Raw genomic sequence first — 70,138 nt, 5'->3', positions numbered from 1 at the left:
GTTTCAGGCTACAGGTCCAGTTAAAAATCACAATTGACACATATGACGGATGCAAAACTTGTTGCCGTGAAAGAAATGCAGAAGACGTAAGACGCTGTTTATTACATATTAGACATGCGAAGGCATGACAAGCTGAAATGGTCCATGTACTGCATTAGAACAAGCACTAAGTCATTAAAAGATGCATGCATCACATGGATCTCAATTTGACAGCAAACATATGCTGACACTTACAAAACATGCAATGCCGTTACTCTTCATGTGATATACGCTGCAATATTTTCATGTTTTCTAAAGGCTACGCACAGTTCTGTACTGCTTAAAAAGTACGCATCTTATAATGCTCCTATAGTTACCCATATATAACATGACCTTAGTAACAATGTACAACATTTCTTCTTGTTAGCTTGAAATCCTGAGGCTGAATGTTCTGAAATCCGGTTGTATTAATTGCGACTTTATGATATGCTCCATCAACTTTATTTGAGGTTGAAGGCATTATGCTCCAAGTGCAAGATGGGGATTTGCTTTATTAAACTTAATCTAAAACAAGCCCTGATTAATGTGAAATGACTTACATAGTTTTATAATAATCATAGCCCAAATGAGAATAGGATATTCATTAGGCACCTAATTGTTTTTAACAACAGGGTAACCAAAACAGGAAGAGATCATCCTTTAATACTACAGCTTGTTTAGTTGTTTTTTTTTTCCCTAATCAACATATCACTCCCAGCATCACAATTCTGATCTAAAAAATTTGTAGAGTCGAATGACCTAGTACGTATCTCTATTCCCTTTGTCTTCAAAACTTTTTTTTTTGCCCCCTACAGTCATGGACTAGCTAGCTATTACAACTAGGATGTGCTTATAATAGCGCCGGCGCCGCGGTGTTGCCGGCCGGCATCATATGCATTCGCCGGCGCATTAGTTTTTTTGAGTGAGGAAATTAGGCCCTTTTTAGCCAATAAGAGCGGTCACCGAGCGCATTTCTGGTTAAAACAATTCATAATTAACTATTTCGCTTAGAAAAAGACCGAATTATATCGGGACGCGTGGCAACGGGACGGACGACCGTTGCCGACAGCCTGCGCGCCTGAAAGACGTCGCACCGAGAAAGCTATTTTGCAAGGAAACGTTTTGCAAATATATACGAAATGTGCAGAAGAGCGGAATCACCGCAAACATGGTGTGCAGTTGTCACTGGAAAATTCGCCCGGTCGGCCTACGAACAGGTCACACTGCGTTGGCGAACCTCGATTGTTTTTGTCGCCGAAAAGTCTCACACAGATCTAGATAAAGGAAAAGCAATTGAACTGTGATTTCCCCGGCAATTCGTGTGGTGTGACAAGCTGGTTCAGAAACCTCTTCGCAACTCGAAGCGTGCATATGTTATTTGACATCGCTGCCTTTTCCACGGTGTCCGCACTGCATGCAAGCTAGGCCTCGTGCCTCTCCGCCGGCGGCCATCGGCTGGGCAGCTGCCGTTTGCTTGCGGCGCGCCGCCAACACCGCCGGCCATGCCGCCGGGTCGCGCGGTCGCGCCCGGGCGCTCTGAAAAGCATAGAGAATCCAGGGACAGTCTAGGGAAAACACGTGCGCCCTACATCCGGACATGACATCATAAAATATCACGTGACCCATGACGTTTTTGTGACGTCATATATGACGTCGCATATTTTGGGCCAATCAGCGTTTCCAGCCGAGCTACCCCTAAACCACGGCCGCTCAATGGAGGCGCACTTGGTGCGGCCCGTCGCGTCGCGCCTCAATGGCTGGGGAAGCGCGTATTGGGAGAAGTTACAGTTTCCGCCGTCATTCTCCGCGGGGGCGCCACCACTCCGGGACAAGACGCCGCCGGCACGGACGAGCAGACGACGCGGAAGGAGCGCGCTGGCTGGGTTGGCGCGTGTTATCGTTTTGACTACTCCGCATAACAGAATCCTAAGCGTATGCAGCACCATGCCAGGCAACTGCTGTGTGCCGCTGTGCACCACGAAAGCAAGAAAAGATTGGTTACCATGAGTTCCCGTGCGATTCACAACGTCGAGCAGCATGGCTGAAAAACATATCTCGGGAGGGCTAGGATGGAAAAGGAAGCCGGTGGGAGCCGAGTGACAAGTCACTGGTATACTCACTACACTTCACAGATGACGATTACAGGAAGAACATAAAACTGAAGATCCTGCTTCCTTCAGCTGTCCCCTCCGTGTTCCCGAACTGCCCACATTACAAGTTAAGTTACTCACGCGGGCTCATGTTGAGCCAAACAACCTTGAAAAAATTAACGCGCGCAGGTCAATAGCTTTATTTTCCCCACTTGTTATAGCTACACTTTATTTCCTCCTGGACAACCCCCCGTGTCATCCTGAAGCATGTGTGTTTCAAGATAGCTGCGCCACGATCACTTTTATGACGATGATATCAAAATGGTATGCCTTGCCCAACATCGCATAAGTGAAGCCATGGAGACACCAAGAGGAGCCGCTCTATTTGTCAGATGACGAGTGACTATCTTGGTTAGAGTTGGACTTTGCCATATCGAAGACATTCAGGTCCAAGGAGGCATGTCAAAGCAAAGGCTAGCCAAACAAACGTACGAAGCAACAATCAAGACAATCAGATCCACAGTGGCGCAAATCACGTACCTTCTTGATCACATCAAGTATCTTACAACAATGTCTTCTGTGTGCCTTACTAGTGCATTGCATTTAACCGAATCTTATTTTCAGCTTCCGATACGCCCTAAAGCAGGCTCTGAAAGCGGGTCTATAGTATCGCTTTTTAGCAGCCTAAGGCAATTCAAAGGCGGGAACGACAAAGTTGACGCAAGGGCTGCAGTTTTCACCTCGGAGAAAATACTGAAGGTACCACTAGCAAAAAATATATATATATCGACTGATGTTATACACATTTTGCCATGCTTCGTGCAGGTTGGCATCTTGCAAGCATCGGTTTGCAAATGCACCTATCAACAATAGGCAGCTATAAAACTTGGAATTCGCGATTATGAAAGTCGTACCTTGCCAACTGCCATATCACGTCTGCTGCGAGAGAGTTTTCGAGTCAGCTTGGATTCATCCATGTGTGGTGTGAACCAGCAGCTGACATAGAGTTAGCACCGATTGCATTCTTGGCTGGTTACCTTGCACGTCCATTTGAAGAGAAAGTGTGAATAGTTTTACAGAATCTCATGAAACATTTTTATTTATTCTGTTTTCAGTGCCTGCCCGTGTTTTCATTATTTATATATTACCAAAGTTTAAATAACTTCTAGTGCTTACTTTAGAGTGTCAATAATTTTATTTTATTAGTCCCCATCCATTTATTAACTTTGTGCCTTGTGATTCCTGCAAAACCCTCGACTTATCAAAATTCTTGATGACGGACGCCTAAGGTATCTGAAAATCCCCATGCACCTTTGTTAGCAAGGTGATGAAGTGCCCGGAGGTCAGAAGAAGCAGCAAGCTATGCAACATGTTAGTTTCATCCCTTCTTCCCCATTTTGTGCAATTTCCGGAGTTGATTTGCGAGAGAGAAGACCGCAGTCACACTAAGGACCTAACCAAACTAATGCGACCACTGCTGACCAATTGGACAGGCAACATCAATCTGACAGTGGAAAAAATCACGCTTGCACATAAACCTTTTTTGAGGAAAAGTTCTTCGCTTGTAAAATAAGCTTGTGTGCCTTCTGTGCATCACGCGACTTCATAATCAAACGAAAAAAGAAATTGCCTGAGCCTGCGGGCGTGTCGATGAACTGGCTGTCTTGTGTTGTTTCTTTTGCAACAGTTTGTGTTAGCTAGTATGTTTAGGTGGTGGTACCCACTTGAATATTATTTCCAGTGAAAACGGAGGAACTGGTTGAACGATAATGTTGAACGCTACGTCCTCAATTGTAAGTTTCCAGAAAAGTGCGCGCTGAATAAATGGCCCCAAACCTTGTCCCGATTTCAAGATTGTAATATCTAATACGTTATTACAGTGGTTGAAACGCAACTAAATGGGTGCCCACTCAGCGAAGCACACGACTGCCTCGATTCTCGTTGTAAACGGAAGACCACGAATGACTTCGAAAAGCCCAATGATGATGACATGCCGCTATCACCTTATCAATAGCAAACTTGCACGTAGCATCACATAATGTGTGAAACGCCGCTCATAAATCCTAAATTGAGCAAGCGCCGACCACGCGGACGCCGAAACGAAAGCACAGCCACGGCCGCTGCGCGCAGCTCTCCGCCCGGACTCGTCCCGGAGCGGTGGCGCCGCAGCGGTGGCGATGAGAACTAGGCGCAATACGGCTCTTCTGGGCGACGCGACGGGCCGCACCCAAGTGCGCCTCCATTGAGCGGCCGTGCCTAAACGCTTGTGCAAAGAGATGTGTCGTTGTAGTAGTGTTCTGACAGAAGCGTTTAGGGGTAGCTCGGCTGGAAACGCTGATTGGTGGACACGCCGTGGCCTGGCGTGACGTTTTTTGCGTCAGGCTCGATGCTTAACCGGACGTGACGTAGTCAAAAATTGGGCTTGCTTGTTTTTTTTTTCGTCCCTAGGCGCTCTAGGGAATCGCTAGGTGCCCCCAGCTTGGCAACGCGCGCGATTCCGGCATTCGGTTCGTGGGTGTCGCTGCTGCATGGCTCCGGCGCGTTCGGTCACCGAGGTGCTCGACGATGGCGGGCCTGCGCGTTTACGTGAATGCGCTTTCAGCAGGCCGATCAGTGCTGTACGTTGGGCAGAATGACGTTGATAATGGCGGCGACCTGCGGGAGGTCGCAAGCACCGTCAAGGTGAGTATAAATTGCGCAAAATTGTCTCGCATTTTGCTTATTTATAAGTGCTGTGTCGCTTGTATCTCCCCACGTGCTTCCAGGACCTCGTGCAGCAGCAGCTCGTGGCATGGACGCTCCTCGTGTTCAAAAAAAAAAAAAAAAAAAAAGAAGCGGCCACGGCTATGGAGACCTCCACGAAAACAACCGCCGTCGGCAACTAACCGCTGCCTGACTGCTATGCTGAGGCGCACGTCTGCCGTGCGCATTCTCAACCCTGATTGAGGTACAGGAATGCAGATTTCTTTGTCGATGGTTTTGTAATATGTTGCGCTTTCATCAAATCGCTATGTTCATAATGCAAATTTTTTCTACTCTTTTACAGCACCGTTTCCTGTATGCTGCGAAGAGGCCGAGGATTTTCTTGGCACGCAGCAGCCCATATCAGGGATCGCGGCATCGATCAGCTCTCCAAGATCATCGCGGCAACCCTCGTAAATGTCTACAGTGGAAGCATCGCTACAGCATCCAGGGCAGCATATAACCAGGCACTGTGTACGACGTAGTGCACCGCTGTTGACGGTGCACGGCAAAGGGCCGCGGCCGAGTGCTGGGCGTTGTGTTCGCCACGCCGTCACGTCGCTGCGCATCCAAACGGCCCTTTCGCCCCAATGTTTCCTGGCAGACCGCAGACCTGCACATCCCGTACTCTTCTTCCGGCCCTCTCTACGTTGCACGTGGCTTCGTATCAATCGCCGCGGCCACCAAAATAACTTGCGCGCTAGTCCTCTTTACCAGGCTATACGTAAATACACGCATGCATAATCGTGTCAGATTTGATTTAATAAAGTGCTACCGTGCTTATTACCTGCTTCCCTCACGCATTCTTCTTAGTCTTCGTGCGGCAGCTGCAGAACACGTGGCAAGCGTCACTCTGCTGCCGCGACGAACGCTAAGCCCATACAACAGGGTTAACAGCTAGAGTATTCTCAGTGTGGTGCGGCTTTGTTCAGCGATGTTATTTGGAAGTATCGACATTTTATATAACAACTGCATAATCGTCTTGAATATTGCTTCATAAAGTACTGTACTGCTTAGTTCCCGCTTACCTCGTGCATTCCACAGCTGCTGCAGCTAGCACGTGGCCAGCGTCGTTCTCTCCAGTTGCCTAATTCTCACCTCATGCATTCCACAGCTGCTGCAGCTAGCACGTGGCCAGCGTCGTTCTCTCCAGTGCTGCAGTGACGACAAACTATAGGCCTCGCGATAGGCTACAATATACACCGTGGCTTTGTGCCGATGTGTATTTTTTTTTTTTTATAAATGCATCACATTTCGAAGGTTATAGTCGCCATCCAAGGATCACTTAACTCGAGAGCACGGGAAAAGGCAGAAGTGTACGCACCTGGATTCGATGCTTTTTTTTTTATTATTTTACGAAAGCATCCTACGCGCTAGGCGTCCTAGGCAAGGTTCAAGTGCAGTGTGCCTTTGTATAGTAACCATGTGTGGGGTGAGCGGTTGCCATGTTTTCAGTTCACTTTTGTTGGCTGTTTCTTAAATAAAAATTGTCATTGGTTTCTGTGTCTGTCACTGTGTCTAAAGAGCTGCTCTAGCCGAACCACGTACGTAGCGATGGATTGCACCGCGGCAGTATGGCTTTGTTCCAAGTTTTAACAAAACAGTTGAGGCCAAATCAAAATCGGAAATGACCATTTCCAACTTGGATATATTGGCCCCCAGTCAACAATTTGGAGTCCAATTCAATGGCAACAGTTCAGCTCTGTTCCAACATTTCGTACAATTAAGGGAGTAAAAATTATGAAAATGGCATGCATTTGTGAACATCAAACATGCTTCACATCCAATTAACATGTCATGCAATGCTAATATAAAAGCTCAATATTCTATCAGGGAACTCTATTAAATCTGCTAGAGTATGGAGCACACGTTCGTAGAGATATTTTTTTAATTACCAGCACTCACAAAAGTATTGGAAATAATTGAATCAAGTCCCATTTAAGGAATCAGATGAGTAACAAAAACGAATCATCCTTTATATATTTTGTTTAGTACCTCAATGAAGAGTTTAGGCACACTTTTGCTGAATTTGTACGTAAATGACATAATTCATATTGACAACAGTGTTCAGCTCATCATGTATGCTGATAACAGTGTGTTTATTACTGGCTTTGATCTCAATGAGACTGTTTTACGTTGAAATTATTTACTTGAAAAATTGTTTGCCTGGTCCAATTTCATGAAGAAATAAACACAGAAAAGTTATTTTGTTTTGAGTCTGAAATAAGAAAATGATGTAAGAGATGGCTACCGATCTATAATAAAAATATTGACCTTGAAGAAACTCGCATAAGTCTTAGTGTGAATTTTTTTCATTGAGATAGGAAATTCATATAACACTGCAAATAAAAAAAAAATTTCTTCAATGAGTGAGCTTTACCTTGATGTGGTACTGTCCTTGCCTTTAATTATGCAAGTCCCCACAGATAAGGTATTGCAGTTTTATGTGGGCAAGCACCACAAGAGCAAATATCAATAAAATGATCATTCTCAGTAAATTAAATGTGTGTTTCTTACATAACCGGTATTGACTGCCGGTTTATGACATGGCACCTCCGTGCAGAATACAGTATAATTATCTTTAACTATGAATGCCACTTGTTGCATGTTTCCTATTTTTCTTGGCAGGACAATCAAAGCTTTCTTTGCTCGATGGAACTGCTGCAATTTAGAGCCAGTCCGTTTTTAACTCAAAACTCCAACCTCTGGTTTCTCCCGCACTTTCACACTTGGTGCAACCTGCAATCAATAAAACACGATCTAATGGTCTCACTGAATGAACTTAAACAGGTATTCTTGAAATTGTAAAAACAGCTATGAATACACTTTTTAGGGTTGTAAAATCAGAAATGTTGCAAAGTTAAAGAGCACTGCAAAATCTGCATTGGAGCAATGCAAAAGAATGGATGCTGCTGCAACATTACATCACCCTCCATCGATTGACACCACTCATTAACCTCCACCATTCTCAATTACAACTGCTGCGGACATGATTTAGCAGACGTGGTCTGCAGACAGAAATCTGTGCGTTTGCCAGTGCTGTGTTAATGTATTTTATGTTATCACTCATACTACTTGAGAATTCATTTAGTGTTCTACCAGTGTGTTGTGTTACCTTGCTAACAAGTTTCCTTATATCTTCTTTGCATGTGTTGTTGTATGTAGTTGTATCCCCCCTACAATAATGCCTCATGGGCACTGTAGGTACTTACAGTAAATAAATAAATAAACATAGCGAAGTAATACTTTCGCATTAATAGATGTTCTAGACATAGGGTCTCTAATTCTTGCACTTTTTTTTTAATAATGTGTAAATTTTTTTATCCTACTCTGCAGCTAACGTCTGCTGCTCCTTTGTAAATGGGTCCAGGACCTAAGCGCATGAGTCGCTCTCTGAAACATTTAATTTAGCTCTCGAGACTATCTAATATGCTCGAATTGAAATCATTGACTCCAGATTGGACTTTGAAATTAGTTGCAAAATTTTTAACTGCAAAGCCTATTGAAATCTGATATGTTTGGGTGTATTTTTACTAGGGAGCGAAATGTAACAGCTTCCTTTAACATCTTAGCCAGCGCACACACAATGCATCATTGAAATGTAGTTTGAACTCCAGTTTCTCCATGCATAACAATTGTCCATTCAGTTTGGATGTTCATTAGGAGTATCAATTCTGATCCGTAAGATGACCATAACTTAGCAGCCCATAATAAAAATGAATTGCTTGTTTACAGAGAGTTCAACCTATGCAGTTGGGACTAAGTACTTATTCCAGCTGGGAGGTCATCTGGAAACTGGAAGACATTTGATTATGGAAATTCAATTAGGACAGAACATTCTAATTGGAAAGAATGAAAAGATGCCTAAATGGAATGAGGGCTTCTAGAGAAAGTGTAAATTCTGGAAACTCAATTGGATAATACAAGACTCTTTAGCAGGATCTAGAACACATCTTTTACAAATGAACACTTGAAACTTACAGCACTGGCTGATACTCACCGCCGCAGCTCTTAGAATAACTGACAGCATGGGCAAAGCTACAGGAGGTGTTAGTGCAGTATACACCAGTGTTGTCACTGCGAAGTGAAGAGCCACAAGGCAGAGGACTGCCATCCTTACTACTGTCAATATAAAAGTCCTTCTCAGAGCCACCCCATTGTTTCCTGGCAGATCATGGGCCTCCAGCTTCATCGTCATGTTTTCTCATTTTTAGTCTTTTGTAGGATGTATTGGGCCTTCGGTGGTCTGTCATGCAACACTGCATGACTAATCCACTGAGTGCAAAGCCGTTAACCAACAGAGATATCTTTTCACTTCATGTGCGGCACACAAACATCATGCATAAAAGAGGCCACATGTCACTATTCCATCTTTCTTTACACTTTCCAGTAATATGCGTTGTGGGACTAGTTGATTCATACTCAGATAGGTTTTATGCGCACAAAAAGATGACACAAAAGACAAGGGAGACAGGACCGTCCTGTCTCTCTTGTTTTTTGTGTCGTCTTTTTGTGCGCATAAAACCTATCTTTACACTTTCTTTAGCACACTCTAAAACCATTCCTGTAAAAAGCTAGAGCTTCTTTTAGGCAAAGTGACATGGAATTATTGTAGCTTGAAACATTTTCAAAAGGAAAAAATAAGTGCATGAGGCGGCTCACTACCATTGTTTTTTTGTAAAATTGTGTTGCTTCATAGGCAGTAACTTGAACGACATTTCTACATTACTTTGAAACAACCCAGACAAAAATCCTAACTGATGTAAATGGTTTAAGGAACAAACTTCCAGTTCATACCAGTTGGATAACAATGGATCCCCAACTGGAATTCAACTGGGATCAATGTTCATGCGTATAAGGTACCCGTAGCATGCGAGCCTTGCTACCTGTTGATGGTTTACAACTCAGAAAGAACACAAAAACGAGGGCACAAGTGCAGGTAAGGCGCATGTTTGCAGTCTCCATGACCGGTTGCATTAGTTCCTCTGTATCCCATGAAAGCACTCCATTTCTAACCCCCAATCCCCCAATGGCGTAGGTCTGCGACATCCGGTGCAATAACGTGGGGCAACCCCCCCCCCCCCCCACCTCTTCATGAACACACCTGAGCGCAATACCATCAACTACTTTGTCGTCAAGGCTTTCTTCGATTGGGGAAGTTCGTTTTTCGTATCGCACAACATGGTGCAAGCCGAGGCATATTTTTTCCTTCATTTCTTAAGACTTCAACGTAACAAGCATACCCCACAGCTGATAATAAGCTATATTACGAGGGGCATATGTCATATTTTTTCTTTTTTTAAGAAAGGTGCATTTGTGAATAACTAAGTAGAGGTTTTTGACAGATGAATATCTAGATTCATCATTATCATCATCATCAGCCTAACTATACCCACTGCAGGGCGAAGGCCTCTCCCATATTTCTCCGCTTAACCCGGTCCTGTGCTAGCTGCATCCACTTCACTCCTGCGAACTTCTTAATCTCATCCGCCCACCTAACTTTCTGCCGCTCCCTGCCACACTTTCCTTCCCTTGGAATCCAATTTGTTACCCTCAGCGACCATCGGTTATCCTCTCTTCACACTACATGTCCTGCCCATGTCCATTTCTTCTTCTTAATTTCTACTAGAATGTCGGTAACTTGAGTTATTTCTCTGACTCACTCTGCACGCTTTCTATATCTTAATGTTACCCCTACCATTTTTCGTTCCATAGCCCTCTGGGTTGTCCTCAACTTAAGTAGAACTCTCTTGGTTAGCCTCCACGTTTCAGCCCCATAGGTGAGTACAGGCAAGATGCAACTGTTGTACACTTTCCTCTTGAGCGATACCGGTAAGCTGCTAGTCATAATCTGCGAGTGCTTGCCAAATGCGCTCCATCCCAATCTTATTCTTCTTGTTATTTCCTTTTCGTGGTCCGGATCTGCGGTTACTACCTCCTAAGTAGACATATTCGCCTACTACTTCCAGTATTTCGCTACCTAATGTAAACTGCTGTTCGTTCCCGAGGCTGTTGAACATTACCTTAGTCTTCTGCATATTGATTTTCAAGCCTACCTTTCTACTTTTCCTGTCTAGGTCATCAATCAATTTCTAGATTGGGACCACTCAAATAAAAGGGCATATAAAAACAGCAAGAATTGCAAACTTTGTGCACGTAGAAATACTTGGTAACACGCACAGTTACTAAAAAGTGGCAAACTGGCAGATGCGACAAGGATTATAACACGGTGCTATTGTGAACAATTTCGTTTACATCAGGCATAGCGCAGTGCCAGCAAAAGCCTTGAGAACGGCCAATGTGCTGTATTGTAGTTCATATTTTTTATGCTTCTACAAACTCTTCATAAGGACTGTTGAAAGCTTTGAACATGCACAAGACAACTGCAATTACATCGGCCACAGTGACAAAGAATAAAGTAAATACGAACCAGCTAGAATGTTAGACTGAGCGTTCACATGCAAATATGGGTGTAGAAATGCCATTTGAGAAGTAAGCATGCTAATAGTGAAAGGACAACTCGAACACACAGAAGAGCACTGAAGTTACAAAATCAAACAAGCAGTCATAATTGAGGCCTTCAACAACTACGCTGTAAAAGACAAATTTTGCAGAGGGACAAGTGCATAATTAATCCTGCCGCACAAATGAAATAAGCATACCCCTCGATCAATTATAGAAATCGCTTGTGTACAAAAAGTGGGAAACACTGAAGTCATCATGCTTTGAGCAACTGATTTCAGATATTACAAATCTTGTTTTGAAAGCTGGTATTGATCTAAAGAGCATAAAGCAAAAAAAAAAAAAATCCCGACATGCCAACATTTTCATTTTCCTGTCTTTAAGGCTTCAAAGCTCCTACTCAGTTTGTCAAAATCAATGTTTTTTGCCAGCTCACCTACGAGAGATGATAATGCAAGATCTGAAAGCATGCACTGACCCATCATAGGTCCTCTTCCTCACAGGACACAACCTCCTCCTCTCAGAGGATACTACAGACACTCATATATTAGGAATAGTTGCAGGCTGGGGAGTGGCTCTAGAAAATCTCAATCTGGGGAACTGCAATGCTGCCCAACTGTTGGCCTCTTGGAGTCCAATGCTTCCCACTTTAATTTGAGGTGTCTCCTCAGCCAAGGCATTTCGATGAAATGTGTTCTATCAGACAGTTTGTCGTAGAAGGATGTAAGCTTCAGAATACATACTTTAAGGCTTGAGAGGTCCCTTAGTAGAATAAAGAGATCTCTTTACTTCAAGAGGACCAGATATGTTCTGCGGCTTCTAAAATCGCTTTTGATCTAATGCAGAGCATAGCATAAAATCTACCAGTGCAGTCAAGCATCGCCCCTTTTATTTTCTTCCTGCAATGAAAACCCTGAACCTCAGACACATTCCCCTACCATACTCTTTTTGAACTTCTGGGGCCTGTCTACTGATATTCTGAGCTCATTTGATTTTATGAATTTCTGCTCAATAGCCTTGCACACTGTGGCCACACATCATCTTTGAGAAAGAGCTTTAAATCATCCATCTTTGCCACCACTTTGTCAAGGTATAGGTGCTTTGTCTGGAAATGAAATTGTGCAGCATTTACTACTTCAGGTACTGAATGCTATAGGTGCAAGCAACATAGAAAAGCAATGGCACAGACTACTGTAGCCTCCTTGCAAATAAAAAAGGTACCAATGAGCAGTGATGCCTTGCTAACAGAATACATTTAGTCTCAAAGTGGTCTTCAGCAGCGGAGTGATAGTGGGGGTCGTCAGGTTTGATTTCATGATGGACTGACTTGTATCTCTCATTTTAACAATAACCTTCTCTTACAGCAACAAAAGAGAGAAAGCATTCTCTTGAGGAAAAGAACTTAAAGTCCACAGTATTGCAGCATGTGAATTGTCTTGCATATATTTCTCTAACTGCACTCTTTGCATTACCACCCTCTCCCCCCTCCCCCCCCCCCCCCCATTCCCAGCCACACTTTCCTGAGCACTGCACACAGTGCAGTCCTCACACCCCTATAGGGACAGCAAGGTTTCTAACCCCTTCTTTATGCTAAAAAAATGCCTTTTTATATCCTGAAAAGCAATCCCACAATGTCTGGACAGCCCAAAATTCAGCAAATACTCGTTTTACTCATCTTTGCACCTTAGTAATGTATAAGAAAGGTTTTCTTCTTTTTTTTTTTTTTTGCTGTTGACATATTAGTTGCATAAAAGGTGGCGTATGCCCAGAAAATTTTGTTAAAAATTGGCTATAGTGCATGCTACCTTTCTCTTTCATAAGTCTTTTGCAAACTGAAGTGGTGGACCACATTAACTTATTCTTCATTGCATTATGCCATCATTGTGCAATTACAAAAGTGTCCACTTAGATATATTCACAAGTGCTGTTTGATAAATAATTGTCTTTAAACTCTGAGGTTGTGTGAAAGAGATACTAAATGGAAGGAAAAATAGTGTAGCACATATATAACTCCATATGTGTTTGTAAGTGTAAAGTATAGCCAAATAAGAATGTAAAGAATTTCTGGACTGCAAGCAATCAATGTAACTAATGACAAACATTTACTCAAGACAATGAAAGTTATTAAAGCATTTCAATGTTTTTATGAACAAAAATAAATGCAGTGTTTGAATATATAACAAACAAATTTGTGATGGCAGTCAGCAGTCTGTTTCAGGCTACAGGTCCAGTTAAAAATCACAATTGACACATATGACGGATGCAAAACTTGTTGCCGTGAAATAAATGCAGAAGACGTAAGACGCTGTTTATTACATATTAGACATGCGAAGGCATGACAAGCTGAAATGGTCCAATCGTTGCATTAGAACAAGCACTAAGTCATTAAAAGATGCATGCATCACATGGATCTCAATTTGACAGCAAACATATGCTGACACTTACAAAACATACAATGCCATTACTCTTCATGTGATATACACTGCAATATTTTCATGTTTTCTAAAGGCTACGCACAGTTCTGTACTACTTAAAAAGTACACATCTTATAATGCTCCTATAGTTACCCATATATAACATGACCTCCTTAGTAACAATGTACAACATTTCTTCTTGTTAGCCTGAAATCCTGAGGCTGAATGTTCTGAAATCCGGTAGTATTAATTGCGACTTTATGATATGCTCCATCAACTTTATTTGAGGTATGAAGGCATTATGCTCCAAGTGCAAGATGGGGATTTGCTTTATTAAACCTAAAACAAGCCCTGATCAATGTGAAATGACTTACATAGTTTTATAATAATCATAGCACAAATGAGAATAGGCTATTCATTAGGCATCTAATTGCTTTTAACAACAGGGTAACCAAAAAAGTGAGAGGTCATCCTTTAATACTACAGCTTAGTTGTTTTTTTTCCTAATCAACATATCCCTCCCAGCATCACAATTTTGATCTAAAAAATTTGTAGAGTTGAATGACCTAGTACGTATCTCTATTCCCTTTGTTCTCAAAGCTTTTTTTTTTTTTTGCCCCCTACAGTCGTCGACTAGCTAGCTAATGCAGCTAGGATGTGCTTATAATAGCGCCGGCGCCATGGTAGAAGAACAAATGGTAGCGTAACTCCCATAGAAGCCTGCGTGTCGACTCTGAGCGAGGCTTTAGTTTCCCAGCGCCCCCTGCGAACTGTGAGGCACAACCATCGCGTGACGTTGCTTGTGACGTCACAGTGACGTACTTTTAGCGGGGAATTTGATTGTCTTTTTACTTGTGAACGAAAAACAAGGCCAACAACGACGGAGGCAGAACGATGCTCGGATAAGGCAGAAAAATGGACACCGTAACTGTTCAGCCAACTTTACTTGACATGGATTTCCACTGTCAAGGTTTACGTTAAGTGAAATGTTACGGCATCTTTAACCACCTTATCATAGCATCGTTCTGCCTCCGTCGTCGTTAGCCTAGTCTTTCGTCGCGCGTTATGTAAACGCATTCTGGGGCTTATTTCTTCGGGCACGTTTGTGAACAAGGGCCTTCAAGTGAATTCGGCAAGCACATGGATAGAACCACATGGCTTGAGGCATTTCACTAGGGCATAAATGAGTGAAGCTGCGCTGCACAGAAAGCCAGGCTTTATTAATTCACGATTACTGACATAGACGCTTCACGACAACGAAATCTAAGTGTAGGAGAGCGACCACCGCTCATTCGTCACGGTCTTCATGAAATCCTCGTGATAACAAAATGACCTGAGCGTAGGTCTCCAAACGAGACGCGGTGAGATTATAAAAGGGTAAAAGATCTTGCTAACAAAGTATACATATCAGCGTCAAAGAACAACAAAAACAAACGAACGGAATAACTAACGCTAGCGCTAGAACGCCAACCTGTAAGAGCTTAGGTAAGCAATTCAAATTGGGATTGCTAGTATTTAGAAGTTAATGCGTCTGAGAAGTGAAACTATCTACGATATAGCTTCGCTCCAATAAATCTTGCCCTGTTCATGATTCCCATATTTTACTCGCGCTTCATTTGCCACTGAAAGGAGTCAATGTGAGGTTACAAATTTACAACTTAAGCATTTAACATGTTCATGAGAAAGATCCCATTGACAATAGGAACATCACTGTAATAACAGCTAAAGCACGTTCAGCGAACGTTGGTGCGGTAATACGACGCAGTAAGCAAAACACGCAGCAAGGGGAGCGGAACGGAAGGCTTTGAGCAATGCGACACGCTTCTTGGGGGCAATAAAATCTCACCTTCACCGCTCAATTAAAACATGCAGCGATACGTCGCTCATGCAGACGTGTATCCGTAAAACAAGCCACCACTTTTGCGACGTGCCTGGGAGGCCGAGCCGAGCCGCCGAGCTGTGACGCAGCATTGTCCCATCGTCCGGAAATGCGCACATGCAGCGGCAATCAGTTTCTCATCGAGCACAGACAGTCTTCGCCTTGCAGTAAAGCTCTACCAAAACCAGCAGAATGAAATACTGACTGTTTGTCACAGATAACCCACTCTGTACGCAGCACGCAACGATGAACGTTGAACCGGGGCCGACGACGCACCCATTCCGCGGATGAAAAAAGCTTTGGTCTGGACTCTGAACAGTCTGAACCATATCTGAGCTTTGGGCAACTACGCAGCGGATAATAAGTGGCCGAGAGAGGCCGTTAGAAACAAGTTAAAATATTATTAAAAACGTGACACGTTTTTTCTTACGCAAGAAACAAAAACTGCATTCATTCCTGAGCGCGAATATTATGTTTACTTTCTAGTTCTTTGGAGTTCTGGCAGATCTTATTTTTTGTGCTTTAGTAATTTGCCTCACAGTTCGCAGGAGCCCTCATCATCGAGTTGATGCCGCTGGCAGTAGGCAGCTGCACGCGTTTTCTTCCGAGTTGCGCGACCAGTTGTACATTGACCTTGCCGGCGCCGCGGTGTTGCCGGCCGGCATCATTTGCATTCGCCGGCGCATTAGTTTGGAGTGAGGAAATTAGGCCCTTTTTAGCCAATAAGAGCGGTCACCGAGCGCATTTCTGGTTAAAACAATTCATAATGAACTATTTCGCTTTAAAAAAGACCGAATTATATCGGGACGCGTGGCAACGGGACGGACGACCGTTGCCGACAGCCTGCGCGCCTGAAAGACGTCGCACCGAGAAAGCTATTTTGCAAGGAAACGTTTTGCAAATATACGAAATGTGCAGAAGAGCGGAATCACCGCAAACATGGTGTGCAGTTGTCACTGGAAAATTCGCCCGCCGGCCTACGAACAGGTCACACTGCGTTGGCGAACCTCGATTGTTTTTGTCGCCGAAAGGTCTCACGCAGATCTAGATAAAGGAAAAACAATTAAACTGCGATTTCCCCGGCAATTCGTGTGGTGTGACAAGCTGGTTCGGAAACCTCTTCGCGGCTCGTAGTGTGCATATGTTATTTGACGTCGCTGCCGTTTCCACGGTGTCCGCACTGCATGCAAGCTAGGCCTCGTGCCTCTCCGCGGACGGCCATCGGCTGAGCAGCTGCCGTTTGCTTGCGGCGCGCCGCCGGCCATGCCGCTGGGTCGCGCCCGGGCGCTTTGAAAAGCGTGGGGAATCCAGGGAGAGTCTAGGGAAAACACGTGCGCCCTACATCCGGACATGACATCATAAAATATCACGTGACGCATTACGTTTTTGTGACGTCATATTTGACGTCACAAATTTTGGTCCAATCAGCGTTTCCAGCCGAGCTACCCCTAAACGCTTGTGAATATTACGGTGTACGAATATCAAGGGTCGGGCCCCGGTCGCGTATATCCGATCCCAACAAACGGATGCGGTGCGAAGGGGAAAACGAAGATGGAGAGGGAGAAGAGGCCTTTGGCTGGCTGTTACGAGCTGCGGCCGGCACCCCCATTCCACGCTAGCGACTCAAGGCATGGGCCTCGGCGCTCGTGTTGTGGCCGCGTTGCGATGCGCGTTGTCGCGTGGATGTGTGTGCGCGCTCTTGTGCTATACTTGTGCCGCGAGTCTTCTCCAAAGACCGCATGAGGCTAGTCGTCTTGTCTTGCCCCGTATGAACTAAATGCGATTTGTGCATTGATTCAATCGCTGGCGCTCGGCCGCTCCACGAAGCCCTCGTGGCTCAGACGCAGGTTTGTTACATACCGCTTACATGCAAATCGGCCCCGAAATGCGATCTATTTTATGAGGGAACGCAAGCCTTGTATTTCCGCAAGATCCCTTGTGCTGACTGCTAGAGTTTGTTCTAGTAACGTTGCTGCTAGCCGTTGGATGTGCGTGCGTGATGTGCCGCGAAACTACCCCAAAGACTGCATGAGGCTATTCTAGTGGCTAGTCTTGCCACGAATCAATTAAATGCGGTTTATTTGTGCACGTTTTCGATCGCTGGTGCACGGCCGCGTCATGAAACCCGTCGTGGCTCCCAGTGCAGGTTTGTGTTACATATCGTTAACATGCAAATCGGCTCCGAAATGCTATCGCACGCTTTGTATTTCGGTGAGAACCCCACCTAAACCGTCCGGTGAAGCAAAGGCCTGCTTAAAAAAAAAAAAAAAAAAAAAAAAAAAAAAAGAAAAAGAAAAGGGTGACCGTCCGTAGCTGTGCTTCAACCCCAAAAGCTGATACATTACTTTTCTGAGTGCCTCTACTGCGTGCAAACACCTTCCGCCGTGCATGTAGTGAAAAATGATTTGTGTATTTTGCAAGTGGCTTTAAACAGCTCGTGCAGCTGTTGCTTAGGTATTGCAGCAATGTGGCACTGTTCAAAGCTATCTTGTTTGCTTCTTAGTTTCGCAGGGTAGTAGATAAGAGTGAAAGGGTGCTCACAGTGTCATAAATGGCAATATAGCATCAACAAAACCTGCAGATGTCGCCCTTCAACAATTTTCCTTCTAGAGATTTACTTTCAGATTAAAACAAGCATTCATTGAATATCCATGCTCAGGTGGAAATTGCCACCACCAGCTGCTGCCTCTGAATACACTTTCTTTCCTTCAACATCAGGGTTAAAGGCCAGGGCAATCGCAAGTTTCGTTTCTTTTTCACTTATTTGGTCAATAAAGAAAGTGTTGTTCCTCCTTCGGTGTGGGATATGGTGTTTAACTTCCATAAGTGGTATAGAAAAACTGCCTATAAGAGACGTCATAGTGGACAGCTCTGCATTAATGCCATTGATTTGAGGTTCTTCGTGTGCACTGACATTGCAAGTGTGTCTTGCATTTCACCTTAATTGATATGTAACGACCACTATGGCTGGAACTGAACCCAGGTCCTCGGCCTAGCATGTCTTAATATGAGTACTATTTTCTTTTGCAAATGCAATCCTTAGAAATGTAGTTTGTTGATTGCAGACAGCAGCAGAAACAAAGCCTAGCACAAACACAGACTAGAAATCACTTTTTTCACTGGTACACACTATGTTACTTTATCTGTGTCAATGTGATGTGGGCACTAACAAAATCAGCCTTGCATGTTACACACATTTGCAAAAATGTTTTTTTTTCCAGGGGTATGTCGCTGTAGGTCGCTGTATGTGAGCAATTCTTCCATTTCAAGTTCCTCGGCATTAGGTCTCACCGCTCGGCCGACAAAACCTCGAGCATGTTGATGAGCAGCCTCATTGCCTCGGTACCCTGAGTGGGCAGGTGTCCATACGAGTTCTATCTCTCTGTCGAGTCTGATATCCGCGAGGTTGTTTCTGGCAGTATTTGATATTCTGCTACGCGAGAAGTTACATATGGCAGTTTTTGAATCAGTGACAATTATGTCCGCATCTGCTGTAGCGATGGCTAAAGCGATTGCGGCTTCTTCCTCCTGGTCAGAGTAGCGGACATTGACCGAAGCAGCTGATACGCATTTACTTACTGTACTGCTTAATTACAAAGATAGCAACGGCACCGTCAGCCATATAGTAATCCAAGGCATTGGTATACACCACCCCATCGTGATTTCGGTATTTTCTGTTTAGGGCCCTAGCTCTAGCTTTCCTCCTGCCTTCATGGAAGGAGGGATGCATGTTTTTGGGCACAGGTTTGGAGATAATTTTGTCGCCAGCTCCTCTTGGTAGTGGTCCTAGTGGTTGGCTAGTGGTTCGGCATTAATTCTCATGCGGTTGAGAATTTGTCTGCCTGCTTTAGAGTTTGTTAGTCTTTGTAGATGCAATCAGCTCCTCTACATTGTTGTGTATCCCAAGTGAGAGAAGTTTTTCGGTTGCAGTGTTTCTGGGTAGACCTAGCCCAGCCTTGTAGGTGCTTCTAATGAGTGTCTAATTTCTCCTTGTCAGATTGAATGAGGCGGAGATAAGGGACAGAGTATGTGAATCGACTTAGTACAAAGGCATGGATAAGACGACAAATGTCAGCCTCTTTCTTGCTGTTACTCTGTGTATCAGTCTAGTGATTTATCGCACAGTCATTTCCAGCCTGTTGATAGTAACATTGCTCTTCCTATTGCTCTGGATGTAGAGCCCGAGCACTCTAATAGTATCGACTGTGGGTATGGGTAGTCCGTGCAGACAGACTTTTATCTCTACTTTGTCTTGCGTTTTCCTTCTCACTGCTAGTAGTTCAGACTTATGTTGTGAGCATTTCAGCCCAATCTGGTCAGTGTATGACTGGACTACATTCACTGCTTCTTGAAGCGTTTCCTCTATGTGAGCGTCCGAACCTTTTGCTACCCACAAGGTGACATCGTCAGCATATAGGGAGTGTTGAAGATCTTGGATTTCTTCAAGTTTGGGAGGCAGACCTATCATTGCTAGGTTGAACAAGAAGGGAGAGAGGACTGATCCTTGCGGGGTTCCTCTGTCTCTTATTGCTATTTTGTTCGATGCAAGTCCTGCGATACTTAGCTCTGCCCGCAGTCCTTCCCGAGAGAAAGGAAGGAATGTAATTAAAGGTTTTGTTCCCTGCGTTTATGTTGGCGAGGGTTTGGAGAATGGCTTCATGAGAGACATTGTCGAAGGCTTTTTCCAGATCCAAGGCAAAAATCGCTTTGGTTCCAGTTTTGTTAGGGGGATCTATCACTTCTGCATGCAACTGAAGCATTACGTCCTGAGTAGAGAGTTGAGTTTTGAAGCCAATCATTGAGCTGGGCAGAAGGTCATTCTCTTCTGCGTAGTTCTAAAGCCTATTTAGAATAACATGTTCCATAAGTTTATCTAAGCACGACGTAAGAGAGATGGGCCTTAAGTTCTCTATGCTTAGTTTCTTTTTGTGTTAGGAATAAAGACAACCTTCACGTGTTTCCACATCTGCGAAAGTTCACCTTTGTTCCAATATTCATTCATTAAGTCGTTAATTGCTGAGAGGTAGTATGTAAATGGCGAATTGCGGCCCAAATTTCCGCTTCCGCGATCTCTCTGTCGAAGTCTTCATTAGGAACCCCTTTGTACTCATAGGTAGCATTGGGGTTGCTACCGGTATTGAGATATCTGCTTCGGAGTTCGCTTAGCAGATCTGCATCTGTACTTGGGTATTCTTATACGATTTGATTCATAATAGCATAATAACAACATATTAGCAGCGAAATGGCTGAACACAATCACTATAATATTTGGCTTTTGCTGTGCCTTGGTTGTATAGTCCTTCCCCCTAGCAATAGCAACACACTTTCACCACTAGTGCAGTCGTCGGCACGTCTACAATGCTGGAGAGGTGTGCTGCGGAGCGAACAAAGTGAAATTTTGTCTGGGCTGCTCTATTAGTGGTAAAGTGTAGCTGTCAGTGCAAGTAGTATGCCTATGCACCTTCAGTATAGCGCCATCATTGTTCCTAGAATTGGGCCCCTGCTCAAAAATTTCATTTTCTTTGTGCGACAGGTTGGTGTTCGAGCACTCCGGGCAGACTTGCTGACGTCTGTACATCAGTCTGTACATCAAAAGTTGCTGGTTTACCTCGTGCCCCCCACAGTACCAACCTTGTGCCATTGAACTTCTAGCTGCTTCCTAGAATAAAAAAATCATCAACTGCTGTTCACTGATGGTTTAGTCAACAGATGCACCAGTCACAGTTAGCGTGCTGCCACCAGTGAAAACTGAATCAAAATGTGTGAAGTAGGACTGAGCTCATTTCTAAGCGTTATTTTAAATGTAAATTCTTTCAGTTCCATCATGTAATGAGTTACAGGACAAAAAAGCAAAACGTTTTTTAATGCACACTGTATTAGGAACAAAAGTGTTCCTGTGACACAAACAGCCAGTGGTTAATAAAGCCATTCGGAGCTGCCTAGCTGTGTCATCGTGCGGAAGAGCTAGACTTTTTTCTATGGCTACAGTGGAGAATATGATGGGCTTTCGAGTTTTTCCTCCTCAGCTAATTATATCTCTCATTTTTTTTGTTTACACCTTAGTGAATTTACGTCCTACGAGAACTGCAGATTGCAAACTTTTTATGGCTGCAACGTGCAACAACAATGGCTTTGCAAAATGAGTACATTTCTCACACCTTACAAAAGTTTAAACACCTAATCTTTTCGGCACAATGAAAAACATACTTCTAAGGTAATCATTCCATGAAATTTTTGTTAGAAATGCTGTAGAAAAGTTTTTACCAAGAATATTTTCATCAGTTGATGTTACTGATGTCTTTTGTTTGTATGAAGAAGCTGGAAACCATGATAAATGAGCAAAATGTCAATCACAGGCGGGCAAAAAGGATGTATTGAAAGCTAATATAAAAAGAAAGCTCTGCTGCCAGACATTCATTTTTTTTTTACAGAAGAGAATAATATATATATGAGTTCCCGCACCCAGCCGTTATGGCACTTTGACAAACGCCTAAGTCTATGCAAGCATTAAATGACCGTGGTCGCCATTGCAGCCAAGAAATGCAAAACATTGTGGTTCCACTGAGTGACAGAAGCTAGACGCACTTCACTGGCGAAGTGAAGGGAGCATTTATAATCAGCAGAGTGATGGCCAAAGAGTGCATAAACTAAAATAGAACATGAACACTCGTGAAAGAAAAAGAAAAAATCATGTGCACTCTAATACTTCACCGAGATGTGGCCATATGGTGGGATGCACCGGTAACGGCAAGGTTTCACAGCAATGTAGCACTCTAGCTCATTTGATAAGATTTTCAGTGATAAATAAATCCTTTTGCTTCCTGTACTGCTGTCCTCAATTGCAAGGCAAGAGCTTGCCATTTCCATCATAATTTATGACACATTTTGGTCTGTTAGTCTCTTGAATGTGAATGTGAAGAAACCACCTAAACATATTTCCGCCACTTTGTGATTCTGCCACAAATAAATTCCGATAAATGAAGATTACAATCAGTTCGCCACTGCGTTTAAGATAGTTAGTGTATAGTGAGAACTCGGTATTTTTCTGTATTTCTACCCAAGCATGCTTCGTGAATGTGCGGACAAACCCAATCATTATTCGAAACTTATCTGCATCAACTCAGCTGCGTTTTCAACTGTTGAGGACAGTATAAAAAAAAAAAATTCGGAGTGAGAAAAGCATAACAGAGAGATTGCTGGCAACACTCCCAGGCTTTCCACATTAGGTGTACTGTAGATGCAAGATGTGTAGTGCTGAATGACCCTATAATTCGTCTCTTGTGCTTGATTGTACAAGTGCAAAACTAAAGGAAGTGCGAGTTGCTTTAAGGTCACTCATAAGGCAAAGCCACTTGCCTAGGTCGCAAGAAACCCATCACAGAAAGAGCACAATACAGGAGCCTCGAGGCACAACATACACTGACACGTGACCAAGAGAAGATGGTTTGTACTTATCGTGTTAATACAGTTCTTTACAGCTTTTCCTTAACAAAACTTTTCAGAGTTGTATATAATTCCTCATTAAAAACTACCTAGCACTAGTTCTAAGGAAAGTTCACACTTTTACAGCCATCTTCTACAAAATATAACTTGCCAGTACAATAATCTCAAAGCAGTGCACAAAAGCAGCTTTTGATAACTGCATCTCCCGAATGCAATTTCAGCGATTTCAGAGAAAGTTGCAAATTCCCTGCAATATACCTTTAACAGTGGCTCTGGCTAGAACCCTTTGGTGCTCCTAGAGGAGGACTAAAGGGTTCTGGTACAGCTGCTGCTCTCACCACTCAACCGCATTCCAAGTGGCACTTGTGGTATTAGACCTATTGCCGCTTTGGTTGGGGGTGACCCTTGTGAGCAATCTCAATATTCTGCTATGCACAACCGAATTAGTATACTCGGAAGAACAAGGTTTAACAGCCACTGCTGTAGCTTTGGATCTCTTTATTAACATATAGTTCCCGTCTCTCCTACTTCCACCGTAATCTTTCAGGTAAAAAACGATTAAAGTAATAATTTTCCATTGAATATCCTGTGAAACAACAACAATAATAAAAATTTCCATATGCTTTACTTGATTTCAATCACTTTTGGCTTTTTTCATATGCATGTCGTCACGAGCCATTCATTTTCCTACCCTTGTCTGTGCACGAAAGGAATGAAGTTGTTATAAAACTGCTGCATGGAAACCACAACAAAGAAGGAACAAATAGATGAGGACAAAGCTGCATACATTTTTGTGATAATGAACGAACTAGTTCAGCTCGGTTAAAGGAACAATGAAAAGGTATTTGCTGTGGCTAGAAAAGGTGTACTAACGATTAGTATTTCATCACTCATTTCCACGACACAAATTTTTAAGCTGGTTTTTCTAACACAGATGGAGGTAAAAAATAATGCCCCTCCTTTCCCTTCAACTCGACACATGCCGATGAGAAAAGTAAAAAAAATGTCACAACCATTCCCCACTGTGGCCCATTTTGCCTGCATCATTTGGTCCCAGATGGCCAAGTTTATGTCAGTAGGGGGCAGCTAAGAGTAGGCCGCGAGATGATGTCCAAATAGACTGCGAAAAGCAATTTTGAGAAATTTGTAAATTAAAGGGGGTATGCAGAGACATTTAAAATTTGACTTGAATACCAACAAAAAAAATCCTAGAAGTGTACTGCATTACAATGACAATAATTACCTTTATAGGTTCCTTTTAGCATATTTCCTCAAAAATAAAAAAAAATCAAACCTTAAGAAAAACGCAAGAAAAGAGAAAAAAACTGGAAGACATCAGCCCTAATGCGGTAGTTTTAATGGCTTCCCCTGCAGATCCTCATTACTTTACAACTCGCTGAATCACCAATTCCTGACACTATCATCCCACACCTACTCATTAGCTTATACTCGTGAGCTACCACATTACGTGAAACACCAACAGCCATAGCTAAAAAGACCTGCTTCAACCAAGAACATGCCTGCATGGCATAGGAGTAATGTGCTTGACTCGTTATCTGTTTCATGCCTGTTTAGTAACGATGAATTACTCGAGCAGTTTCTAAATGGGCATAACAGGTTCAACTAGTCTAGGCTACACAGGTGTGGGCCTGCTGTGTTGCAGCTAGAGAAGAGATGCCATGCAACGTCAGTTGTCTGCTCTGTGTGAGGAGGGAGACAATGGCTGCCAACCACTCCACTCGGCGCACGGCACTCGGTTGGGGCTCCCAGCTGGCTGCTCCGATCGATGAGGATACAATGCATCGGTGTTGTAGCTTGCGCTATCAATGGGAGATTCTTGTTACAGTATAGAAGGCTTCCGGTGGGTCCGATTCTCATTTCCCCCTCCATCTCAAAGAAGCTGCTTGAGTCAGGAGTTCCAAGTCGGCCATGTCTTGTGGCTTCGTGGCGACAGACAACCTGCTGACCAGTCAGTGCACGGCTTCTCACCTGCCAACTGCTACCTGCTAGAGGCATGCCCATGATTTTTCGCTCACATCAATATTGCTGCTGTTGCTGGATTTTCTGGAAAACGAAGTCTTTAAGCTATCATATCAAAACAATGCCGCAGAAGCTAAATGCTACTTGGGCTCGAGGCAAGGCTGGCATTATGCAAAAAGGAACAGGGGCCGAATACATTGTAGGCTGAAGACTTCAGGAGCGAAGGACGAGACAGCTGATAAGGATCTAGACTAGAACAGACCAGCCAACTGTGGTTTCAAGTGCCACTGCCAGCCGGCGTCCTTTTTCATTTTTCCAGCGGCCCTGCTTTGGCCGCAGTCTTTGCGCAGCCAGGGGAAGGCGTTACACCATGAAACTGTTTGATTTGGAACTGGCTCGCTTTGCCGCAATGTCATTTTGACATTGGCATAGGTGAGCAAACATTTTGGTAGGACAAAAAGGCAACAGCAGCCAATCGGTCATCGAGCGAGCTTTATTCTGCACTCACGAGAAGGTACCACTCAACTGAATTCGCGTGGGAAGCCTGTAAAACTTTTAAAATTTAAAATTTAATTTTAAAAACAAAATTTTTGCAGTGTTTTGCAGAAAATTTGCTGTCAGCGTTATGGAATGTGTCAGCATCATGAGCGAAAAATCACATGCCATTGCCAGAAAAAAATATGCATCTCAGTGCAAAAAACACAGGAAGAAGAAAGGAGACAGACGCAGGACAAATGCTTCAAAGGATGCAGGACGAAGCGTTCATCCTGCGCCTGTCTCCTTCCTTCATCCTGTGTTTTTGTACCCGCAGTCATCATACCAATACCAACTAGCCCGTCTTTCCACTTTAACTTTGTGAGAAAGTAGTTGGCAGCTGTCATGGCCGGGCACTTACTGGGTATCAGGTTGTCTTTATGGCAGAAGACTATACGGCATGGTCACTTTGGCAAGTGCTGCAAACTCAGACTTTGCCTTTGAGATAAGAGGGTGAGATCGGAATCCAGCCCTCCAAGACCCTTGGATCTTGAGTAGGACACACTGCTTCTAGGCCCAGGTAGGACAAAGGTCTCTCCCATATTTCTCGAATTAACCAGGTCCTGCACTAGTTGAATCCACTTGACCCCTGCAAATGTCTTAGCTTCATCAGTCCACTTAAGGGCAACGCTTGGCATTCATTGGAAAAAGAAATTGTTACCTTTGCAAGCGGAAAGGTCTATTCCAGTTATTGCAAGAAGGAAATGACCCCGAACTAAACATTGTCTCCGTTATGTCAGGCCCGCTGTAATGTTAATACTGTGTGGAAGTGGTGCTGTTGAACACAAGTGTGATGTGAGTGGTGCCCTAGGAGACCTAGCATATCATTGAAAAATGGGGGTAAATGTGCGTCAGTGCTTGAGAAAGTAGGTTTTGACATGTGGCAAACGCAAGGACAATCAGGAAAATTTGTGAAGCATTTAACACAGCCCAGAAAGGCATTTTCATAGGTCCTTTATGACTATCATTCAGCAGGAAAGAATTCATGTTCATTGCGGGCACAGGCAAGCAAAAGAATGAAGCAGATGGACATGCTCAGAGGTATCGTCACACCCCTCACAAAGCTTCAAGAATTGCTTGATTAAGCTAGTACAGTCACAGTCTATAAAGTTGTCCTACCTGCTTGAAGCTGATAAACATGCTGAGCTGATGAGTGCTTCAATGGTAATATTCTAATGCAAGAAGTTCACGGAGGTGGTCTTTCTGAGCACTCAAGTCAAATTTCAAAGCTTTGCAGATAATGTTTAAAAAGTGCTCCTGGCAACTGCTCGCAATCAAATAAGGTGACGCCTCTCGTGCGCTCACTCTTCAATGATGTTATTGGGGTCTGCTGGGTGCACAAAATAACTGGACACTCCCAGGTGATGCAGGCAGGCAGGCGGGACAGGGCATGGTGGCATGCGTCGAGTTGATGGGGACAAGAGTAATTTTTTGCACCGATACGATCAGTGCTAATGCAGGTAGCTTGAAAATGTTTGCATTGCAGAGGTACTGATTGCTTGCACGCGTTTTCTAGTTTTAATAAATGGCTTTTCGTGGGCCCTTTCAGTAACAATTCTACAGCAATTATGTGCGAGACGAGACACTCATTTAACAAACACAGTTCCACTGTAAAGATATGAATGTAGCCTATACCATGTTTTGTCATAACTCACTAGGCACGTCAAGGTGTTAAATCATTCGCATGAAATGTCAACCACGATATTGCACATGAAAGAACTGAACAATTGACTGCTACAAACTTGGCTTGACACTGCATTTAATCTTTGTTTCATCAAGATTTCTGATAACAGGAAACTTTTTATGAGGCAGTTTGAGTCTAGAATCAATGTGTACCTGTTAGCAAGGTATGACTAATTGTACTGGTGTTATAAAATGCTTTGGAAGCAATAACGGGCACACAATGCATGCTCATAACTGGGAGGTGAAAGAAGTTTGTTCGTGAGAACTTTATGCAAAACTGTGCAAAATATGAGCGCTCGTTACATTTGTGCAGTTGTGGAAGATGGTGGCTTAATTATTTCTTCCTTGTCCCTACATTTCACGCAATTACCTTTGAATCAAGATTGCTGAATAATTGAGCTATAATTCAGTTTGCAGCATGAAGTTCATACTTACCTAGAGAGCATGTACTATGGTTGCATTATCTAGCTCTCTTATTTTGCGCATTTTGAAATGCAGCTTTTGAAAGTTTTCACAAAGCCATGGCAGCACTCGCGCATCGTCACAGTATCACCAACGAAACAGCCGCAGGCATCTGAAAAAAGCTGCAGTACGCTAGTCGTTTTAGGGCAGCAGGCCCCGTCTCAAATATTAGGTTGTTTACAGCCTTGCCAGAGACGTGTGCTTCGGAATAAGCCCTGAGCTGCGTTCTAGCTACAACACCCGTATGGAGTCCTAAACGAAGGGTCATCTTTTAGTTATCACTGCATGGAACACACCGCGCCTACGCTGCTCGTCGTCCTCGGGTCTCCGTCCGCTTGTCCGAACCATGATCCACTGCCGAAGTTTACAACGTTCCTGATGATGAAAGCTCTATGGCTCCACTTTGATGATGTCCGAATTCAAAACCACCGTGTACAAGTTTCTTCCCGTGCTGCGCATGGTGCTGCGCCACAATGCGCCATGCTGCTAATGTCGCTGTGGTTGCGTTGTGTTGCTACGCTGCTTACTGCTACTGTTCACATACAATCATGTGCCTTTAGACACATTACAAATTATTTTGTTTACTCGTCATAACACAAAATACAATATAATTCACTACTTTGCGTGCATGTTTTGGAACAGTTAAATGTGGCTATATTTGACACATTTTGTTTTTTCTCTTAGTGTCATTGATGTTATTTTGCAAGATGGCTGCGCCCAGTATAGTGTGTCGAGCGCGCCGGCTGGGATGGCTCGGAGAGCAATGAAAGCCGCCGGCCGTCGCATAGCGGCGCTAGCGGCGCTGTGGTGCGAGAGGGTGCGAGCCGGTTTCTCGCGCACATTGCGCCGCGCTGCTGAGAGTTGGAAAGGGAGCTGCGCGTTGCTTTGGCTCACGTTTAATACTTTGTTTTAGAGCTATTTCAGGAGCTTAGGATTGATATAACGTTTTAACATGCTAATGTTAGTATCGAATTGCTTTGTGCAGATTGCTCGAACTTGAAAGCTCAATCGGTACGTGAGCCACACGCTAACCCGGTAAACGCACATGAGAGCTTTCGCGTTTGGAGGAATTCAAACTGAAAAAATACAAGTCACGAAACACAGATTCGGTTTAATAGAACGAAGGCAGCATGTTTAATCAAAGGTGACAATGCGAGTGGAAGGCAATGCTGGCATGTTCTTCTCACTTGTCCTGATACCCTAAAAATTCTTCCAAGAAACGCATGTCTGGGCTACCCGGCTTAAGTGCACGCTTGGTTATCCTGGAGGTCATTATACTCGTATCAGGCGATTGATTAGCTTGACGAAGTCTTCTGTTGGTTGCACCCGAGTGTATATATTCTCCACATGCCGCCGGTGCAAAAAAAGTCCTTTAATAACCTCATCTCCAAAAAGTTGGAATGCAAGGTCAACCTTCATCTTTTCAAAGTTATTGGGTCTTAAGCATAAGCTAGGCTGTCATCCACGGAAGGTATCCGCATCCATGTAACCGGAATGAGAATGTCCTCAAACGGATGACGGCCTCCGTGGTGGTTAGGTGTCTGCGGTGTAGCCTGGCTGCCACTCTGTTCACCCACAATGCCCGCTTCACTGGAGCCGGAGGAGTCGTTGCAGTCTTGAAAGCCAGCTTCGAGAAAACAGGAGCCCTCTTTGATTTCCGAGTCCGAATCGCCGGGTCCAGTCCCTGCGTCCCGCTTATGGCGTTTACGAGCTGGTTGCTGCTCGCATATGTTTCTTTCCTTCCTTTTTGGTGCCGTCTTGGGCACCAGGTGTGGAGGGTATAATGTTAACGTTTTGAAAATAACCATGTTAAAATAACCATCTTCTACATGCTTCTGTTTCGCACCCCAGTTATGTAACCCCCCTCACATAATAACTCCAATCGGAGCCCATGAGGTATTTGAATAAAAAAATAAATAAAAAAAACAGCAGAACACAAACGAGGAACCTTTACTTACAGCGGCTAATTAAGGTACACCGCGGCCTGCGATTGCACAAGGTTTTGCCGAAGTCACCATCTTTTGAATGAAGAAGCTGACGAAGTTTTTTTTTTTTTTTTTTCTCAGATACACAATATGCACGAGACGCGGCCGGTTAATCGCGATGAAGCTCGTTGGTAATGCCGCGCTTAAGGTGAAACATGCGCCTAATATATAACTGCATCCATATGACATATGTGTAGCGCAAAAGGACAATCGAGGGACACAGAAAAGGTACACAACACAGGTGCTGTCTGTAGCGCCTGTGTACACTCTTTGTGCTACACACTGCCATGGAGCACCGTTACCGACTCGCCCAGGTTTGCATCCTTGTGAATATAACTGCATGCTCTAAAAATGTTTCTCGCCAACATAAGCAGTTGCCGTTTACCTTCCGTCATTTTTATCGATGCTTTGTTCCCATTGTACAGAATGCGTGCTTACGTAGCATCAGATAGCGCAGTAATACGTACGCTCCTTGTTCTAGCGGTAGCCCCGTTTGCCAAAAAAGCAAGTCTTCTCTGTGCACCACCGCTTTCTTTTTGGCATTTTTCTCTGCAGTCTAGTGAGAGGCACTGGGGAAACAACAATCTGGAACCGCGCTTCACCACTGGCGACACAGTAAAAAAAAGAAGGGATACAGGCGAGCACAGAACGCGCGCACAAAACGAGAAAAAAAAAACAAAAAAAAACGATGCAATCGTCGCCGAGCAGCTAGAAGTGCGGAACGACTCGCATGAGCAAACACCTACACCGTAAATAAACTACTGCACCTTCGTGAAAGCAAAAGACGCGCAGAAGCAGGTTTAACACGCACGCACAACACCAACAGATTGCCGTATTCTGAAGAGAGAAAACTGCGTCGTCTGCTCAAGTGGCACCCTCCCGACAAGCAGCGCCCTCTGCCGCTAACGATTGGCTTTCATTGCAAAGAGCTCCATCCTCGCCCATAGGGAAGCGCGGGCGCTCGTCACACTAGCCAGTATATTCTCCTCAGAATATCTCAGAGGTCTGTTTTGCTCCTCCCGGTTTGCGAAGCATTTCTTTTGAAATTAACCTTAAACGAGTGTGGAAACAGTTGCGCTGCAAGTTCACATTTTTTTCCCAGCAATAGTGCTGAAGCGATGTTGGTTTTCTGATGACCACTTCAGGCACCGTCTGCTTCCACATTAAGCCGGATTTTAAACTATTGGCTTTCGTGAATTGTCTTGTGCTTACGGAAATGCACTACAGATATTTATGTTCTGAATGTATGCGGTTTTCACGGACGCGGTCCGCTGTTACCATAGGGTGTCTACGGCTGTTGCCGCATGTGTTGCCCGCAAGTACTTGGCTCTGGCTAGTAGCATAATGTTGATCCGAGTTTTAAAGCGTCTGCCTGTCTAGTTTGACTGCACTGGCGCTAGATCCATATAGTTCTTTGGTGGTGCCACGAAATGTGCGTCATTAATTGAAGTTTCTACTGTTATACTTGTGCTACTGCTTCGAGATTTGAGCGCTCATGCTTCAAACTGTTCGATTGAGACTTGTGCTGTTGGGCAGGTTGGTTCGACTTCAAGGCCAAAATGGACAACACACACGACTCAATTTCGTCGTTGCCTTGGCGCTGGTTGCCTAAATCATTATTTTTTATCCTTTACTCTGTAAGCGGTCACACATCGATGATAAGTATTTTTGTGGGGGTTTGGTATGTCGTTGCTATATTTATTTGTAGCTGTGGGGCCGACCAGTTGTAACACACTGCCTCCCCCATTAGATATCCACTGCAAGGCAGTACAAACTACAATCGAAACATGCAAATTCTAGCTTTGTAAAACATATGTACACTTGGTTAGCAAGCCTGGCTTTTTGCTTGATGGTAATAGAGTGCTTTTGTAAATAGATGAAGAGCCGCAAAGTGGTTCGCTCTCCTTAAGCCAGGGAAGCCACATTTTGGTCAAAGTGTTTTTTTTTTTCTTTAGAAATAGCAATACAGCATACCCTACATACATACACCAGAGCAGATGCATGCAACTTTTTTTTTTTAACCAAATTATAACAGCTTGTGCGTGCTGTTCAGATGTCATTGCCGTGCAGTAAACAAATTGAAGGAAATTGCCTGTCTTTGTTGAAATTGTGTGTTCTTGTGTTTTTCACCGGTACATTAGAAAATCAATAGTGCTTCAATCAGTTTGACTTCTGTGTAATTTAAGACGTCATAAAGTCCTTGTTAAATTTAATACTGGAGTGCTCTGCCAGCAGTCATCTTAAATATTGTGGTTATCCAATCCTTTCATGCCACAACAAAAAGGAAACATACTAAATGTATATGCAGCATGAATGAAGACGAGAGTTCGGTTGCTAAGAAAGGGGACAGCTGGACAACTGCCATAATGTGGGTACAGACCTCTTCAGACTTGAGTTGCAGGTAGGACATGGCCTACAAAGCACAGTTCAAGGAAGGATGCTGACAATTGTTTGTTGCTGCTAGGTTAAATGCACCTTTTTGGCCCAGAAACCATAGTCCCCAGAGTTCATAACATTTTCACAACCATTTCAAGCTTATTGGTTCCATCAAAACCTATGGTACCTACCAGGCTGTTTGATAACACACATCCACAAGCTTTTGTCTGTAGAGGGTGCTAGGAAGCTGCTAACAGATATGGCCTACAAAGCACAGTTAAAGGAAGGATACTGACAAATGTTCATTGCTGCTAGGTTAAATGTACCTTTTTGGTCCAGAAACTGTAGTCACCCGAGTTCAAAGTGCATGAATGCATATTCATGTGACAGCCCCACGATGCCTTCCTTGTTCACTTCTGTAAGGGATGCCATAGAGAGTAGCGGCACAGTTGATTTCAGAACTCCTCAGGTGTGTCAATTAGTAATTTTATGAAGCTGGTATAATTTCATCTCAGTGTGACGTTTGTATCTTTTGATAACAGCTTTTACCGACAAAGACGAAGGATTTGCATGAGATCCTGCGTAGCCCCTGTGCTAACATTTTTTTAGCCTTTAATGACCGCACCCTAGAACTCAGTTTGACTGAGAAGGAAGTACTAAACGTTTTCAGGTATGTTGATGATTTTCTAATAGTTATTAAAGAACAGAAAGATTTGACCTACACAGATACTGTAAGCCCAGTTTTAGCCAACTTTCAAGAAGAGGGGCAGGGATTGTGTTTTACCCGTGAACTCCCTTTGCGAGGATATTTTCAGTTTAAGTATAGATTTAAGTATTACCTTGGGCGAGCATCATGTGTGTTGGCAATACTCGCCTCGAGCACGGAAGGAGCTGCTGCCTTATTCCTCGGCTCATTCAAAGACTGTGAAAGGCGCTATTGCTAACCTCTGCCTTGGGTCTGCTCTTGTGAAGTCGTGTGAACATACTATGCAGGCGAGCTTTGAAAAGCAAGTGGATTGATTTGCTATGGCGGGGTTCCCAAGCTCGGTAATCACTGGTGATGCTGAAGCCTTCCTAAGGAAAACCAAACGTGTAATGGTTCAAAAAGTCGTGCGAGACAAGAAAGTCAAGCGTGAAACCAGAAGTGGTACCCTATGTTCACAGGGTTCCGCACAATGTGAAAAAGGTTCCACGAAAGCTTGCACAATTATGCGCGCGCATTGCAAGCAATGAAAAGGAGGGCGCTTGCAGCAACAAACATGGCAAGCAGTACGTGAAGTGCTGCATAGGAGTAGTATATGAATACCACTGGCCTGCGCAAAAGCCTATGTGGGCCAATCAAGGCGCCGTGTGAATGACCGTGCAGCTGAGCATGCACTATCACAAAAAGAACCAGGAGGTGCACATCTTTCACAGCATTGTGCAAATTGCTTCGTGTGCAACCGAGCGGCAAAACATGCACCGGGGGAAAAAATATGCGTGCACTGAAAGATATGTGAACCACGGCTTCATGAGATAAAGATTCTGGGCAGAAGTAGAGATTTGAAGGCACGCGAGGTCTTGGAGGCGTTTCACATAAGAAAGAGAGGGAAAGCGTGTGAGTGGTACATCGGTTCACCTTTTCAAGACCGAGATGACATATCTTGAACGGTTTGTTTAATGCGTCGTGTTGTTGTTCATGCGCATGCCTTAAAATTTCTATATATTTGCTGCCTTGGCAGTGAATAAAGGCCAGATGAATTTAGCGCTCGTCCTGCGTCATTCTCTCTTGTGTCACTTCTTAGCACTATTATTTTCAGTCTCGAACAGTATGCACTATTTAGCCCAAACTGACATTCTTCTAAACCATTTAATCATGTTGGCTATAGGGGCCATATGTGACAGAAAATATATTTAGAAAGCTGTGTATTCATAAGTCACTGAGAACAAAATATATCAAAAAGGCTGCGTTAATCATATCTGGTTCACTTTTCATACCCTTCTACTTTAAGATGACAGACATGGAGTACGACTGAAATCGACAATATGCAGGGATTGTCTGCCAACTTGAGCATCACAAGAATTTTGTACCTTTTTTCCAGCTTTACAGGACACAATAACAGATTTTTTTGCAGATAGTGACAGTGTAGGGCAGTATTGTTTACGCATCCAGAAATTACAACACCAGAGCTTAATGGTTTTTACTTGGTGCATGTGAAGAAATGAAGCAGGAATAAGTTCTTAACAGAGGTCCATATTTTATAGCAATGAAATTGCTCATGGATGTTTTTCTCAATGTGAAAAATACAAGTTTATGTTAATGAAGCAATGAAACTTAATTGAAAATGAAAAATAAGTTATGTATAAACAAAGACGGAGGGTAAAAAAAGTAGGAAAGGAGAAGGTCGGAAGCACTTCACATTTTCCACTGTGGCCATGGAAAAAGTCTGGCTCTTCTGGACAATGACACCGGCTAGGCAGTTTCCATCAACCTTAGCCTCAGACCATTTGTGCCAAGTGAACACCTTACTGCAACATTTCTAACTAAATACCACTATTGATGATACGTCTATGGAAAAGTTTCGCTTCTCGTCTTGCAACTCATTACATGATGGAGCTGAAATATGTTCCGCTTATAATAAAGTTGGCTGCGAGCTTCTCACACTTTTTGACAGTTTTCACTGGTGCAGTATGCTACTGTGAATGGTACAGGCGCCCAATTCTTTAACTGGCGTGTGCAAGCGGCGACTTTTCTGTGCGCCAGCGCCATATGACGGAGCGAAGTTGGAAACAGGATGAGGCTAAGCGAATGCTCACAAAGCACGCTCAACTGGACGGAACAGCCTGGCAGACGACGCATCCAGCTGAGCGTGCTTTGTGAGCATGCGCTTAGCCTCATCCTGTTTCCAACTTCGCTCTGTCATAGGGCGCTGACGCACAGAAAAGTCGCCGCTTGCACACGCCAGTTAAAGATTTGAGCGCCTGTACATCTGGGCACTCTATTGATGTGCACTCCACTGGTGTCTTATTCATCACATGCAGTGTTTATTCCCTTCAAATTTAATTTATCCTAAGAGTGGCACAAGGTTGCTGCTGCAAGGTGCATGATGCAAACCAGCAACTTTCACTTGATGTACTAGTGGTGAAAGTGTGTTGCTATTGCTAGGGGGAAGGACTATACCACCAAGGCACAGCAGAAGCCAAATATTATAGTGATTGTGGATAATCCTGCCAGAATTCTAGTTCATTGGGACAGTTTGTCCATATCGTAACAGTAGCAACTAGTGGCTGCATGGGCAGCAAGAGCGCAGGTATGCTGCAAAGGTTAAAACATGCCAATGATAGTACCTTTTTTGCTTCATGCACATTGGCTACAAATGAATTACTTCTTCTCTATTCCTCTATGTGAAAACAGTCACTGACTTTGTTTCATGCATTCTGTCTCGCTTAACTGATCAGTATAGACATATACCTTCACCGGACATGGCACTTTGGGCTGGTGGCAGAGAGAAATGGATTAATATATTGTAGCAACAAATTGTCATCACTTACTTTGCAAAAAAAAGAAACTTGCTTGTAGAAGTTGAACCCCTTATACCACACCAAAAGAGCAACAAAAAGCTGTTTAGTAACCATGCAAATTAACGAAACAAAACTCGCGAGTGCAGTCAGAGGCAGCAGATGGCGACGGGGCATAACGCAAACAAGATTGTTCTGAAAAGTGTCACATGGCTGTCATTTATCGAAAAAGTAGCATACAAAAACAATGTTTCATACTGTAAAGGTCACTTCCTCTGATGATAATGCGGGCCATCTCCAAATTTTGGAATTGGTTTCCAAGATCAAATAAAAAAGGGCGTGCATGTCATTCATGAAAGCGGACGTGTAACGAACTTCGTGCTTTACACATAACCAAACTTCAATCACAGCTGTAGAGTTCCAACAACAGAACTGACTTGAAAGCTCGCAGAAGCCGCACATTACTGTCAGTAGAACAAAACACGTCATCCCGAAAGCAGCCAAGTGCTTTTGGTCTCCGCACTTTCATTTAATTGTCGCCTTGCGAAATGCACAAATCACTCTCACTGCATGCATGGCGGAACGTGTCTGCACGCAGTAGAGGCGGTCAGAAAGCACAGCTGTGGACGGTTTGCTTTTTTTTAAATGCAGGTCTTTTCTTCACCGGAGGGGGTAAGTAATACAGTCGTACCTTAGTGGGGATCTTGCCGAAATACAAGGCTTGGGTTACCTCATAAAATAGATCGCATTTCGGGGCCGATTTGCATGTAAGCGATATGTAACAAATCTGCGTCTGAGCCACGAAGGGCTTCGTGGAGCGGCCTTGCGCCAGCGATTGAATCAATGCACAAATCGCATTTAGTTCATCCGGGGCAAGACAAGATGACTAGCCTCATGCGGTCTTTGGAGAAAACTCGCGGCACAAGTATAGCACAAGTCGCTGAGCACCGTGGCTACATCGTGTCCAGTAAGATTTCGAACTACGTCTGCAGTCCGCGCCCACACAGCGGCAATCAAACTCTTGAAGAAGAGCATAAAGGCCAAACAACCCGTGCGTGGCAAGAAGAGCATCAAGGACACAGCCTTCCGGGTAGACGCTGCAGAATGCCGACGCGGCCATGCTGCTAGGCCTACTGGGACTCGGCGGAGCCGCAGCTCTGATAATATGGCAAGAATGGGGACGCCAATGGACCCTCCGGTAGTCGCTGTGACTTCTGCAAGCACAACGGCAGGCTGCGGTAACGAGCCTTTACCTGGAGCTAGCACTTGGCCACAGAGCAACGTAGACATTACTTCGAATACGAGGACAACGCTCGGGCCGCTACCCGAGCTAAACGATACACATCAGGCTATGGATGTGCAACAGGAAGTCGTCACTAACGCTTCTCAACGGACACCCCGGCTGGTCATACTACCTGGGCCGCCAGTCAACACACCACCGGCAAAGAAGGTAAGGGCCGCCCCTGATAAGCTAGCATCCGCTTATCCAACACCAGCCTTGCAGAAATCCTTCAGAGTGCATATCAGACCTACAGTGCAGTTTGATATCACTAAGATACCCACCAGAACAATGCAGAGAGTAATAGACGCAGCGCTTGGTACCACAGGTTACCAGGGGTTTGTAAGCCACAGGGCATCTAATACTGTCACAGTACATTTAGCCACCATTGAGGATGCACGCAAAATGACTACAGTAACACAGATTCCAATCACGACAGAGGAGTATCTTCCTGTCCAGACGTATTTTGCGTCAGGTCCAAATACTCAGCGATGTGTCCTCTATGACCTAGACCTACAAGATTCCCCGGAGACGGTGGCCAGAGACCTAATATCAGGAACACATACTGTGTTAGCCGCACGTCGTATGGGGAACAGAGGCACTTTTCTCATCACATTACAGGGACCAGATACTCTTCCGGACAGATTCTACTACAATGGCCGCATAGTGCGACCCAAAACGTACAAACCTAGACCGGTTCACTGTTACAGGTGCTACAGAGAAGGTCATATGCAGAAATTTTGTCCATATGGAGTTAACCCCGAATACATAACTGAATCTGGAGAAGCGAAATTCAAATGCGGCCTATGCAAATCTGATGATCACGATATCACTTCATCTCAGTGTCCGACAAAAAAGCGAAAGCTCGAGTTAGCAAGGGCTGGACGACATAAACAATATGCACCGTTAATGGTTAAAAACAGATTTGCAACTCTGGCCGAAGAGCTGTTTGATGACCCGCTAGAAGAAGAAGAGCCTGTTGAGGTGGTTGCACAGAACAGTGCATCTTTTGCTTCTACGCTAAAACATGGACGACGCACAAAACGGAGCACAGTGGCATTCACTACTGATGATTTTCCGGACCTTAAAGACTGCACAAGCCAGCAGGATGCAATAGAAAAAGAAATTGCGATGCTTTCAGCACAAATTGCACAGCTGCGACAAAAGAAAGCACATATAGCGCAACGACGAAAGGAGAGCTCAGAAAAACAGAAAGAAACGCTTGCAGGCAGTACGACAGCAAGGTTAGTGAATGCTCCGAATTGTAAACCTGCCGATAACATACCTATTTGGAAGGCGGTACTGGACACGCTTACGCAACTGACACACCTCATTCAGAGCAGCTTACATCATGGATAGAAGTAGCCGAAACAAGTGGCAACAGATTACACAATGGAACTGCAGAGGGCTCTGTAATAAAGTTGGGGAATTAAATACAAAATTATTGTACGGTAAGCTACAATCATGGGCGTTCTTGATACAGGAGCACAATAGGTTATATTCAATAACAGGATATATAGGGTACCATTGTCCTTCTATCCCTGATAAACGAGCAAGAGCAGAGGCCGAAACACCAGGAAAAGCTGCCGTTTACATTAGGGCCAACATTCCCCAAACGCCACTTGACTTGAGCAAGTGGTGCAACACTCAGCAGGAAGTAGTTGCTGTACTCACGCGTCCGAACAAAACGCCCCTTATATTAGTGTCCATGTACGCTAGGCCAAGAAAAACAGTGCTTAATCTTGGATGGGTTAAGCATATTCGCCATTCATACCCTGGAATTGCGATACTAATCGGTGGAGATTTTAACGCTCCGCACACCGTATATGGGGATATGATTATGATTCTAAAAGGGGTGATCAAGTTCATACTGCCTTCACAGAAATGGAATTTACACTGCTAAATCATCCAGGAGTCGCAACACTACCTGCAACACAAACACGCTCACCAGACTTGACGTGGTGGAAGGGCCCTGGTGCACCACTATGGCAGGCGGAATTAGATGCGTGGGGTAGTGATCATGTCCCCATTGGTATTGGTCTTAATTTGGGACATATGAAGAAAATTCGAAAGAAAGCGTCTGTTACACATTGGGATGGTGTACGGCAGGATACTCGAACGCATTCAGTTAGCCCGAATACTCTCGTTACTACACTTCAAACGGTACTCAAGGATCACACCATTACAACTACAGTGAACGAAGATCAGCCAACTCCCGACCTGCACCTACTAAAACTTTGGGCACGCCGAAAGCGGGCCGAGATACAGGCTGGTCGCCATCCTGAAGACGTGCAAAGAAGAATTGAGGTAAACAGAGTGACGGCACAGGCACGCCGATATGAAAAACAGCTGGCTCATAGGAGATGGGATGAGTGGTGCAGTCGTTTGGGCTCAGGAACGAATAACAAGGCCCTCTGGAGGACTTTCCATGGCATGGAAAAGAGGCGGCAGGTTAAAGATCATGCAGAAAGTATTAGACTCGCATTACAGCTTACACCAGAAGAGTTTGCAGATCAGGCTGCTGCCCTTTTCTTCCCGAACTACGCACATTATCCGGCGCCTTCACCGACAGTGGATGCGGTTGATAAAACAGGAATAACATTACCATTTACCAAATTGGAGTTATTGGCTGCTATAGAAGAAGCGAATGGTAAAACTGCGCCTGGACATGACGATATTCCTTATGAAGTATTCAAGAATTTAGAAGGAGCCGCAGTTGACGGCTTGTTGGATGTGGTAAATGAGGTATGGCAAGGAGGAGACATTCCACTCGGCTGGAAACACTCGGTGGTGGTAACAATACCAAAGGCTGGGAAACCTCCCACAAGTCTAGAATCTTTGCGGCCTATCTCGCTAACACCCACAATTTGCAAAATCTATGAAAAGATGATAGCCACCCGCCTGTCATGGTGGTTGGAAAGTAATAAAAAATACCATGCTCGACAAATTGGGTTCCGAACAAACCTTGGGACAGAAAATGGACTGGCTGTGCTCGCTGAAGAGGTCATACACGTGTCGCCTTATAGCCACCTAGTGCGCACTGTAGTGGCTACCGACATGGCGAAGGCATACGACAACGTGTTACATGCCAAGATTCTTAGCAACATGGAATGTATGGGCATTCCCTTGCAGGTCATAAAAGCAGTACATAATCTGCTTAAGGACAGGACGTTTTCTATCCGGATAAACGGAAAACAAATTGGCAATTACACCTCGAACAGAGGCGTGCCACAAGGGTCAGTGTTAGCACCTTTATTATTTAATATCGCACTGATCCCATTGGCGTGGAAATTAGCTAAAATACCAGAAGTGGGGTTCATGATATACGCAGATGATGTCACGATTTGGTCTGTTCATAAACAAATTGACAGACAGATTCGGTACCTGCAAGAGGCTTTAAATACCATAGATGAGTACGTGCAAAGTGCAGGCCTGGAATTATCACCTCAAAAGTCCAGTTACATTCATGTTGCCAACAAGAATGGAAGAAAACAATTGGCAACGCAAAGAGTCTCCCTAAAGATTGGAAATCAGGCACTGGAAGAGGTGGACGAGTTGAGAGTTCTTGGCCTAGAAATTCACAAATCCGGCAAAGGAACACAATGGCTTCATAAAGTGAAAAAAGTAGCTGCGACTTCCTTAAACTTGATAAAACGCATTTCGTCTAGGGGAGGAGGAGCTCGAGCGGACATGGCAAGACGTCTTGTACAATCAGTGTTACAGCCGAGGATACTATACCAGGCCCAATTCCAAAGACTCACGAGGCGGCAATGGGCAAAATTGGAAACAATAAATAGAAACGCAATGCGCACTATCACGGCCTTACCAAAACTTACCCCTATCCCTATTCTCCAAGAGTTTGCACAGATAAATACGTTGACAGAATTAATTGAGCAACGAGAGGCAACAAGGGATATGAAGCGAAAGTACGTTACGCCCATAGCATCCTTGTACAACGAAGTGGCAGTTCGAACACCACCAATGGCTGACCCCCCTCCTTGGGAATTCACTACTATCACGACAAACAAGACCACTCGGCTTCGTCGCAAAGAAAAGCTGGCATCTCGACCTCTGGTTGATGCACTTCCAGGTACCTTAATTGCATATACGGACGCATCAATTATAGAAAATGGCGGTAGAACAGCAGCTACTAGTCCAACACACAGCGAACTAAAGGTACATAAAGAATATCTTTTAGAATACCCGGACCCGCTTGTGATGGAACTCTATGCAATCCGCGATGCTATGGAGGCCATAAATAAAATAGATTCGATAACAGAAGCCCACATCTATACAGACTCCTTAGCCGCCATAAAACAACTAAAGAAAGTGACGAAGACGCTATTTGTTACCCAGGAAATCCACGCACTCAATAAAAAAACAAAGATAAGCATCCAGATACATTGGACACAAGACAATGCTGAGAACGCTGAGCAGAGAAAAGTTGACCACCTCACACACGAAGTTCCACACACTAATGCGCCCCCCACCAGGCTCCCTTTCGATGCCCGCTCCGCTGTTTCCATTTTAGCATCCTCTTTAAGGAAAAGTACACGTGCCCTCATTCCCCCGTGTACATTCCCACTCCCTCGTAACTTAACGAGATTGGAGGAGGTTTCCCTTAGAAGGATAAGAGCTGGGGCGGCCCTTACCCCGTCGGTAAAATGCCGATGGGAATCGCAAGCTGAAATCGGACCAACAACATGTCCAAAGTGTTCCACACCAGCTGCAGAAGTGGATGTTCGCCACCTGCTATGGACTTGTGCAGGGACAAGGGAATCAAGGACAAAGATTCTGCGCGAAGTGGGTCTAACCACAACAAGGGAAGATGACTTTTCTAAATGGCTCACCGACAACGCTAAGAGCGGGAGCCTGCTCCGGTTCCTCACGGAAAACCATTTACATGAGTTTATATAATATGTCTTATGGCAAGTTTGCGTACAAAAAAAAAAAAAAAAAAAAAAAGTATAGCACAAGAGCGCGCACACACATCCACGCAACAACGCGCATCGCGCACTGCCACTGCTGCCACCACAACACGGGCGCCGAGAAGGTGTTGGCCGAGGCCCACGGGTCGCTAGCGTGGAATGGGGGTGTCGGCCGCAGCTCGTAACAGCCAGCCGACGGCCTCTTCTCCCTCTCCATCTTCGTTTTCCTCATTGCGCCGCATGCGTTTGTTGGGATCGGATATACGCGCCCCTTATAGTGCTCTATACCCCGGTCTCGAGGGAGAGGGCGCGCGCTCTTTCTTACGCCCTTCTCAATCGCTGCGGGAACAATGGGAACTTTTCTCCTTGAGCTACGCTCTCCGCCACCGCAAGGGGCGCGACCTGCTCACTGTTCGCTCCGCGTCTGCTTCAGCGGCGGCAGGTGGTTTTTGCCTGGTTTCGTGTTGTCGCTCGCGAGTTTCGTGGTGAGTGCAGCCCCGAAATTAAAGAGCACAGAAGGTAGATGCTGCAGCGGCATGTCGTCAACGTACCACACGTGAACGGATATAAAAAACACTGTCGTTCAGCAAACGTTCGACAAGCATGGCATACATTGCGGCACGGTAGCTACTTTTGTTCATTTTAATCCGAATTTTTCCCAAGCCTGTACACGAATGGGAACAAAAAGAAAACTGAATGAGCAGTGATCACATCGAAGCTTCTTCAAGGCTAACATGACAGCAACTCGTCTGCAACAGCAAAACCGTCTTTCAGCGCTAGATGCGAAACCATTCATGTAGCACCGAAGATGAAAATAATTTCATAAAAATGTAATGTAAATTGCAAAATGCTTGCATGATATAAAGTATTAGTACAACAATCAAAGTAAACGTTGTAGGGTTGAGTTTTAAGTGTTATTACCCAGACGGCCATAGACGTCCGACGGTCGACCGACGGACGTCCGTTTTCGGACCTTCGGACATCCGACGGAAGTCCGGTTATGTTCGATATACGTACAGCGGACGTCCGTCGGACTATCGTTCGTGGATCCGGATCGCGTCCCACGGACGTCCGACGGGCAGCCGGAGGCGGACATTCGGACGTTTCCCGGAACATGCTTGCAGGGCCCGCTATTGGTGTAAAAACTTGCCAATAACATTCGTGTAAAGCTCAGCAAGCATGTGCCATGGAAATTTCAGTCACATACTAGTGCTCAATGCCTTTGTCGTGAGAGTAAAGCAGACAACAGAATATGCAACAGGTTCAAGTTTCCTGTTGTCTGCTTTACTTTCACACACAAAGCACTGAACAGTAGTGTGCAATTAAAACTTCCATCAAAGAGGCACATATGCTAGCTGAGCTTTACACAAATGCACCATTCCTGAAAACATGCTAAGTGCATAGGCATACCAGCATGCGAGGTTGTAAAAAAAAGCATTTTTTTTGGCGTTATTGCAAAACTGCATGCATAAATAGTCTACACTAAAAAAATATCGATGTTAAGGAATGGCATGGTAAAATGCAGGCCAACTGGAGTATTAAGAATCTACTTGAATAATTTTTTTTAATTATCCTTGGCTGTGACAGCTTTTCCCTTGGGGAGGTGGTGAAGGAAAAGGTATTTATTGAAACCTAATATTTCGGAATTAGCGAGGAGATGATCAAGTTCTCTGTGGGCGGCCTCCGCAGGCCGGGATTCCAGGAGCAGTTACTATCCTGTGCATTTGCTCGATCAGCTGTTGCTGGTCTTTCAGGCCTAAGATGGAAAGAGCAGGCTGGGCTCCTCCTGCAATAGAAGGGAAAATGAAATTCAAGTTATCTGTGCTGAACTTTGATTACACATCTCCAAGGGCAACTGCCAGTTTCTCTCAATCGCTTTTTCCAGATGGCACTGTACGCATGCATCTCCGTTCAGAACTGTCACATACTATATAGGAAGGTCATATAACTGCAGCAAAACCCATGCAGAATAACAAAAAATACAAACAAAGTTTGACCAGAACCTGGCATTCAGTATTTTTATGTTTTTATGTTGTCTCTTTGAACATGCCACTCTGACCAAACATGGCATGTTATGCTTGCTGCTATGCGCCCTCAGCAGTGCCCAAGACATGGAGTGCACATGCAGAGAAACTAAGCATAAAGGATGCTGTATATGAACATAAAGCACAGCCAGAGCATTGCAGTATTACACATTGGCGGCAGAAACCTGCATTTTGAGCGGTTTAACAAGCAGATTTCTAAAGTCATTGTTCCTGCTCTGAAAAGAAGTGATCAATAATAACATCATTTAAAATTGTTACCTTTTTGTTCTGTAAACTGCACATTTCGCTGGTTTCCATGTACCCTCTACCGAAGACATTCCCTGGGCGTGTCGGGGGTATATCGACATCAACATCTAGGCTACAAGCGTCTAGAAAGCGTCTCCTTAGAGCAGCTGCGACGAAGTAACTTATCTGATAACATGCAAGCTGCTGCAGCAGAAAAAAGATAGACATTTGACATGTGGCTAAAGCCCAATGTGGAAGCATAGCCCGCCGCAGTGATTGCGCAGTGTTCATGCTTCTACAAGAGTTAAAAGTAAAGTTATTTGTTTACCCACAGCGCTATATGTGACATTACAATAGCAAGGCTTATAGTTACACAAACACAAAAAGCTGACAACCACAAGCTCCTGATGTATTACTGGCAGCATGCAGCATGGATGTTAGTTACTGAAATATGGTTGCATAATTCTGGCAACCAGCTGTGCATGTATGTTATGGATTTCTCAACTACGCACAACAAATTACAAAAAAATAATGGTATTTATAAATGCAGCCAGCTGTTCACAAGAAACACTGTAGCTTTTTTATGGGGAAGGTAGTGGGCGCCAAAGAAACTGCCCCTGTAAAGGCACCTAATTTGCCCCTATGTAATATCGGGGACAAGTGTGTGGACTACACAAACTGCAATCAAAGCACATAACTTTTGCCCCTATGTAATATCGGGGACAAAAGTGTGTGGACTACACAAACTGTAATCAAAGCACATAACTTTCACATCGACCAGGAAACTCTGACCATACTTATCGATGTGAAAGTTTAACGTTAGTTCTTTCATGTGTGCAAGAGAAATAAGGTCACAATTCGTTTACATCGCGATTCTAGTCCAAAATCTCCAGACATACTGTCCAGAGACTTTCGCCCCCGCAGTATAAGCCACCACTTGGGTAAGAGATTAGTAAAAGAAGTGTATAAAAGACATTAGTGCTGTTGGACAGCCATAGCTATAAAAATGGTATTGACATTGGAGTACTGCCTTAAGGCGGGGCCTAGGGCATTACAAAAGCAAGAGTTAGTGTCCGCTGGTCCTCATTTGAACGAACAAAAAGAGGGGGGGGGGGAAGAAATCTACCTCAACTACATGTTTTGAGTGACACCAAGCCGCAGTTAGTATTAAAGATATCACACAGTTTTGTGGAAGATTTGGGAGCGCTTTGCTGCTTTCTTACAGGATTGGACAAAAGAGCTCACCATCTTCAGAAAGGCACGTTATATAGAAATGAAAATAGTGAATTTACTGCATCTGGCCACAACAACTTGCACACGGAGAGGAAAATGAACTGAAAATTTTATACATGAATGTACGTATTTACAACAGGTGAAACAATGACCATGATCTATGCCGAAGAGGAAAGAGATCAAAATCTAGCTCAGAACGAGTTCTCCAGGCCGCGGGGCCGTTTCATTAACTTCGGGACTCCGCCCACATTTCTCATCCCCAATGACAACGAACTCACACATGACTGGCTAACAAACATTTTGGCATGTCTTTCCACTTTCATAAGTTCTTCATCCTCTCCCTAATACAAGCAATGCAAAAGGGACAACAAATTCATTTCACAACAAACGGAATTTAGAGAATGGACCTCGAAATGATTGGCTCACTAGGTCACATGCCAAACTCTCTCCCCTAGGAAAAAGAAAAAGATAAAAAAATTAGAACCCATCAAAACGGTGTCCCACGTGCGCAACCATTGCCCAAAGCTTGCATCCTTGGCGGCTCCTTTTACAGGGCAATTATTGCAATTATTGGCGTCCGAGTCAGCACCATTGCGGACCACATCAGAGGAGCCAACCCACATCCTCCCGCTCTGCATCATACCGTCACTGTTACACACTTGCCCTTTTTCAACGCCGCCATCTCCCACCATTGTTGACATCCAGGGTTGGAATTCTCAACGAGACCCCACTCAGCGCGCCTGCACTGTATAATTGTCACTTTTATGGGCTCCCCAACAAGGAAGAGGGCCTTACACGCTTCAACCTGACAGTGTTTTTTCTTTGAACGATAAGCAGTTCTTCCGAAAGAGGTGCTCGTTTCAAAGCTGTGCTGCCTCCGGGTGATGGGTCCAGTCAGAGTACTAAGGACCCCTTAGTACGCTTAGTACTAAGGACCCCTTAGTTGTATACTGTTCGTAAAGCTCCTTAAATAAAAATGAGCCCCCTACATGACACAGCAACGAGAACAAACTGCCTGTCCCCGCGTCTTCGAGTGCGACAGCAAAGTCCTCGGAAGAGGGGACTTCTTTCCCTCTCTGCCTACGTTTCCGTTAAGCACTGTAGCTGCTGTAGCTGCTTCTCTGTGCGAGTCTCTCTGCCTCTTGTCCGAGGGCAAGTGGGAGACGGCCGCAGCTGGGCATTGAACAGGTGACCCAAAAAGAGCAGACTAATAATGGTGCCTAGCATACCCACCGATCCCTTACAGAAATCATTAAAGAAATGAAAGCAACACATCAGATAACGCTACAATGTTTCTAAGTGCAAAGTTGACAACTCCAAGTCATATAAATATATGTACAGGGTCGTCCACTTCTAGCTATAGCACAGACACTGCTTTCAAATCAACATTACGTACGAAACAGCCACATATCGATGCAAATCGATGCACACACACAGGGACCCGGATGTGCTGCTTCACATGGCCTGCCACTTAGCTTTATTGTGTGGCCGGTTCGAACGCAACAGCGTTTTGAAGGCGGTGAGCGTGTTATAGCTAGAAGTGGACGAGGCTGTACATCTCCGCACATTAACTAGACAGAAACAGTGCAGAGTAAACTAATAATTCAGTGTCTAGCAACACTATTAAAAGGGGATAAAGGCCACGGGGAGCTACGATTATTAGTACCGTTTTGCCTTTAAACTACAATAACATACTTGTTGCAAGCTTAAATCAAAGATTCACACCTGTCCCACCCACAGCAATGGAACACACATCTGACTCAAGTCTGCAGAGAAAGAGCAAGCTAGACTATTACAGACGCACCCTTGATTATTTTTCTGGCATTTCTGAGGGTGAAGAATCTGACTTGTCAGTAGCATGTATATGAATAAGAATCCTATGACAGTAAATGCATCAGATTTTCTGGAGTGGCTTTTCTTTTCTGACCACATATGAGGTGAGCTATAATTTATCCAACTTGGCCTAGGTTTATTCTATGAATAACAAAGCTATAGCAGGTACACAGTCGTCCACTCAGGCTGAACATGCGAGTGCGTGGCATGCACGTTTTGAGATGCCACTGCATCCATCGCAGCTGCACACCGTAGCGAAGAGGCAGACAGCGTGAAGTACCAGCCTCTAGTCCCTCCACCACCACTGGGGTTCCAAACTAGGGACCCCTTGTTTTTGTCAGGACAGGCCCCCTCAGGGTCAGCTAGTGAGTAACCTCCTGTATTTGTATCTGATGGCAATGTTTTCCACCACCACCCACAATACGCAGCTGCGCATCATAGCAGATGTGAAGCAACAGCTCCTGGTCCTCCTATGCATAAGCCACTTTGCCTTGATGCATGCTTGCGTACCATAGTAAATAGGCAGACGACATGACGCAGCAGCTCATGGTACCTTTACACATGAGCCCCCCCATTGTACTTCGATACGCACCATAGCAAATATACAGACTACACCACACAGCAGCTCCTGGTCCCTCTATGCATAAGCCATCTTGCCTCAATACGCACCTGCGTACCTGAGCGAAGAGGCAGACGTGAAGCTGCAGCTCCTGGGCCCTCCATGCACAAGCCACTTAGCATCAATGCACGGCTGTGCACTGTAGTAAAGAGGCGAAGGACGTTAAGCAGCAGCTCCTGGTCCCTCTACACATCAGCCATTTTGCCTCGATGCGCATCTGCACACCGTAACAAACAGCCAGATGCGACAAAGAAGCTCCTGGTTTCTCTACACATAAACCACTTTGCCTCAATGCACATCTGCACACAGGAGCAAAGAGGCAGATGACGTGAAGCTGGAGCGGCTGGTCCCTCTACGCACAAGCCACTTAGCCTTGATGCATGGCTGTGACGGATGCATTGCTATTTTGCAAACTGCATGCCCCACATTCCCATTCAAGCTAAGAGTGGACGACTGTGTAAACATAAAATACTGGTTATTTACTTCAATGGACAATGACAAAAAGTAACATGGTGGACAATGTAAAAAGAATTTGCTGCATAAAGTTTGTTGAAACCAGTTCTACATCCTACATGTAAACAAGCTAAAACCTTAATGTTGAAGGGATGTCCTGTGTGTTTAAAATCATCACGCTCAAACAACTTCAACACTGACAATCATGATTCAATATTAATAATATAGATAATGATACAATACTCACTTTTAGCCATACCAAAGAAATGAGAATGCAAAGGGATGTTGCTGTTTTTCCCCCGTGGATGACAGTTTTCCACGTTCAAAATGCTGCTTCCTGTTGGCCTACGAAATCGGCTACAGCAAATGGCATCTGAAAAATTTTTGGAAGCCTCATGCTAGTCTTCAGCGAGAAAAGCATTGCCATACAGAAGCAGAACACAAATACTTTTACAACACACTAAAAGCACCAACTGCGGTGCTGTTTTTAGGATGACTAGGTAGAGGTTTTTGCTGTAGCAAGCCAAATGTTAGCCTTCAATAAGGAAAGCATTCCCATACAGAAACAGAACACAAAAACTTTTACAACACATTAAAAGCATCAATTGCACAAATGCTTGTAAGATGACCAGGTACAGGTTTCTGCTATAGCCCACATCATGTGACCAGCGGTTATCAGAAGCCTTGTATGTGAGCATGATGCCCTAGATTCAATTTATGGCTATCATTTATTAACAAGCATGGGTTTAAAGCTACTTTAATATGATAATCTAAGAACATGGTAAGAGCTTTCAGTGCGAGACATAAGCTCAGTATCATGCACTATAAGGTGCTGCATGGCTCTAGTGTAGCTTTGGCATTATCTCGCTGTCAATAATGCAGTGAAGTTCTGAGGAGCCTTTGAATATCTGTAAGGACAAAGCAACAACAATTTTGTTTTCATCTCACTTTTGCTCAACTCGTGTTTTTTTTTTTTTTTGAGCCCGCGGCTTGCATGGCCTCCCAGTATGCCTGTTTTGCATAAAAGAAGGCGTTGCAGGCACCAGAGCTCACAGCCCAACTGTATCGCGGCGGCGGTATGTCAAATTCGTGCCAGAACAGCGCAGAACAACGGGTCAAGAAAAAGACAAGTGCTGACTTTTTTTTTTCTCTCATCTCCTTGTCCGGTTGTTCTAGCCCGTTATACTAAGTGGCACGGGCCGAGGCTCTTTATTTTTCTTTCCTTTTCTGCCTCAACATAACATATGTCCGGTTGTTCTGCGCGGTTCGGTCCCACATGCATAACCAACATGCGCAAGGTGCTGTCCTGGTTTGTCAAAGCTGAAGGAGAGTACTAAACCTTTAGTTATTTAGTAGCTACAGCCGTTCCTTCTAGAAACTGTAGTTAACGTAAAGCTCGAGAGAGAAAGATCAGCGGCTGTCCATAAAAAAAAAAAAAGGAAAAAAAAAGAAAAAAAAAACGCGACGTTTTCACAAGTGCAGGCATGTCGCACGACAGGCTTGAGGAGTGCAAAAGTTTTCTCGTATAGTTTTTACAACTCAGCACGTTGCGCATGGTTAACAAATTAACTCCTTTAAAGCTCGGGCAGGCACTCCTTTATCAGAGACAGAGAAGTTGCGCGGCTTACTGGCGCAGCGTCCAGTAATGCCGAGAAAGATGGCCCTCAGACTTGAGGCTGCACTTTAGTTAGTCGGCGCGGAGCCATCCTGTCAGTCTCGCCTAAAACACTCGACCGTTCGGCAGCTGTACAGAGCTGTTTCCTTACCCAAAAGCTCACCTCTATCGGTGCATCGAAAAGTTCCACTAAAGAAACAAAAGTTCGGTGAAATACTTACTTTGGGATCGGCGGGTGAACAAAGTGTGCCAGCCGCACCAAGCCACAGCAAAAACAATGCTAGCAGTGCATTACAGCCGTAGGTATTTGTAACTGCGCAGAAAATGCAGAACACGGAAACGTGAAGCCATCTTCCATGACTAAGCTTCAACTTGTCAGGTGGATTGGATTGGCTCATTTCAGATTTTTTTGAGGATAGGTTCGGTTTCGTTCTTTTTGAGCTTGCTGCTTGCTGCGTCTATTCAGCCACTGATTAAAATTTCACCGAAGCATCATGATAGAAAAATGTTTAATGGTCATTTAACTTTTAATCAAAAATTTTTGATGGAAGAATTCAACGATGAAACATGCGGAAAATAAAAAAAAACTGTTTAATGGAAACGCTTTCTATCGCATCGATTCGCTCTGGCATCATATATTGCAGACTTGACGGTATTACTGATTTATACGCAGTTCAGACGAGCACGACGACTACAAACTATATCATAGCTGTGTAAAAGCAAATCCAGTGGCGGACGTACGGCGGCTGTCCGCTGGGCGAACGGATTCGACCATCCGCTTTCGTACGTACGCCGGAATTCCGGCGGACGTCCGAAATCGGCCGCCGAGTTGCGGCCGAGGTCGGTTGTCCGTCGGACGTCAGTGGCCGTCTGCTTGGCAATGTGTGGTATTATAAACATTATTTTAATTTTGCAAATTTTAATGAACCTTTTACACGATATTATGCTTCATATGAAAACAACAAATGGTTGATATTTATGACACCACTTGTGCTCGAAGTGGTAAAAAAAGGCCAATAAATGATGAAGGTGATACTCGATGCAGTGACTTACAAATGAGTTCACCTGCTATATCGAAAGTATGCAAGAAACTTCTAAAGCGTTAAAGAAGGACACTCTCACTGAAGACTCATTTCAAGCCTTATATAGCGACCCATTGAGGCTCTCTTCGGGAAAGTAAGGTTAATGTGCGGAAGGGAATTGCATGCCAGATGCGAGGGCCGTAACAGCTAGCGGCGCATGACTACATGACTACATTGTCAAGACGGACGTTTCATCTGAGAGCAAAATCAAGGCACGGAAGGAAGTGATGGCATCTCCTACCATCCCATTTTCCACTGTCACATATTCCGGTTCACCTTACGTCGCTGGATATATCGTTTAGTTAATCAACTTCGGGTCTTACGCTTGCGCTATTCTTCTTGAAACTAGCGAAAGAAGCAGCCCCATGTAGTACGCTCTTCTACGAGGACAATGTTCTAGTGGACTGCATTATCCGAAACCAGAGCTTGTTGCCCTATTGGACAAACCTTTTCTTTTTTTCGAAAAAGCTGCCGTGCACAAATGTTCTCGAAGTACTTAAGATCCTGATTCAGTCAGCATTTCAGAACTCAACACTGAGTTGCCAGAAAGGAATTGACAACAGCTATGTTATTAGGTCCGTTTCTTTGATATTTGAAAAATTTCTCAGAATTCTTCTTCTCAATTAATTATACCAGGAAAGTGACAGAGAAGATCAAAAGGCCAACTCCTTATGTGCACAAAGCATGCAGGAAGATTTTGAGCCTGAATTTTCTAGACGCAGGTCGCATTTTGATGAATTGATGAATATATATTGCAATGTGTAACTTTGAAGGAAATTTTTTTTATTGTTTGCTGCTCTTTTCGATTCTGCTTAACTGTTTATGCCCATTTCATTGATTAAAAGCAGTCGCGAGACTACATATACATCTTCGGTCTTTCAACCGACTGATACGTTTTGAACGAAGCTAGAACAGCCCAGTCCACTAGACAAGCGAAATTTTTACTATATGAGTAAATTTTTCTTATTTACTCTGAATCTGAGACGCGCCATGAATTTTTGCCGGTGCCTCTTCTGATCTAAACGAAAACGGTAGCGGTTGACAGAATCTCCACCCAACAGTTCACCATGCACTCACGTCAGGTTGCGCTACACCTGCTTAAAACATTCAAAGGCAGATTGCATAGCCTGGTAAATTTATTTTTGTACAAAACTTAGAGGTAAAAAATGTTGAAGTGTACCCGAAGCTTCATTCGACCGCGTGCACGGCCGCACTGACGAAGGAGCGCGCGCGTGAGCGGATTGTTGACTGTATTTTATTCCTTGTACACGATAAATGTTCGATGTTGATGACGGACTTTGTATAAACCATAAGGGGCGAAATGTCAGGACCTGCCAGTTGCAACTGACGCGGGCGAAGCTAAAAGCGAGCGCGCGTTTCCCTTGCGCGTGAACGGCTGTAGCGGAGGAGCAGCAGTGGGGCGGTGGCGACCCCACCGAGGCGCGGCGGGCGGTTGAAACAGACCCCATTGGAGAGGCCGTAAGAGAAGAGAAGCGCTCTCTCCCTCGAGACCGGCCATGGCTTGCTCTTCACTGCAATGGATGTCGGAGCTGACGTCAAGGAGACATGTAACAACACCTTGTGGGGGTTCTCACGGGACTCGGGCTCTGTGCTCAGAACCGAACGCCCCGCCGCTAGCTCTGGCCAAATCCGTGGCAGGAAAGAACGAAACACTGAGGCACAGCCACCGGGGGCCCGATCCTCGACATTCGCCTTTTCGGCCATGTTGTGACGTACCCGTGACGGGAAAATTGGGGCGGTGCTAAAACGCGTATAAACAGAAATTGATGACGAAATTTAAAAAAAACGTGGAAAAAAGTGACAAAAAATAACGCCGTCGTCTGCTACTTGGCGCCGATTACAAAAATGCCAACGCTGCGATGCCGAGAAGCTGAAGGGTCGGTGCGAACCGTGTTTACGCTGCATATACGCGTCGCGCGGCAGGGCAAGGCTGAGGAGATAGTGAGATACTTACATATACGTTGCGGCTGTACTGTACTATTATAGTTACGGCAGTTGCGACCACAGTGCATCATAGTACACACTCTGTCGGACGTCCAGCAGCAGATAGGCTGAGCGAACGGCGGTACTCGACGCAAACCCCACAAACAGCCGGTCGTCAAGTGTGAGCGATGCCTTACTTGAGATGCGTGCATGTGGTTAGCTGTGCGTAAGTTTCATTTATGGACTTAGTCGCGCAAAGAAATCGGCGAGTATCAGGATCGAGCTTTGCACATTCACTTCTCAGCTAGTGGGTATAAAGAAGTTGTTTACGAATACTGAGAATTGGAAGCGCCCAGCAGATTTTCGGGCTGCAGTTGCCACTAGAGAAGAGACACACCTGTTCGACAACAACGCTGGCCTTCTCAAGGTATCACTGCCGTTGGAAACTGCCTGCGGCAGCCCACCGTTTCCATCATGTTAAGTCTGTTACGGCTACGTGTCGGCTTCAGTGGCGTAGCGTGCGGATATCGGCCCGGTGAAGCGGCGTAATGAAAACACGCATAGTGGAGAGCTCGATTAGGCCATATATCTGGCGATCTTAGCCTGCGCTGACAACGGACCACCTTTAGGATGGAATTAACACGCTGGCGTGTTAATTCCATCGAAATGCGATCGTCGTGACTGGGCTACGCACATACTGCGGGCCAGAGAGCCGGCGTCTGCATGGTTACACTTTTTATTGAGCCATCGCGGCGGGGACGTTTTCACGCAGCCGCAAAAATAAGCAGATAAGATTTTCTGGCAGCAATGAAAATGCAATAAAAAGTGTAACCATGCAGATGCCCACTGGCAGCAACAGGTTAGCTTTCACGCTGATGGCATTTAATGTGCCCTGAATTAGACGTACATAGCACGTTGTATGCACATTTCACCGCATGCAGAGTGTCACTGTGTTGTGGCAGATGTATTAATTATCTCGTTAAAATAAAATAAACAATCTGTCGTTATTATTCTCCTTGGTTTCTGAGCATGTTGCATAAAAACATTTTATAAAAGTAGCAACACTGCTCGTCTGATGCAGGTCTATCACCCACCCTCCATCCTTCCTCCTCTCTCTATATCGAATCACGCAATGATGCTGGAAAGATCAAAGTTCGCTTCTGGTAGATTGCCGCACACTCGCCAAGAGGGGTCTCACCGTGCCTTCCTCTTTGTACTAACTCTGAATAACTACGCTGCGCATTCGTGCACTCCGTTAGGAATAATAATTTCCGGTCACTCAATCCTGTATTTGCTCTGTTTCGTAACTGTAATAGCATAGCTGAGCGGGCACCCCCGCTGTTTGGCCAGCGATGGTCTGGAGGTCGCGGCCTGTCCGTTGTTTCACAATGATAGGTGGCCAAGTTTGCACGGGTCGCGGGCAGTTTGACCATCGCCTTTATCTTCCGGGCGGGCTTCTTCCACAATGTCACAAGTGAAACAAAATTTGTCAGGTACAGCCTAGTTCCTTTGCTATTGTTTACCAGTTTTGCACTTGCAATAGCATCCGGCACTTTCTTTCAGTGCAGCAAGATTCTTCAGAGGAGAGAAGGGTGAAGAGGTCAGCTAGAGAAATGCCTTCACTTTTCTTATTTGACGCTCAGGAAGTGAATTAACAGACATGAAGAGAGAATATGATATATGATGCCTAATTACAATGAGCTAGATGCAGTATGGAAACCATTTTCTTGAAGCAATTGTCATTGAATGTAGCATTCATGCACACATTAACCAGTGCACATGCTACACAAAGCCCGAACCTGTCTCTGAGTGAAGCAAGGGAGCCAAAGGGGAAAACAAGCGTGACTTTAAGGACACCGTAAGTAAAAAGTAACAGCAACAAAAAAGGAAAACAGAAGTATGCACAGGGACAATATTAGACAAAAAGAAACATGAATTGCAAGGCTGATGTGGCCTGCAGTACATTATTTTTAGGAGAGACAGCAACGCAATCGGGTGGTGTTCTGGATTTTTTGGCAAAGGGTCATTATTGCCAGGTGATAATACTGTATGATTTGTATTGGCTTTGCCATCCCCTGTGTGCTCTTCCAGCAATGCATAATGTCCAACGTGCGACTGTCTAACATCCACTCTCTACACTCTGACTCAAAAACATGCTCAAATGAACCTCACCTGAATACGGGCATAAATATGGGAATAAAGCATGGAATTTACTTTTTCGATATTCTGATTGCATATTATTGGAAAACTAAACGTGATGGCTTGTTTAAATGAGCGTATGATTTGCAGCTAGTGTGTCTTGTATGCATGGTTTTTCCAACAGGTTGCAGTATAGCTTCTGTCCTTTATTTTGGCAAAACATGCACACTTTAAGAGACCTGCTACTCACGCAACACATTCCCTGTAGCTTTAAACAGCTCGTCGTTGACTAACAATTGGTGTATTATTTGCTTTCGGTACTTTTTGGCATTTTTTTTACATGCACCTGACATCAAGCCTTGCTTATAAGAAAACTGAAAATTACAATATACAAAACAAAATTTATTTACAGCACTGCACACTCTACAATACACAGCCTAAAATGAAAGGCGGTCACACATTCAAGTAATTACAGTATTGTACTTGTACAGCTCATCGCCATATCTGAAAGGTGGCACGGCCTTGGAGACCAAAGAAGAGAAACTAGTTATACAAAGCAAGGGAACACAAGATAGGGTCAAAAACCCATTCTCCAAGTGTTTGGCCCAAGATAACCCCAGCACCAGCAAAGCAAGCACCCACTGTTTTACCAATGAGTACCCAACACCACTGAGGACTGGTCCCCAAATGCTCAAGCCACTAGGCTGCAACTACAGTCAAGGGATGCTATGCGTTCCGCAGTATTACCAGTATCAAAGTGATGTCGTATGTGCCAAGAGTTGATGTATTTAAATTTTCGTTTCTGCCTAAAACAATAATTGAATGGAACAACCTTGACCGAAGCGTATTTGAAAAAACTTGTTCTTTAGAAACTTTTGAGAAAGAGTTGGAAATTTGTTGTGCTGCTTGAATGTACATTGCCCACCCTGTAACAGCCCGGAAGGGCTAACAGTACTTGCAAATAAATAAATAAATAAATAAATAAATAAATATGGAACTCGTCATTTAAATGGTAGTCGGCACCTGCGACAGAGCAAGTATTCCCTGATTCTGTTATGGACAGGGCAAAGGTAGTTATAGTGTGTGTAAGAATGATTTTACCTGTGCATAAATGCCTGCCACACCCTGTGCATAAATGCCTGCCACACCTAGAATGCTCCCTTTATGCAGTCAACCAAAAAGCAGAAATGTTTGTCTCAGGAAGACAAGCCTTAAGCATTATTTCAGCAAGTCACTCAATGTGACGGCTATTAGGCAAACCAGCACAGCACTTGAAAACTTCATGCTCTAAAAACAATTGTGGGGACACGCAAGCTCAGCATTTACCGCTATGACACAACAGCTTTTATGGCTCCTGTCTGCAGACTCTCATTCGTGTGAATCGACTTTGCTACTGCTAACACCTAGTATTTATTCTATGATACATATCAGTAGCGTATACCTGTAAGTTATCCAATTATGTGGAAGACCACTTGTCTAGATACCTATAAAGCCCACTGTAACCAAGCTGTACGGATGCGTTTCCATGGCCTAAGGGTTGCCTGTCTTATTATCCAAAGATCCTGCAAGGTTTATCACCTCACACATTCATCTCAAAGGTGAAGCCAGAGACATCACATTGAGTACTCGGCCATGTCACCTGTCTGAAATGTGCCCAAGATTTTCCCCTCACAACGTCACATTTTGTGCAGAAAAGAGGCTTTAACGTTGCTGCATCAAAAAAAAGCAAGAAGCCAATAGCTGAACATCTACGCTACATTAGGCTCTGCTGGCTCGCAAGACATTTGACCACGGTGCCAACAGCCAAGTTATAGATGTAGCTGTGGCAGAGGCTGTACCACAGAAACAACAGACGAATGTGGTCAGGATAAAATGAAATCGCTTTGTTCACAAATTCTTCAATACATCATGAAAAAGAATGGCTCACTTATGGATAGTATGACGTCTACTGTGTTCAATAGGATTGTACCTTCAGGAAGTTATCTTTTGAATGCAATCTTAAGAATATATTGTGGTGTTAAATTTAGGCTGTACACATAGCAGACGTGCAAAATATGGAACACATTCTGAGGGTTAAATGCAGAGAGGATTGCTGAAGCTGATATAATAGGAAAGCATAGGGATACTAGATAACGTAGAAAACAAATGTGACAATAGGATAGGTGTAAGTGAAACTAGTGCAGCTGTCACTTATGAGAGCAAAAAGTTATACAACTCAGTACTAGCACAATGGTACAAAATGGTGAAAAGTGATGATGAAACAAAAGTGTCCTTGAAAGTGCTTCCACATAAATGAGATGAAAGTGATTGGCATAAAATGTCTGCCCCTTCCTTAAAATTCTCAATTTAAAGCTCACAAAGAACAATGAAGATAAGGCTACAAAAGCAAATAACAGAAAAAAAATAATGAAGCAGTTATACACAGCTGCAATCATTCGATAAACATCTCGAGTGATGAAGCCATGCTTCAGTGGCTTAGAGCATGAATATGTGAGCTTTACCAACCCTCTTTTAACATATGTGAGTGCCAGAGGGCATGTGGCAGCAGCAAGAATGTGTCAAGAAGCAACTGGCCCAGATAGCAGCCTCATAATAGGGGTATGGAAGGTCTACACACAATGCTATCATGGAGGGAGATATTTTATGGAACAAGATATGTAGCAATGCACAAAAGGAGCAAAGCATTTCGTAGAGCTGCAGTCAAAAACTTATGAAGGACAATCTTATCAAAAAGATTTTATTTCATTCCTGCGCTCGTGCATCATTATTGTGACTATGGGTTATATAGTGTAACATGAAATGTCAAGCAATTTATCTCGTACACAAATGAATGCATTCTTTCCCCTGCGAAGCCACCTTCAAGAACTTTTGCCAGTGGGTGCACATGCACATCAATATCACCTAGTTACAAAAGAGAGAAGTCAATAGTTGCCTTTGTAAAAAAAAATGAATACAAAAATGTTCATTGATAGCCGAGCCACAAAAATGATGCAGAGGTTAAACAGGTTATCTGGGATCTTGATTAACATGACTAAAAAGCATCGGTAATTGCAGTGAAAAGTGAAAATGGCAAATTTTGCAAAAGTGGAATCTAAAATTGCCAAAATGGGTTGACAAGTTGGCGAGGCCCTCATTTTTCGTGCATACAACAATGAAAGACAATGACCACCAAATAGATGCACAAATTATCCTTGGGAAAACTAGTTGATTGCTGTTCATCTACATTCAGCATATGAAGGAAGCAATAGAAAACAAGCATAAAGGCAACCAAATACAAAGAAGCACAGCTCACTTCACTCTGCAGTTTGTGGAAAAACACAGTGGGCACCTCACGTTTCACCCTAGTAGCACACAAGATAGGTGTAACGAAATGGACTCTGCTATGGTAAACGACTGCAGACACATCCACCAGGGTACACGTATGTCAAATATTCTCACTGAAGTAGTATGTCGCAGACTGCTTGCTTGCCACAAACACCAAAGTGAATTGTGAACTATATGTGCACGCACGTCCTACTCAGAATGGCACTTCTGGAGGTAGAAGGAGAACGTTTTTGTACCTTCCTGCGTTTCATTGACATGAAGCACTTAATAAAATGCACACTGAGTTTAAGCAGAACACAAAAAAGCAAAGTATACAACAAAGAATGACAGCTCTCAGCGAGGGCCACAGCACTTGTAGAATACACTCAGTATGTCTACAGATGGTAGACAAAAAATTATAGCACCAAAGAAAGGTTTGGTTTGGTTTGTGGGGTTTAACGTCCCAAAGTGACTCAGGCTATGAGAGACGCCGTAGTGGAGGGCTCCGGAAATTTAAACCACCTGGGGTTCTTTAACGTATACTAATATCGCACAGCACACGGGCGCCTTGCTTTTCGCCTCCATCGAAAAGCAGCCGCCGCCCGCGTTTTTGGGAACAGTAGTCGAGCGCCGTAACCACTGCGCCACCCCAAAGCTGAACTTGGTTCTTGCACATGCTATCAACAAAATGTACACCAAAGAGATGGTTATATCCCAAAACCACAGAAAAAATTAAGACTTGGACGGCTTTTCAGCAGTATGCTATCGAACATGAAGCAGTAAGAATGTGCACATTGATCACTTGTGGCATATATCAAAATCATGACAGCGAGTGAAAATCTCAAGTGCAGGTGATCAAGTTGTTCCTGTCCGAGTTAATATAAATGTTGCACGTCCTCTTCCTTGTACTTGTTGATGTTCCTGCTGCGATTACCATTTGCAGGTGGCGTAAATGTCATGTGATCTGCACACACTACAAGCTGTAACGATCTTCAAAAAGAGCTGTCCATCTGCATAGCACTTCACATCTGATGTGGCCGTCCAGGGACAAGGCGTGGCCTCCCAGATTATACAAGCCTAGCAGAGAGGTTAATGATGTTGAATATGGCCCCAGGACTTCTCGCCCACATGATGACTCAGATCGGAAGTGCTGCAATGGCTGCACAAGGTCCACACGATCACCTGCAAATGTTTAGTGCCTAAATTATATGCAAATAAAATATCAAACGCGCATGGCACAGGAACATTCAAAATCATCAATGCTGCAAGCTAAGCTGCGGTAAAGTGTAATCTATGAATGCAAGAAATGGTCAGTGCAATACCTAAGTGAACCATTTCCGTAACAGGTAAAGACGGGTTAGTGGCGGAAATTGTAGTGCGAAGGTTAACTTTTTCTATTTTGCAACTAAAGGAACGACTTATATCAGGCGATTTCACATGTCTTTCCTTTCTCGGTCGTCGAAACCATTATCCAAGAAATCTTGACAACTACGAGCACACTCAGTTTTTTTTTTTTTTCGCCGCATGCGTCCTGTAAGTATTCCTTTAATCTTCAGTCATTTCCCGCCTGTGTACAACTTGAATGCGAATGACGCTGTATGAACAGTCACCTTTGCAGGTTTTCCTATTGCGCTTACCTCTGTGATGCTCGACGTGCTGCAGCATTTCCAGCAGATTGACTGCGTTGCCTTGCTGGTCGACACCCATCGAGAAGCCCGACACATTCCAGGAGCTCGTTGCTCAGCCGAACGAATACATTTCGTGCCATCCTACATAAGAGGCGTTCACCACTGCCGATTCCACCCGAAACACCAGTAGCTCAACAGTTCAACACTCCGAGCGCAGGGCAATTCTCGCCTCGGAGCTTGCAAAGCCGCCACACTACACTCCTCAGATCTGACTGTACTGACGAGCTATCTTTCAAGACAATTTGACAGCATTGCTGTGCTGCAGCAAATCCTCGATCACTACTTGCAAACGACGAACGGCACGAAGACCACTCGTAAGCGTACCTCCCTCCATGGCCGCCGCCATTGCTGGGTTATTATAACCGCGCAGACCAATAATTCCTTACCATGGGAAGAAATGGTTTGAAATAAGAAAGCAGTTAGCGCCGTCACGCGGCCGCACGCTTCTGCCCCCATTAGAGATTGTCTCAAACGTCCTTTATTTCATACGCGCTCATAATTTGCCTTTCTATTCCGTTTAAAAAGCCATACAAGGTGTATATAAAGTTATCATTTTACTTTTAATAACAAGCTAAGAAACTACGGTAGGCTAACGGCTGCATAAATCAGCTTGCCTGTCGCCATAGTCTCATTAGCATAATTCGGGCACCTCGCCACTCGGCGAAATTATGGCGGCCAAACGTCAGCATTTTCGGTAATGGCGGCACGTCAGTTACGTCATGACGCGTCAATTTGACGTAATCTAAATATGCTTGTGTATCACGTGTTTCACGTGACATAGCTCCAGCCAATCAAATTTGAGCATCCGCTCCTTCCCAGTATGCCATTATTTTCATCACATTGGTTAATCGAGCGTAAGTGTTCTCCAAACCACCATCAGTAACTTTGCTTCCACTCCAAAATCATTCGTATTTGTCATCCAGGCAACAAGGATAGCTCCGGTTGAAATCAATTTTCACGGCTACGTCATTTTGACGTAACCGCTAAAAGTGCTTGCCTCAACTGATGGTTTCGCGCCACAAGTTTGAAGCACGTGACTCTTTTCTGAGCCAATCAGAAAGACAATATGGCGCCGCCAGGGGAAGGCGAATATCGAGGATCGGGCCCCGGGCTAGGATGTTTATTGGGAGTACCCAATTATTATCCTTGGTCATAGCAGCATCCGCGCGCTCTGGCGTCGCGGCGTCGTCTTCCCCGGATGAGATGCTGTGCATCGATATGAGAGGGTAGGGAGAAGGAGGGGCCGCCCGGCACGCTACGCCAGTTCTCTCGCCTCTGCCCTCTCCGCCACTGCTTCAGGGGAAGGAGAGAGATGAGGTATCCCCGTGAGGCAGACAGAGGGGGTGTTCGCCGTGTCGTGCAAGCGCGGGGAATCTTAAATTCCCACACCCTCCTCCCTTAATCGTGACCCCCACCTGGGTGCCGTTTTCCCCTTTGGAGTCGCTGGTCCTTCAGCAGACCCATGTATATGGGTGCGTTCCAATACCCCCTCGTAGACGTCTACTTAGACGGCTACGCGAGCAGCCGCCATCTTGGGATGCGTTCCAATTCTCGCGAAGCAGTCTCGCGAAGACGGCTTCGCCGAAGTCAACATCGATGCAGACTACTTTGCTGTCTAAACATGGCGGACAGAGCGCGTTTCGCGCTGAGCGAGTCGTGCGTGCGGTTGTTGCAGTAGCTGTACGGTGGTCGCGCTCTTTGCGAACGCCGGAGTATGCATATGAACGATCTTTCAAACGTGAGTTGTTACGTCAATGTATGCGCTAGCTAGAGGCTAATTCAGCTGTCTTTATGGTCGTGAGATATAGCACTGCAGATTCTTTTACCGCGCTAAGAGGAAAGTGTGCGTTGGATGCTGTTGGTCTTCTTTTTTTAACTTGACGACGAGTTTCTTCAGTCTGCTTCAGTCTTGATGTTATCGACGAACACGTCGCACTTCGCCGGGAGTCAGGACGGCTGCTGTACGGCGCACGTGTGTGTTTCTACCTTGCTGTAGTAGCCGTGGCAAACTCTTCCGCCGATTTTCAGTTAATCTCAGAAGAACGAACTCGCCTGACGATGCCGACTTGTTGCGCATTGATTTTTTTGTGCCTGTACATTATTAAAACAAGTTGTTGTCTTTGGTTTCCTCGTCTAGTGACTACAGACAACAGGTGTAACAGCAGTTTTTCGTTTGCTGTAGCCGGTTATCACCTTTCGTCCGTAATCGCCTCAAGTTTACAGTATTTTGCATGTTTTCATTCTTACAGCTGTGTGAATGAGACATCTGAGAAGCATGTACACTTCAGCATCAGTATAATAAAAAAGGAAAAACGGACTAACGTTATCTTCCGTCAATTCGTGAGCATGCTCATTGCGTGAGAAGTCGGCCTGCTACAAGTTAACCTATTAATAGTCCATCTACATTGTGGCGATTACACATGTAATATTGTTGCTGCAAAAAATCGGCGAACCGATAAAGACGTGATTTTTACCTGTATTGTCGTAAATCTTTAAAGAAAACAGCGTTATAATAGTTATAAAAACTTTTTAGTTCAACCTTTATGCCGCGAGGTGACGCTAGGCGTAAACAGGTAGACGCGTTCCAATACGCGAACCTGTAGACGTCTACGTAGACGTCTACGAAGCATTGGAACGCACCCACAGGAATCAGGGCAGGGGTCGGGACTTGGGTTGTTGGGCTCTGTTCCTGGTGCCGCTGAAAGCGAGGAAGGCCACCCCCTAAGCTGAGCGGACCCCGCATGCAGGCCGTACATCCGACTCGTTCTGTTGAAATCCTCATCGCCGCAGTCACGAGGAAACACAAGGGGGCGAATTATCATGGCTCGCCTACCGGTCATGGGCCGCCAGTATGCCCGTGGTGCACTGCTCGCCCACGGCTGCGCCGACTTCCCGCAGGTCGTAAATCGGCATCAGACTCCATCCCGATAGGAGCTCCATACTGTTTTTGTTGAATGCCAGTCTCTGTGCTCGACCTCAAACCGAATATGGCACCTGCATTTGATAGCCCTCCTCGCAGCTGCGGGCAAAGAACAGTCTTCTCTGCAGCTTTTTGATCCGCATCTCAAATTACTTTGCGGGGAATTCTGATCCTTGTGCCGTACTACAGCTTCATTAAAATTTTTTTTTTTGTGTCCGTGGCCTTCAGCAGATTCCTCTATTGTCGAAGCTGGCAGTGCCCAAGCCTAAAGCAGCATTGTATTGAAGCAGTGGAGTGCTGGTTATGTGTATATTTGCAGCCGGCAAGAAGTGTCCTGCAGTGAAGAGCATGTAAGGAATTTACGGCGTTGTAGCGGAGCACCAGAACAAGAGGACCAGCGTGGCAGGCTTCTCGAACCGAACAGCCCGTGCCATGCTTGCTCACTGAGCACGCGTCGTTCAACCTTATTTTCTTCTTTTGCTGGCTGTGAACGCCGATCTTAGCGCCTCCACTTTACAGCGGCGCTGTGCGCTACAGGGCTCCCCGACCAAACGGAGCGGCGAAATGTACGTGCTAACGGGGCAGGAATGAGGGTTCCTCAGCGGCAGGCATGTCGACAAATAAGCGAGCAATTAACATTCGAGGGGAGCTCCTGGAGAGGTGTCTCAATGTATTTGGGTTTAAGGCTATCTAGGAGACTACCTCTTCACGACCATCCAGCAGGATAGTCGCCGACTTTGTGGTCTTGTTGAGGACGCGGTACGGGCCATCATAGGGGGGGGGCTAAGAGGCGTCTTTACAGTGTCTCGCCTTAGAAAAACATGCGTCGAGGACGCAAGATCTGGGTGCACAAAGATCTGACGGTCTAATGATCGAGGTGGGACTGGGTTTAGGTGTTGAATGCAGTCCCAAAGGCGTTAAAAATACTGCAGGGGCTGGGACGAGGAAGCCGAAGGAACGAACAAGTCTCCGAGATGACTTCGGCCACCGAACAACCAAGGTCGCGACGAAAAATGATACGTAGGCCAAGAAACACCATAGGAAGGTGACCAGCCCAGTGCTCGCAATCTAGGCGAGTAATGAGGGCAGTCTTGAGCTGACGATGAAGCCGCTCAACCATGCCGTTGGCACAAGGATGGCATGCTGTGGTGCGGCAGTGTTTAGTGCCGAGCAGGCTGGTAAGGGAAGTGAAGAGGATGCATTCAAACTGGTGGCCACGATCCGTGGTAACAGCCAAAGTGGGAAATCCATGCTGAAACGAAGGCTTTGGCAACTGTTCGCGCAGTAATGTCCAGAATGGGCACTGCTTCGAGCCAACAAGTGAAGCGGTCAATCATCATCAGAATGTGCCGGCAGCCATTAGACGGAGATGGTGGTCCAACCAAGTCAAGGTGAACGTGGTCAAAGCAACAACCAGGTGGCAGGAAAGACTGGGGCGGAGTCTTTGTATAGTGAGTCATTTTGACGGACTGGCAAGCAAGACACGAGCGAGGTAGAGCCGATGACAAGTCGCACCAGAGCAATCCACTCACAAGCAGATGAGGCACGAGCTGGAGACGGAGGGCACGGGGGTGGTCACGCAGGGCTTGAAGCACAGGGTCTTTGTTATGTTGTTAAAAATTTAGAAATTTCATCTTTTTGTACCTTTCTTCTGTGACTTGTACATAAAAAAACGCTAAGTTGGTTTAATTTGCTGCATTCAAAAGTGCAATGTATTTTATATGTAGAAAAAATTTTGATATTTATGCATCAAAAAAATTGTTGTTTGCAAATATTTCTGTGGGACTAGGTTATGCTACCTCCTGCAAATTCAAAATGGTGGCCACAGGTGGAAAAATATTTTTCTCGAAAGCAAGGGATAAAGTTTGTCAGTAGCACAATGTGCCATGATTTATTTAAATTGAAATTGAAATTACACAGCTTGGATCTGTTGACAAGAATGATCTGGGAAGGTATTCAAGTGCAGCTAGCTTTTAAGTGATAGCTTATAAAGCTCGTTTGGTTGAAACGCCATCGGCGTCATGATAGTAGTTGTCGACACCATGTGTCTGGAAGAACTGGGGCTAGGTAAAAAAAAATTGTATCATGGTAATTTTGGTTCTGTTGAATGATTGGAGTGTGATAGGCAATCACGAGTAAATGAAATCACTGTATTTAATTGATAGTTTTAAGAAATAAGATATGAAAACGTTGAGAAAAGAAGGTTCAAAGGTGTCAAAATGCTCAGAATTAAAAGCAACTGCTTTATGATGCTAATTAAAATATTTAGTGCGTAACTGATCATTATTTATCTGAAATAATTGAAAAAAGGAGTTTTAATGCAGCAAAATGCTCATAATGAAGAGCCTGTTAATTGATCAATTGACATAATTAAAATGAAAAATTGGAAAAGCAAGATCAAAGGTGTCAAATACTCAGAATGAAAAACTATTGCTTAATGAGGCAAATTAAGTTCAGATTGTAATTCATCAATTGATTGAGAAAATGAGAAATCCACTCAAAGGTGTCAGACTGCTCAGAATGGGAAGTGTATGTGTGCTGACTCTAAGTATCGGTGTATAAAAAAAATAAAAAGCAAGATTTAAAAGTTGAGAAACATTGTCCGTGAGTGTGAAACGTGATCGCACCATAACCCTTAACTGCAAAGCTGAGGTGTCCCACAATTTTTTTTTTTCCAGCTATGCAGGCCCATATCCAACTTAAGTTTCATATGTCTCTTTTGAATGGGTCTGATTGGCTGAAATGGCAAAAATGCAAAAGGCAAGAGCGGAGAGGAACGTACACAGCAAACCGAGGGTCAGCGTAAGAAAGACCCCAAAAGGGGGGAACCAGGAGATTTCTGGGTGCAGCGGAAGTGCCGCCGCAGTCGGGAAAACGGCAACATGTGGTTGCAATAAATTCTGCTGAACGTGTACAGAGAGGCCGGTAAAAGCGTAAGAAAGAAATGACAGGAAGAAAGACAAGTGCCTACAGTGGCGGTGGGAACTGAAGTTTTCTTTCCCAAAGCACAATGTGTGTTCCATGAAGCCGTTACCGCTTTTCGGTGAGAGTTAAGACACTCGCAAAGTAGAGCGACAAAAGAAAGGCGACGTACGAACACGCAACCGGGACCGGGCATCCCGTCCTGGACGCGCTTCCCTCTCATGCTTCTGGTTTTCGTCCCTGTTGCGCTGCCGAACTGCCAGTTTGCACAACAGGCGGTCCGCATGTCGGCTTCGCTTTGAGTCAACGATGCGGCATTGACAAGGTTTGAACTCTTCGTAGTCGGCTAGCCGTCATTCTAAACTGTACTTCAGCTTGCAGTGTTTGTTTTATAGGAACACATAGAAACGGCGCCAAGAAGATGGGATGTTCGATAGCCCTCTGCATAGTAGCATGCCAACTTGACTCCCTTGCTTCCTTACAGAAACAGTACAAGGCAAAAAAAAAAAAAAAAAGAATCAGAAGAACGGAAAGGCAGAAAGGTTAACTAGGCAAAAAAGTGCAAAGCATCAGGAGCCTGTAACTTTCAACTTGAGTCTGGCTTTTGGCATGGCGGGAGTTAAACGCAAAAGAACAGAGCTTAATGTAGGCGCGAAGAAATCTGTGAATACAAGCGGCAAATGCCATCTCAGTCAATCCAAGCCGTGAGGGACTAGTATCGACAGCTCAGCTGTTTCCTCGCCTCAGGAGAATCTCAAGCAGCTACTTAGTGGCTACTTTGCTCAGTGAAGAGACAATTTTGGAAGTGGCGGTGAGTAGAGAATCGGATGCTGATTCATCGGCCAGTGAGGAGTTCGTACTCGAAAGTTCGACCAACACAAAGCCCACCATCACGCGTGTCATGGTAAGCGGGTCACATCAGACTGCACTACAATTTTTCGAAGACAACAATGACAAGGATAATGCACTCAAAATTGCCGTTGTTCTGTGAAATCTTGAGTCCAGTGAACACCGTTATGTACAAAAGCAGTCAATAATTTCAATTCTTTTTTCTCAATAAAATCCTTTTTGTTTTTATTCATGACTCGTTAATATGGATGACTCGCTTTATAGACAGTTTTGGTTGGAAACCAAAGTGTCCATATTAGCGAGGCACGACTGTACTTGCAAATGACCCTAAAAGGGCAACTAGGGCAATGTGAAGTTGACCTGTATCGATAGACCGCAATACCCTAATCACAAAGAGCGCACTGTTATTAACCCTTTTACTGCCAAGTTTTTTTGTTTTTTTTTTTTTTGTGACTGCTCCTCACTTCCTTCCAGGTTCTTTTTTCATCTGTGTTACTTTCATCCGATTCAGAATTCGGTTTGGTTTGGTCAGGAATTCAGAAACTGTTGATTCAGAATTCATCAACATTTCCTGAATTCTTTCATCTATCATAGCATGGATGAACCTGGCACACTGACTCGCCATGACTCGCTGCTGAAGCAACAAAGCAACATGGTGATTACAATGATGCAGATCTAAAAATACCTATTTGTAGTTTAATATGAAGGCCCCGCCTTCTAAAGAATGGGTCCGCGAGTCAGGGCCTCGCCCGACTACTAGTCACAAATTCACATGAATTCCATTCTGCTCCAAAATACCAATTGGTGAAACATGAGAAATGCCTTCACCCTGCAGTGGGTATAGTCTGGCTGATGATGATGATAAATACGTCAGTTTACTTCCGGGTCAGCAGAGAAGCACTTTGCAAAGATACAACGCTGCACGCCGCTGCAATGCGAAGCATGTGGTCGAGGCTCGTGACAGGACTATGCTTTGCTACAAAAGTAAGGGGCCAGTGCTTTTACATGGCAAGACAAAACATAGTGGAGTGTAAAGATGGCCTATGTGACATGGCAAAAGGGGCTCCAAGCAGTACGAAATACATTGCTCCTCGCGTGGCTGCAACTCAAGCAAAAAACCCAGCTCAGGAGGCAACACTTCCGTCTTCATCCTGGTATTGCTCTGCTCCACAGTCCATTACATCAGGATGCTTCGTGCTGCTCGCCAACAGCTAACAACGTGATCGCTCCCCAAGCAGGGCTCCCGCCAGACTCCCCTGATTCTTCCATTCTGTCCCTTTATCTACACTTTCTGCCGTGCCAAGCACAAATCGCACGCCGCGATAACCTTTGCACATGCACAGTTCAGCTGCCCCTCCACGTGGTCAAACAGAGAGAAAAGAGCACGTTTAATTAAAAGACGAATTGAGGCGTTGGAGCCGCACATATATTTACGCTAAATGTTTTATGAATTTGTGAAGCCTCTTCGTAGACAATACGACATGTCAGCAATATTTCTTTTGAGTGGCAGGGAGTTACGAGTATACTCAAGAGGAGAGATGAAATGCTGGTGTCACCGTTGGCGACAGATTTCTCAAGTGAAATGTACATGTCAGCATTGATTTTGCGAGTGCAGATCCCAAAAGTTATGCTGCACGGCCATTAATTTCAGAGTAGCGGCAAACTGGCCATTTTAATGAGGTCATTGCAAGTTTGGTTCAACTGGTGGGAAGATTTTTTTTTTAATTCAGTTTTTTCTGTGATAAAGGAACCCTTTGTTGCCATACGTTTTTTCTTTGTCCATAGCTCATCATCATTATCATCATTAGCTGGACTATACCCACTGCAGAACGAAGGCTTCTCTCATAATCCTGCAGTTAACCCGGTCTTGTGCTAGCTGCAACCACTTGACCCCTGAAAACTTACTAACCTCGTCCACCCACCTGACTTTCTGCCGCCCCCTGCCACGCTTGCCTTCATTTGGAATTCAATTTGTTACTCTTAACGACCATCGGTTATTCTCTCTTTGCAATACATGTCCTGCTTGTGACCATTTCTTTTTGATTTCGACTAGAATGTCATTATTTAGAGTTGATTTCTTGGACCCACTCTGCATGCTTCCTATCTCTAGGCTACACTTACCATTTTCCATTCCTTAGCTCTGTGCATCTACTTCAACTTAAGTATAACCCCTTTAATTAGCCTTCACATTTGAGCCCCATAGATGAGTACTAGTAAGATGCAACTGTTATTTACTTTTCTCCTGAGTTATACCGGTAAGCTGCTAGTCATGACCTGCAAGAACTTGCCAAATGCGCTCCATCCTAGACTTGTTCTACAGGCTTTCCTTCTGAATTTAATCCTAGTGCCAGCGGAAATAATCTGAGCGCCAACTGATACAATCTGCACACCGTGTAATTTAATTTTAGTGCCAAGCATTTTATAAAAGCGGCAGTGTATTTAATCCGAACGCCAACTCGAATAATGACAGTGCCAAACAATTTAATCAGAATGCCAATGCAATTAATACAAGCGCCAGCGGATTTAATTCATATGTGGAAAATGAATGCGGTAGAGGGCTCTAAAGCACGAAGCATGAATTCCAGAAATAAATCGAAATTGAGATCACTTCGCAGACCATGCGACGCTTAAGCGTCACATCTGCACGCACTATTTCGCTTTGTTCTTGTATCTTGCAAAAACCAAGAACCACGCGCAGCTGAAAAACTGCAGTTTATGACATGCTTCTTGCAGCTTTTAGTTTAGACGCATGACAAGTGAATAAATATGACTGTCATCTTCTAATTGGCTGGTTAAGCACTGCTTATTATGGGTTGTCATATGCACTGAATCTGCATGCTGATGGCATTTCGGCCTTCACACAACAGCCTGCTGTTTTTATGAAATGGCAATCGGTGCAGAAATGTGTTTCTAATAATGATTCAACACCACTAACAGAAAAGAAGGATTAGCGTAAAGCAGAGTTGGTTCAGGCAAGAATACATGGAGCCAGAGAAACATATCTCATTTTACTGCTTTCTCAATTTTACACGGCCACTACCAGGGAAAGAGAGAGCGCGCGCCGTTGCATTCAGTCTGGCTGTGACATATCAAAGTGGCTGAAACTATGTACAGCAGAGCTTACAACCCAAACAGCAGTGCTTAATTTGCCTGGGCGGCAATCGTAGCGGCGTAGGTGGATAACAAACTACAGGCTTGTAAAAGCACTGAAGCGGCCGTCTTTAAAATGCAATTTTATTTTTTGGGAGACATTAGGTTTAAAACACTTACATCAAGGCAATGTTTGTCATAATACTGATGAAGGCTATCCTATATGTTGACGCTTCGCTGATTCGGTGCATTGTCTGAAAGATGATCTCAATTTCGATTTATTTCTGGAATTCATGTTTCGTGCTTTGGAGCCCTCTATTGCATTCATTTTCCACATGTGGATTAAATTGGTTGGCACGCGAATTAAATTTGCCGGTGCTTGTATTAATTTCTTTGGCACTCAAA

General features: G+C 44.5%; 2 long non-coding RNA genes across 4 annotated transcripts; both read right to left on the bottom strand.

Moving 5' to 3' along the window:
- Positions 1-41,820: 41,820 nt before the first annotated feature.
- Positions 41,821-50,348, bottom strand: LOC146183891 (uncharacterized). 3 transcript variants are annotated; one of them, XR_014708809.1, is made up of 4 exons: positions 50,018-50,348; positions 48,429-48,554; positions 47,779-47,945; positions 41,821-43,559 (listed from the first exon to the last, which is right to left on the bottom strand). It is a non-coding gene; the product is annotated as an uncharacterized LOC146183891 (long non-coding RNA). The 3 variants fall into 3 exon arrangements; XR_014708808.1 differs by lacking the exon at positions 47,779-47,945 and having other exon boundaries at positions 50,018-50,313; XR_014708807.1 differs by lacking the exons at positions 48,429-48,554; positions 50,018-50,348 and having other exon boundaries at positions 47,787-47,941.
- A 5,418-nt stretch (positions 50,349-55,766) lies between these two features.
- Positions 55,767-60,292, bottom strand: LOC146183890 (uncharacterized). The gene is made up of 2 exons (XR_014708806.1): positions 59,902-60,292; positions 55,767-59,446 (listed from the first exon to the last, which is right to left on the bottom strand). It is a non-coding gene; the product is annotated as an uncharacterized LOC146183890 (long non-coding RNA).
- Positions 60,293-70,138: the final 9,846 nt, after the last annotated feature.

The sequence above is a fragment of the Amblyomma maculatum genome, chromosome 7, assembly GCF_055883805.1.
Source record: "Amblyomma maculatum isolate TAMU_Amacu chromosome 7, ASM5588380v1, whole genome shotgun sequence".
In the NCBI taxonomy this organism is placed as follows: domain Eukaryota; kingdom Metazoa; phylum Arthropoda; class Arachnida; order Ixodida; family Ixodidae; genus Amblyomma; species Amblyomma maculatum.
The sequence above is the reverse complement of the archived record's forward strand: the minus strand, read 5'-3'. Positions and strand labels throughout refer to the sequence as shown.